Genomic DNA, 60,948 nt, shown 5'->3' on the forward strand with positions numbered 1-60,948 from the left:
ACATTTAGATCTGCAATTCCTTGGAATTTAATTTTCTATATGAAGTGGTGCAAGGGTCAGGCTTCATTTTTTCTATATGGATATACAATTGTAACAATACTATTTATGGAAAATATCCTTTCCCCTGCTCTTAAATGTCACCTTTGTCATATATCAAATGTCCATGTGTATATCTATCTATTGCCAGTCACTCTATCCTGTGTTAGTAACTGGCAGCACCATGATAAAGCAGGACCTCGCGGTGGAAAGATGTGTCTATAACCTTGTCAGAGCGTGATCCAGGGGATATAGGGAACAGTAAAGGGTGTTAAGCCAAGAAGTATCACAATCAGGTTTGCGCCTTAGGAAAATCATCACTGTGATAAAGGAAAGCTACCTTTGTCCCTTACTGCCAAGAACAGCACATACCCGGCGGCACTATGTATACAAGATCTCCATTACTGTGCATAAACCTGAGGGGGGTTTCTTTGATTCGAAGCATCTTGGAGAGAGTTATCAAGGCCTGGCTTTTCTACATACACACCAGGAAGCACGAACTAAAGAAAACGTGCAATGGGATGGAGTTTGCTTTCCTCAGTTCAGAAGACAGAATTAGGAGTTGGAGTAGCAACGACCTCATTTTCTAATGAATTTACTCCAAATTCTGGATTAATCTTCACCACCTTATCTATAGGCTAATTTAATTCCCAAGCTATGAAAAATGGTCATGGCAACCTTCTATGTAAAATGCTTTGGAAATGTCTCTGATTTATCAGAAATGCCAGGGATGCATCCAGCAACGACATCCCATAAAGTCGCCACAAAGGTGCTATTTTCACAAAAGCCTTTCGTGGAATTCAGAGCGGTAGCGACAATTCCTGGTAGAACTGTCCTTTCCCGCACCGTAACCGATATTGGACAAGGCAACTGTATACCTGATTGATGCAGGAAATCAAAGTAATAAGACTGCCGGCAACGGTGTGGCCAAGTGATTAGAAGAAAGCACGTTGAAAATTTATACACCCTTTTTACTCATTAATCTCCAGCTGCTAAAGACAAACAGAAAGCAAAATTAACACGATTGTAAACTAAGCACTTGTGTCCTGTGGCTACCGTGCTGGCCTGCTGAGAGGGAATGGGTTGATCAAAGCCAGCAAGGGCGAGGGGAACTGTGGGATTAGTGCTGCTGCGAGGAGCGCACAGCAAGGATCCATTACCCAGCCTGCCTCGGGGACAGGTGAATACAGTAATTAATCTCCGCTTCAATTTGGAGGGAAGCGGGGAACCTACCTGCCCTGTCCGCTGAGTTTATACGTTAATCCCCCGAGCTCTGGGAAAAAGTTTTTAAATTGGCATAAGGACTTTTTCTGCCCTTCCGAACCTGTAGAGAAGAAATAGTTGGGAGAGGTTGCTGAGTTCCCTGACTTCAGGCAGTTAAGACGCCTCCCAGGAAAGCGGCTGATGACCACCTTGCTTGGTTTGACGCATTCTCAGGGCACAGAGCAAAGGCTCTTCCAATGACGCTAGGGGGTTTTTCAATGCAAGAAAATACTCAGAGATGCAGGGGGCCTTATCCAAAGACATAAACCATAAAAACACAGGTATTTGGAATTGGCGGTGCTCTCAGGGGCAAACTCATCTAATCAATGGGCTCTTGAGTTGCTTAAATCATGTCCAGGACTTTACATATTATTCTAGATAGAGAAAAATGAATAGGCATGTGCCTTGTCCCTTTTTGCACCAATTTCATATTTTTTAAAAAAGCAATTAAGTGTACAAATGAAATATCTGCATCAGCAATGGAAATTTCACGTTAGAAACATCGACAATTTGTGCTGAAATTCAATGCTGAACTGGGTAGCAAAATAAAACCAAAACACTGAAGGCAATCCTTCTTCTGAGAGGAGACAATTTGTGGGAATAAGCATGAGATGCTAGAAGGTCCCTCTGACACCCTAACATGGAGTGGTAGAGGCCACTCTGTTGCAGAGGGCTGTCAGGTGTTGTAACACTTGGGTGCCCCTACCTCTTCCACACCCTCAGAGAGGGGCTGAGGCCCTAGTGGGGCACAAGTTCGCCATCCAAGTGTTACTACTGGACAGGATCTGGGCTGGGAGCAGGTCTGCCTTGGGCCGGCTGGTAGTGTGTGGGTTCTTGACTTTGTGCAGGAAAGATTTTGCAACATGAGTCCAGGTGATTTTGAGAGTATGTTTATTAAAACTGGGGACAGTGAAACAAAGGAAGGGCTTAGTGTAAAAGCAGCAACAAGGAGCCTAGGTGGGACTGCTTTGGTTCTCTGAGAAAGTCAGAGAAAGTGGGAGCCTTGGAGACAGGTTCAGAGTGTAAGCCCAGGACAATCTGCTGCTGCCCGCTGCTCCTCTGGTTGCAAGTCTCGTAGGGTCCCTTAGAGTTTAGAGAGAAAGCAGAGATACAAGTCTGGGCATGCTCTAACAGGAACATGCCATGGGTAGAGTGTGTTTATTAAAGCTGGGGACAGTGAAACAAGTGTTTAAAGATTAAAGCTGGGGGGCAGTGAGACAAAGGAAGGGCTTAAGGTAGAAGAAGCAACAGGGGAGAGAAAGTCAGAGAAAAGGGGCCTTGGAGACAGGTTCAGGAAGCAAGCCTGGGACAAGCTGCTGCTGCCTGCTGCTCCTCTGGTCGCAAGTCTCATGGGGTCCCTTAGAGTTTAGGAGAAAAAGAACAAGGTGTGGGCATGCTCTATCGATAGGGTGCTGTGGGTGCTTTGTCTTGAGGCTTTTTCTCTTTGGCCAGTGGGAATTCTAGGGGAGGTCTCAGGGAAAGATCTTAACAAAATATTCACTAGCTTTTCCAGGTGTGTCCTTCAATATGTTGATTCATTAAAATGTGTGTATAAAGGGGTCAGGAGGGGGTTGGTTAGTTTTATTTTCAAAGAATGTCATCAAAAAGGGGCCGGGTCCGAGGCCAGTCTGCCTCTAGATGGTTTGGAATGTGTAAACCATTTGCTCCTAAGTGTCCTTGGTTAGGGAAGACAAAACCTTGTGATTCATTAGCTGGCCATAAATTGTTCAAACTGTTTGGCCTTTTTAAATTATTTTGTCTCAGTTTCCCTTATTCCACTTGTCAAGGAATTTCCCTAGCTTCTTATTATCCTGCCGCACAAGCATGAAGCCATAAAGAGTAAGGTCCTTGGCCCAGAGACCCTACATAGTGATAGACATGTGGCTTCACTGTGATGACCTCCCCTATTCCACTCTGCTCCCCCCCACCACAGTTCTATAACAAAGTATTACTACATTTCTGAAATGTCATTAGTGCCAGCTTTTTTCCCCTCTTTATTTCATCTGGATTTGATGTCCTACTATTTAAAATGTGTTTGGGGACCGGTCTTAGTCAGGTTGGGCTGCTATAACAATATACCAGAGACTGGGGAGCTTAAACCACAGAAGTTTATTTTTCACAGTTCAGGATGCTGGGAAGTCCAAGATCAGGTGCCTGCTGAATCGGTGTCTGGTGTCCTAGTTTCCAATGGCTGTCTTCTAGCCGTCTCCACACAAGGCAGAGAACAAAGAGAGAAGAAAGCTCTCTCCTGTCTAATCTTATAAAGGCATTAATACCATCATAAGGACTCCAGCTTCCTGAACTAATTACGTCCCAAAAGCCCCACCTCCAGATCAGAATTCCAACCTATGAATTTGGTGGGGTGGAGGTGGGGGTGGGGGGACACAAACATGCAGTCCATAATAGAACCCATATCAATTCCTGACAACGTCCAACCTCTATTTGTTCAAAATCAACTGAAAAAGACCAGATATGAATCCACTGACAGAAAATTCAACCATTCTAGTTTTGCTGTTCAAAGCAAGTAGAGAGTCCCTGCATAGCTGCCACAAATTGTGCAGAAGGGCTTCCAGTGAATCCCACATGGTCATTCAGCTTGAGTTAAAAAACAGGCTTTAATGGGGAAACATACAAGCAGGAGAAAATGACTTGCTCTCGGATCTTCCCATCATCCCAGAGAGAGGGATGCTATGACTAGGTGCTGCGTGTGTTCCAGTGGAAGGATATGTCCTCTGAGAGACAACACCTTCTTAGAGTAACATGGTGAGAAAGCAGCCTTGTCAAAATGTGGACAAAGAGACTATTTAGAGCCAGGGTGACTGAGCTTAGGTACCAGCTGCCAAACACCTGGGGATCCCAAGAGCCCTTAGGAAGTTGCAGCCCCTTTTGGTAGGGGTGGAAAGCCACGCTGGAAAGCTATGTTTGGGCACAACCTCTCCCGCTGGCAGAAGGACAGAACCCTAGTCCCTCCTGGCCCTCCAGCATTAGCTCCCAAGGTCATTTTTGGATGATCCTACCTGAGGCACCATCATCTTCTAATCATTCTTTAAAAAGTGTTAGTCATAGCCTGCTAATGACCAGTGTGAATAAAACCATGCTACAGCAACCTGCCAGGTAAAGGAAATGTTTAGAGTTGATGAAAGGTTGTTCAGAAATGAAAGTTTCAACAGTGAACTGGTATAACATTCAGACACATCAGAATATTAAGTTAGAGGGAAAAGGCAAAATTGAGATAGCCAATCAATTGAGGAGAACGATGAAGAGATGATGAGATGAAGAAATAGATGAGAGAATAATATTTGAAATAAATTCATTCAACAAATATTTATTGGACAACTGAGCTAAACTCTGAGGATGAGCTGGTGAGCAAGACAGATACGATCCCTACCTGTCCTACAGACAGGTAAACAGCCCAGGAGACCCTAAAAAGCTAAAATAATATTTTTTCTTTTCATTTATTTATTATTTTTATATATGTTTTTATTGATTTGAGAGAGAGAAACATTGATGCGAGAAACAGATCAGCTGTCTCCTGGGGATTCAGCCTGCAACCCCGGCATGTGCCCTGACCAGGAATCAAACCTTCGACCTTTTGTTGCATGGGACAGGATGACACTCAACCAACAGAGTCACATTGGTCAGGTAATCATAATTTTTAAAGATGGTTTTTTCCTGAATTACTTGCACTAACATTTTAATACTCTCCCAAGTTGCAATTCTGTTTGCCTAAGTAAACTAAAAAAAAGAGCTGATTGATGGAACAGAAGCAATAATAATTTTTAAAGTAGAAAATAAAAGGGACATTTTTTTAAAATACTCAGAAAAAATTTAAAATGTATGTTTTGTTCTAGACATATTTTAGGAAAAGACTGTCATACAGAAGCCTGTTTGGGGAGAATTTTTGAACTTCAAATATTAAGAATCTTACTAGTAAGATTCATAGGGTAACAATAAAGCAACATTTACCAAGCCTTGAAGGAAATGTTACAATTTAGTAGAAGGGCATTTTCAAAGATGCCAGAAGTAAAAAATGTACCCACTTTTTGAATAAGCTACTTCAAGAAACATTCTAGAGCAAGAGATGATTAAAGGACAAGTTACAGGCATAAGGAAGTTGCAGCTGGAAGAAACTGGCAGTAAGCACTGAAAACATTTCATTCGTAGGAATGAGTCTTGATAACTGGTGTAAATACAGTTATGCCAAAACGAAAATGGACATGGAGAGGCAATCTACAGGGTAAGAAATATAAATTGCTGGTAAAATATGAAAGATGATCACTTTTATCACTGTTTAGGGATATGCACATTAAAACCACAAAGAAACATCACTTTCCAACCTATCATACTAATTTTTTTTTATTTAAATTTTAACAGATTTAACAGCTTGACAAAGGAACCCACTGGCCAAAGTTGGAACAATTTTATTTTCATCAAAAGAATAATGAATGTAATTGATTGAAACATAATAACAATATAAAAACCATGAGTCCATATGATTTTTTTTTTAAGTAAGAGGAATTAAACAAGCAAGCCAATAAATAAAAACTTCTTTGCAGGTGGCCATTATGCCAAGTTCTTACTCGGAAAAGGAAACCCTCTAGTATATGTTTACATGCAGCTTGGGGTATATTAAAAACATTCTGGAAGGATAGATACCCATCTGTTAATAATGGTTCTCAGAGGAATAAAACAATGAAAGGGAGGGGCAGATTTCCACTCTTTTTTTTTTTTTTTTACAAGCATGGATTACTTTTGCAATTGGAAAATTTTAGCTTAAAAAAATACAGCTACAATGTCCACCCCGCCCCACCCCCCATAGGAAAATGTTCTTTGAAAGAAAGTGTCCTTATTGAAATGGGGGTTGGGGACTGGCATTCAACCCCAGGGAGATTCACAAAGAGAAGAGAATGGGAAGAAAAGCAACTAAAAACAATACCTTGGCACCATCGCGAACATTGGGGAGGGGGAGACACGGGACATCCAAGGTTGTCTTTGTCTGCCAGCTAAGAATGAGGGGCTCGGCATATAAAAAATTAAGTGTTAGAAAATAAAGTGATATTTCTTGCGTGTCTGAACTTTGAGATTCATGTGGTTATACATACTCTTCTCATTTAATTCTCCTGCATTCCTGTTATCTTCATTTTACAGATGAGGAAAAGGCTTTTTAAGGTTAATTTTCCTGAGGTCACATAACTAGTACGTAGCAAAACTAAAACTCGGATTTGGGTCTCCCTCACGCTGAAGCCTGTGCTGCCTGGAATAGGTTTTGCCTTCTCCCTACCACCTGCGCCCAATCCCTACTCCCAAATCTTGCTAATTTAGGCATTATCCGCTCCTCTAGGAAGGCACTACTGAGCATCCCCTCCCCCCAAGTTTAGGTGGCCCTCTTTAGGCGCCCCTAAATCCCGACCCCATCTGTATCACAGACCATAATGTGGTCTAATGGTCTCTGTGTATGATTTTTCTCCTCCACTAGACCGAACTCCTGAGGGCAGCAATTAAGTATCGCCCGTGCCTGACACATTGTAGGTGCTTTAGTTCTACAGCAGAGTATCACTTGTTTCCTCACTCAACTCTGAACTTCGTAAGGTTAAAGAATACATCCGGTTTTATGCACCATGAAATCCCTGGAGCCTAACACAACGCTTGGGACAGACGAGGCTTTCAATAAATATTTTTGAATAAATGAATAATTCTATAAGTCATCTGCTCTTTACTGTGACTCTGAGTCACATTCCGAGAAAAAAAAAAAAAAGCTTCTTGACATCCTTTTTCTTGTCATGATTTAGTATTTTGCATTATCTCTGCCCTTGAACATTTTAAAATTCGTGACTACTCTCCCGTGTTCTCCTCACGCTCACAGGGAGCGCGATTCCCGCGGCTGCAAGCGTGCGAATTGGATTCCGCCTCCCATTTATCCCCTGCGAGCCGCGGGCATGCCTTTCCCCTCCCTCACCAACCGCCAGAAAGTCATGAATGGGCGGGGGAGGGGGCTTCCAGGGGAACAATTAACCTCCAATTTACAAGCTTCCCCCCCCCCCCCGACAGTTGCAAAGTTTCTCGTTCCTGGAGGTGAGCCTCTCACGACAGAATCTCCTCAGCGAGCGGATTGGTGACGTATGACTATGCCTGAAGAGGTGCAATAATAGGAGAGTGAAAGCGGTATTGACTAGGCAAGGTTCTGATGTTTCAAAAACCGTGATACAGGCTCTCATTAGAGAAACAAGAAAAATGTGTCCCAAATTACCTTCCAAGCAGTTTGCCTGCTGGATTAACAGTCCCACAGACAAAGAAGCGGACCAGACGCTCTCCCGACCTACGTTTGCAGCCAGAGCCCGCGCCCCTGTGGGCGGGGCCAGCGGAGCCTCCAGCCACCCAAAGGAGGAGGGGGCGGGGTCGAGGGCGGGCCCAGGCTTCCGGGGGCGGGGCCGCGCGGGCGAGGGGCAGGCTGGGAAGCGGCGCCATGTTGGCGTCGCCCGCGCTGTATTGTCATAAATAGAGCCGGTTATGTGGTGTTTTCACTACTCGGTTGGATGCCTCGGCGGTAGTGAGTGAGAAAGCGAGCGAGCGAGCTACAGGCGACCGGAGGGAAGTGGACAGCGGAGAGGGAAAGAACCAGAACGGGACTCCCGAGCGAGAGACTCTCGCTGGTGAGGGAGACGCAGGAAGCGATGAAAGAAACGTCTGCGTAAGTGGTGGGGGGCGGCGGTTGGGGGGTGAGGCGGTGAGGGGTGGGCTGAGGTGGTCGGCCCGGAACTCCGTTTCCGTGGTCTGCGCGGAGCTCGCCCTGGTGGTCTCCTTCCCCGCCCCTGTCGGCGAGGGTACCTCCTTTACACCCGGCGGCTCACCTGGCCACCCCATGCACATTGCCTTACTCGGGGACTCCAGGACTCCCCACCTGCCCTCAGCTGTCCCGCCCCCGGGGACGCCCCTAGGCGAGGATGCGGCCGGAGAGAAGTGAGTGTGTCCGTGGGAAGAAATTGTCGGTCACTCTCCTGCCCCCAGCTGTGTCTGAACCGGTCTCTTCTGTCTGCATTGGCGCAAATACCATCCCCCTACCTCCCCCTCCTCCCTTCCCGACCCGCTGTCTCCAGGTCTTCAGGAGTGAATGACCTACCCCCAGCCCGTTTCTCTTTCATGAAGGCTAAGGTCTTTTCGCCCTCCCCAGACCTCCCCACCTACCCATAACATATGTACGGGTCTGTACCGCCTGCTCACACTTTGATAAGTCACAAACGGTTTCCGTGCTTGGCGGAAGATTTTGTTGTACCTTCTTACATTTGGTTTATTAGGAAATAATGGGAAAATGCAGAGAATAACATAAGCATCATTTGTGTAGACACCATCCATCACTCCCAGAGCATAACATGATATGTGTGTGTGCGTGTGTAGACACGTATCTTTATTTAAAAGAAATCATTCCAGGTATATCTGAAGGATTCTCCTACCTCCTAATCCGGTCCCATTCGCCTCTCTCCCCGGAGTTCCCCACAGTCCTGAATTTGATGATTATTGCTACATGTTTTTTAATGCTATTACTACACACTATGTATATGCCCATAATAACTGGCATTGTTTTTAAGCTTTATGTAACCAGTATCCTACTTGTCATTCTGCAACTTGTTTCTTTAGTGCAGCATAGTATCTTTGAGCTTTGTCTATGTTAATATTTTTAGCTGTAGTTAATTCATATGAACTATTGTATTTCATTGTAGGGATACACCCTGATTTCTTCCTTTTCTTGTTAGTGACTATTTTATGTTATTTCTAGGTTTTTTTTGTTGTTTTTTTTTAATTGATTTTTTTAGAGAGAGAGAGGAAGGAGAGGGGAGAGAGACATCGATTTGTTGTTCCACTTATTTATGCATTCATTGGTTGCTGTTTTTAAGTGCCCTAATAGGAGATGGCACCCGCAACCTTGGTGTGTCAGACAAGGCTCTAACCAACTGAGCTACTTGGCCAGGGTCATGTTTCCAGTATTTAATGTTACAGTGTGGCAGTGAACATTCTTGTACATGTCTTCTTGTACACTTGTACTGGAATTTCTCCAGTATGTTCTCCAGCAGGTTGAAGGGAATGTGGGATTGTTTTGCTTTTTTGTTTTTTTCCTTTCTAGATGAGGGAAGTTCAGAACCATAGATTTGGAATTTTAGTGCTAGTAGGAACTTAGTCAACTTTTTCACCATACATAAAGAAAGTGGGACCCAAGATCATAATTAGGGTGAGAACTGAAGTAGTTATGGAAGGGAGAGTGGAGTGGTGGAAGATCTTGGGTTTTGGAGTTCATATTCTGACTCTTCCTATCTTTTTAGATCTTGGGTACTTGTAAAGTGGCACTTATTCAATACCTACCTCTCAGGGTTATTGTTGAGATTAACTGAATTATGATACATAATTATTCTGTCTCATCCATTTACCATACACATATAAACATGCACAAACAATGCCAAAACCTCTCTAGCTCTCTTAGAGGTAAAAGAGCTAAATCTTTAAAAAAGAAGTTACAACTTGAAATAACAAATTGAAATTTTGTTTGTTCTACAGCAAAATAAATACCAGAAAGAAATTAAAGTTACTGGTAGTGACATTTCCCTTTTGTTTGTCTGAGTTATTTCAGAAGGTATATAGACTATTTTATCTTCCATTTGATTCTCTCTGCCTACCTAAGGAAATTTTTAACCAAAGAGCATGTGATAAGTCATTGTTTTGGCAAGTAAAATTCAAAAACAATTAAACAATCACTATGTATTTTTGTCTATTATTGTTTACAGGGCTAATTTATTCATTTAAAAGACTGTTCTTTGAAATTACACTCTGACTGTAGGTATTAAAGGTCCTTCATAAAAGGATGCCTAAGATAGGTGATAGGGTTAGTTGGTTATTGTGTATGTTTGTTTTTACTTTCCTTTTTAACATAATTAAAAGTTTTACCAATCCATGTTGGTCCCAACTTTTATTTTTACATTATTAGTCTGTGTAAATCCAAAATCTGAGAAATGCTATTTTGCTGTATTCAAAACTGTAATTTCCTGATGTGTAAGATCTTTTCAAGGATAGCTTATATTCTATAAAAGGTTGTCATTTAGTGTAAAAAATTTGATAATTATTCAGTGTGAAAATGGTCTGGGTACCAGTCTAAGTGAAGGAAAAATTAACTAGAGTCACAAAATGTTAGGACTACAAACTCTGATTCAAGCAATGGATGTTAATTTAGGTATCTCAAGGACAAATGTATTTGTAATTTCTTTTTAAAAGTCAGAATATTGTACAAGGACCTTCTGACAATGTTTTTATTTCTTTCTTGAGAGAGAGAAAAACATTGTTTTTACTTAGAGCATTCTTTCAAGTGGCTGACTGCTTTTCAGAGATTGAATCTAGATGGTACTTGACTTAAGTCTGTAGGGCATAGTGGAGGTGGCCCTGGCCCAGCTTCCATTCAGGCTTTTTGAATTTGAGCTGAGTGGTGTTGGCACAGTTGTCCTGATGCCAACACATGCTGTTTTTGGCTTGAAAAGACATCCTAGCCATGAAAGCTGGAGACAGTATGAATAGCCTTTCATCAATATAAACACAAAATACCCCTTTTTCCTTTTAAAAAAAGTGCCTGCCCCAACTGTTAGTACTAGTAAGTTAACTTTTAAGGTAGCTAAATTAATGAGTGAATTGAGAGATTCAGTGTATCAGTATGATATGATGCTTTAAATTTTTTCTGTTTCATTTTTCTTCAACAGAAACACCGTGCTGGACAGCCAGCGTCAACAAAAGCATTATGGAATCACCTCTCCAATTAGCTTGGCATGTCCTAAAGAAATTGATCACATTTACACACAGAAATTAATTGATGCCATGAAACCCTTTGGAGTGTTTGAAGATGAGGAAGAATTGAACCACAGGTATGTCACTTAAAAATGCAAAATGTTTTACAGTATATTATTTAATCATAAATTCTACAAACACATGTCAGGTACCTACTGTGTCCCTGCCTAGGGATTTTAAAAAAAAAGGTCAAATAAAGAGAAACCTTGGCCCTCCTATAACTTATATGTTAGGTGGAGGTTAGGGAAAGAGACTAACATTTAGCGAAATAAGTAAAATAAACACATGTTACATGTGATGAATGCTGCTGGGAAAGAGTAGTGATGCTGAGAAAAATAAAGCTGGGAATGGAGGTTGTCAGTGAAGGCTTCATTGACATTTCAGGGAAAATTTGACGATAAGGGAGGGAGCTATGTCGATAGTTGAGGGGAAAGCATTCTAGGCAGAAGGCTTGAGGTGGGAGTGTACCTGCTTTGTTTAAGGAATATATAGCAAGGTAGCCTGGGTATCTAAAGCAGAGTAAGTAGTGGAATATAGGCGTAAAGAAAGTGAGGGGGAAAGGAGTTGGAGGGGAAGGTCACTTAGGACATTGTAAGCCATTATAAAAGTTTTGGCTTTGATTCCCTGTCAAGGGCACGTACCTAGGTTGCAGGTTTGATCCCCGGGTCGGGGTGCATGCAGGAGGCAACCAGTCAATGTGTCTCTCTCACATTGATGTTTCTCTCCTCCCTCTTCCATTTTCTCTAAAAATCAGTGGAAACAATATCCTCAGGTAAGGATTAACAGAAAGCAAAACAAAAGTTTTGTCTTCTACTTTGAATGAGATGGGAAGCTGTAGGGTTTTGACCAGAAGATTGACATGATTTACTCATATTTTAACACAGTCATTCTGGCTGCTCTATTGAGAATAGTCTGAAGAAAGATCAGGTCTGAACTAGAGAAATTAGTTAGAAGGCTAATATAATAATCCAGGGAGGAAATGATGGTGGCTGGCAGTGGCGATAAGTAGTAGAATTTTGGATATGTTTTAGAGGTAGTATTGTCTGATGACTATGGAATATGTGAGAGAGAAAGGAGGAGAGGGAATCAAGGATGGTGCCAAGGTTTTTGGTCTCAGCACCTCAAAGGATGGAATTTTATTACATGGGTAAGGCTGAGGGAGAAGCAAGTTTGGACAGATCCAGGAATTTTGTTCATATTATCTTTGAGATATTTAAACTCTTCTTCTCTCTCTTTTTTTAAAATATGTCTTTATTGATTTCAGAGAGAGGAAGGGAGAGGGGGAGAGAGATAGAGATAGAAACATCAATGATGAGAGAGTCATTGATTGGCTTCCTGCTGTATGCCCCCGACTGGGGATCGAGCCCACAACCTAGGCATGTGCCCTGACTGGAAATTGAACTGCAAGCTTCTGGATCCTAGGTCGATGCTCAACTGCTGAGCCACTACCAGCGGGCTCTTTTTTAAGTGTGGATTTGGATATGCCATTGGTTGCAAATTTGTTTTAATATGAAATTGCATTTATTAAGAATATTATTTCATAAAAAGTAGCCAATAATTAATTTACCCATTTTAATTATCCAAAGACCTATGAATTTCATGAGAGAATGCTAGTCTCTATTATTATCACTTTGAATTGATTTTATTCCATGGTAAGGCCAAAAAAAGTTGACAGCTCATTTGGCCTTTGCAGCCTTATTGAAGGTAATTTTGACTTCATTAAATTTTGAAAATAGCTCAAAGACCAAAATACTATTATCACATTTATCATCTTTTTGGAACTTCTAGGGACCTAAGAATGCCAAAGAGATGTGCCATGTATCAACAGATGTGTTAGTATTAACGTGTGTATAATATGCTTTTATCCTAAAACCAACACAAAGGTACTGCCTATGTGTTTAATTACCTATTAAGATATTGTTTGTTTTTTAATCTAAAGCATGCTATTTTTTTATTGTAGGCTGGTTGTTCTTGGTAAATTGAACAATTTAGTAAAAGAGTGGATTTCTGATGTTAGTGAGAGTAAGGTAAGACTTTAAACTACAGTGAATTCATAGTTTTATTACATCCTGTTCTTTAGTCCTGGTAATAAGATGTAGGAGTTGAGAGTAATCCGAAATACATTAAAACTGGCTCTTTGGTATACTTGGTAATGAATTGGTCTAGATAGTTGAGTCTTAAAAAAATGAAGATTCACCTTAGAGGTAGCCAATGTCTAGCTAAAATTCCACATAAATGTCTTGCATGACTCACAGTAGTGGACCACAATTTAAATATCAAAATACTTTACTTAAAAAGCCAAATTTCAGGCTTGTGAAATACCAGATCTGACAGTACTGGGCCTGCCTTTGTGGAAGGCAGGAAGAGGCTTGAATGGAATTGGGCTCCTGCCCTCCAAGAATGCCTCCCAGCTTCCATCACTCCCTTCCCTCTCTGAAGCAGCAGCTGTCATTTATCAATCAGTTTCTGTGTTTCTTATGGGTACTTCCCTCATTTGCATACATGCCTAGCCCCTGAGACAGGAGTTTGCAAACCCTAATTTATAATTATACAACTTTTTCTCCTCTGGTAGCTTAACTATTTTTCTTCTAAAATTAATTACATTTCTCTTGCTTTCTTGAGTATTTTTAATATAATTGCATTTTCATTTATCTGGGAATCATCATTATGAATATTATTTTACTGGCTGTACTAATATAAGATGATACTGGGTGATATTTGCCCCTTGACTAAGTGGCCCAAACTATTGTATTTTAAGGTTTTTGTTTGTTTTTTATAGTTTTCCCATGTTGCCCTTAATAGCGATCACCTGAAAGTTAATGTCTCATAGCAGTCAATGTGTCTCTGCAAACTCCCTTTCTATTCTTGAATCTGCATAGGTTTAGAAATTACATAAACACCTGTTAGACTTTTCTTTAAAACTTTTATTTCTTTCTGTACATATGATACATATTTAAAATTGAATTCTTTTAAACAAAACTATGAATAAGGTTATGAGGGACTCTGCTAAGTCTATAGTCATTGAGTTTAAATAAGTGGTCTTTATGCTGTTTACTTTTGCTGCCAAATGGCTGTTGGCTCATTTCTGAGCTCTCAACAGCATTATCAATATTTAAAGTTTTCAGGTAAATTGAATTCTGAGCAGGTTAAATGCTAGTTATGGGTAGTAAAAAATTTTTATGTTTGTTTCTCTGCTACTAGGTGATCAGCTACTTAAGAAAAAGACCTGTTTTGTTCACCTGCACAACCCCAGGACAGGGCTCAGGCATTAAATAAATGTTAGGGGAACCTGTTGTCCCTCTCTAATCAGTCCATTTTCAATGGGTATGCAAGCCAAATACCCAACTTCCTAGAATTATTTTAAAATCAGAGTAACAAGCTTCATAATTTCTTGTGTATGGTCCTTATGTCAATTATTGTGGCTGTGCAGAGGTCTTTGCTTCCAACCCCATTCAAGGGTGTGTTCAAGATAAGTCATATGTTGTTATTAGCAAAAAGAGGTAAATTAGTTGAGAGATGCACCTAATTTTCTTATTGCATGGTTTCTTTGCACCTAAAAGGAAAACCCAGTAGAATTCTGTTCCAAAGTCAAAGGTTTTTTTTTTGTTTTTTTAATTAATAAAATTGCTTTTTATTCTATTTTAATCAATTAGTGCCTTAATCTGCAAAAACCAGTAGCTGGGTTTCATTCTGTAGCTAGACGTAAAACCATTGTTAAAATTTTGAGACTTTGTCACAATTTTTTTTTTTCTAAAGCAAAGTAAGTCAAAAATTTGATTATAAAAAAAATTTAATTGTTTTTAACGTTTTCGATTGCATGGATAAGGTGATTGGTCCTTTTCTATATCAATTATAATTTCCTTTAATTTATGTATGTTTTAGTTTGGAAAATATCTCAAGGATTTGAGTTAAATCAAAGATCATTTGAATATTCTACACACAGTTGGGATATTTAAACAGTTTAGAACGCCAAATCAAATCATTTTAGTTTTAGATTTGGGGCAAAAATATTTTTCTCGGAGATTTGGTGTGTTACTTTCTCATAAATCATGCAAGAATCATGTTTTCAAAGTAGGAAGGTATGAAGGAGGAAGGGAAACTAAAAAGTCCTTGATTCTCTATCCTCTGATTCATGTTAGCCATCAGTAAATGTACTGACTCCATTCTAGCTATAAAATTTTTTGTGATACTCTTGAAACATTAATATTCATTAAACAGAGGACGTAAACTATCCTGTTATACAGATATTTTTGTTAATCAGTGGATATTATCCTTTGGAACTTGCACTGGGCATTTTGGGAAAATAAAAGAAGTAGGAGACACCGTTCTCACTTTCCCAGGAATTTAAATATACTTGAAGAGATTGAACTTACATATAGATAAAAAAGATTACTAAATATAGTCTAAAAGGGGCTAAAGATAATAGTAGAGGAGCATTGAAGGGGGAAAAAGCTCGTTATGGAGGGGAAGATAGTAGGGAAGGCTTCATGAAAGGTGGAACTTGAAGTGAACTTTGAAAAATAGATGATATTGAGATAACTCAGAAAGGATGGGTACGCATTCAAGGCAGGGAAAATGGCAAATGCAATGGAAAAGAGACAGGGTTATGTTATATGTTGGCAGTTGGAGCTTCAGAAGGGAAAATCAGGACACAAGGCAAGAAAGATCCATGGGAGCATATTGTGAATATCTTAGGATCCAAGGATCCTTACCTCAGTAGTCAGGGAAGAGTGTATTGGGAAGTTTTGAGTAGAAGAGTTATAATAGAGTAATTTAAGAACATTAGTTAGTGAATTTTGTACACAATGGAGGAAGAGAAAATAAAAACTAAGGGCAAGAGGATAACTTTAAGATACTATTAAATAGCCTAGAATTATGGGGGTGGTAGTTGAATAGAAAGGAGATGACGTGAGGGATATAAACTAAGAATTGTAAGCCCAAAAGAAGAATAATGATTATAGATATGGACAGTAAGGAAAATGAGGAGGAACAGAAATAGAGAAGTCAGGAAGGATACCTGGTTCATCATAGAATTTTTTGCTCGTTTCAGGAATGGATATTGAAGTGGATCAGAAAGTTCAAGTGAAAATATCTGATGGGCTGTTGGAATTGGCTCTAGAGAGAGGTGAAAAATAGCATTACAATTCTAGTACAATAAAAAAGATTGTACTAGGTTAAAGTTGTTATATTAGCTCTCATAAGGAAATCATGTCAAGATGACCTCCTTTCTTGCAGAAAGGTTGCCGAGCTAGAATCAAGAAATTAAGCATATCTGTCACAAAAACCAAAGGGCAGATGGGAATAGTCAAGAGTATGATAATGTAGAGCGCTGAAAGCACATTAATTAGTTTGGTAAAGTTCCTTGTGACTATTGAGAGTGCTGGGGCCAAAGATAGGCAATTGGAGGGGACAAGTAGTGCCAAGTGATAAAAAAGCATTTTTCTTAAGATAGAGATGTGTACATGTGTAGTGGGCATGGATTTATTTTGTCTTCCCTCCTTATTATTTCAAGCTATAACCAAAAGAGCTCCAAAGTATTTTTACAAATCTCAGCTTACTAAAATTGACAAATACAGTATGTGTCTGTAGCATTTATGCTATTTTTATGCTAAATAATTTGAACAATTGAATGCCTTTTGTTTAATTTTATTTTAGAATCTCCCACCTTCTGTTGTGGCTACTGTTGGTGGTAAAATTTTCACATTTGGCTCCTATAGGCTTGGAGTACACACCAAAGGTAACTGCTTTTCTATGTCCTACTAATAAGAACTTTCACTAACAAACTTTTATTTGTTCATAATTTAAAAATACAGAAGAAAAAATTCCCGTTATCTCACTACTCAGAATTATTATTAACATTTTCTATACTTGTTACATACTTTCTTGTACATACGTTTGTGTGTACTTAACAAAAATATGATACATAATATACTCTTCGTGATAAATAATTTGATTTGCAGGAGCTGACATTGATGCACTTTGTGTAGCTCCAAGACATGTGGAGAGATCTGATTTTTTCCAGTCTTTTTTTGAAAAATTGAAACACCAAGATGGCATTAGAAATTTAAGAGTAAGTATCCTCTGGTTTTTAATATTTTAAACTTGTAAGTAAATACCTGTAAAAGCTACGGCTTATGATTGTTTAAAGATTTCTTAAGAAGTTGCTATATCCTGTTAAAATAATGGATAATGATTAAGAACGTGGGCTTTATAGTTTTACAGATCTGGATTTGAATCTAGAAATCTACCACATATTACCTCTTAGACTTTGGTCAAGTTACACATTCTCTTTGAGCCTTAGTTTTCTCATTTGTAAAATGGAGATGGAGTAATAAGGTTTTTCTGAGGATTGAGATAATTTACATATATATAAAGTTCAGTTAGTAGTAACCCTTTATATATGCATATTTAGCCATTCATCCGGCAAATAAAATTTCAGCACCAATGATTCATCAGACATTGGTCTTAGTCCCACAGCTACCATAGTTTATGGGAGAGAGGGACTGTGGGGAACTGAGTGAATAGTTTTAATACAATCTGAGGTGCTAGGATAAGGTGAAGTTCAAAGGATCTGCATTATTTGGGTGTCTGGGAATGGAGAAGAAGATTAAAAATTTATTAGGTTGGAGGATTAAGGAAGACTCAAAGACATTTCTGCTAAATCCAAACTATATTGACTCATTTTTTTGATAGATTGAGCATGAGTTCTGATTGTATTTTAATTTCTAACACAAGTGCTCTTTGTAAATTATCAGTTTTCAGTTTAATCTCAACAAATAATAAGTACTCAGATGATAGCAGTTCTGCCTGCCAGTTCATGATGAATATTTTTAGGAGAACAAGTTAGATAACAACTGTCATAGACATTTTGTGTATTTTAAATAACACAGTCACAAAGTAGAAGCACTTACCTAGAATGTGACACCAAGAGCATTTTCACTTTTTCTGTTGAGTTAAAATACAAATTGGTAGCAAAGGTATTTATATTATTGGCAGTTAGGAAGGAGATAGGAAGGATTACACCTTATATATGTAATTTTTTCTTCTTTTGTAGGCTGTAGAAGATGCCTTTGTACCTGTTATAAAATTTGAATTTGATGGAATTGAAGTAAGTGTTTTTGTATTTTTCTGACTTTACAGTTGAACTATTTTTAACCCATAAGGATTTTTTTTAGTTGTTTTCTTTTTTTTTTAAATAAGACTTAATTAGGAACCTATTTTAAAGAATCAAATAGTCTTTAAATAGTCCCTCACCTTCCTCTCCTATATCTGTTGACCTCTCACCATGGAAAATGAACCAACTTTCGTCCCTACCCCATTCTTCTCATTTCCATAATCTAACATAATTATATTATTATAATGTTGGTTGGAGCAGTATTTAGTGTTTACATTATTATGATCTTATAAATAATGTTCAAAACTAAGCACAAAGTATCTAGACTACCATTCTTTGCTATGAGGCATTTTGTTTTCTTGGGAGTTAATTGCTTTGTGATTTATTTGCTTGAGCCTTATGCTTAAGACTAATTCAAACCTACCCTGTCCTAGTTGTCTAAATCTCCTTTAAATAGATTTAGATTTCGCATTCTGTCATCATCCTGAAAAAAATCTCAGAATCTTCTCACCTATTCCAATCCACACTTATTATTCTCCACGGCTGATACACAGCTGACATTCTAACATCTTTTTTACTAACTGTCATTTTGAGATTTCCTTTTGCCTCTCTAGAGTTTTCTTTCTTCACTCTCATTTTAGTGGCACTCATCCACTAGCTTCCTGAGAAAGAGCACATGTTTTTGAGATCTTGCATGTTTTAAAATGCCTTTATTATTTGCTCACACCAAATTGGTAGTTTGGCTGAGTCATGGTTTGCAGAATTTTGGAGACCTTGCTTCATTGTCCTCTAGCTTCCATGCTGTGTTGAGAAGTGTGATGCCATTTGATTCCTCATCCTTTTAGGTGACCTGTTTTGTCTCTTTGGATGCTTATATGATTTTTTTCCCCCTAGTCTTCACAGTTCTAAAATTCATAGTAATATACTTCAGTATGTATATTTTCAATTAAATATGCTAGGTATTCAGTAGTCCTCTTTCAACTTAGAAACTTCTGCCCTTCAGTTCTTGGTAATTGTATTGACTTCCATTGGATTTCCTGCCTTTGTTTCCTCTCTCCTTCCTGGAGCTCCTAATTTTTGAAATTTTTTCTCTTCCACTTACTGGCCACATCTTCATTTTTTCCCCCTGCTTTCTGTGGTTCTTATCTTTCAAACTTTCTCTTGTTTTCCATTTCTGCTGTCATATGTTTAATTTCTAAGAATATTTTTTTATTCTCTAAATATTCCTTTTTGTTATGTATGTATTTACAGCCTCTGGTCCTTATTTTCTGGTTAGAAGTATTTTTTATCTTTGCTTTCTTAGATTGCTTAGTCTGTCACCAATTGCCCATCTACTTTCCAGCTTTCATAGTTTTTGCTATTGTGTGGTATTTTTCTTTGTCCTAATGGGTTATGGCTTTAAAAACAAAACTAAACAAAAACAAAACAAAATTTTACTGTTTTTTTAGAGGGGTTTCAAGAGGGAGTGAATGTAAATGTGTGTTGGATCTGCCATCTTTATCTAGAAATTCACTCATAAGATCTTTAATTTTTTTTTTTTTTAATGCTTGGCATATATGTTAAAATAAAAATACTTTCCCTTACTTTGAAGATTTAATTGCCCTCACAAAACTTTTCGGTGATTTTCCCATCTGAGGTTGCCTACATAGGCCTTTCGAAGTTTTGGTAGAACTTCCAAAACTAATAATTATAATGTTTTACATTTTTGGGGGGGGGGGATGAACTAAAAGGAGAAAAATAATATTTTTCTCTTTTTTGCATCTTTCCAAAGATTGATCTAGTCTTTGCAAGACTGGCAATACAAACCATATCAGATAATTTAGATCTAAGAGACGACTCTCGACTGAGAAGCCTTGATATAAGGTGTATTCGCAGCCTAAATGGTAAGCTTCTAAAAAGAAATTTCAACCATCTGCCTGAAAACAATTTGACATGTAGAGATCTTTTTTGCAGAACTCTTAACGGACTTTTTAAGGGATTGGATTAACTTATTTTAAAAATAATGATGTAATTTTCTCTATACAGGTAATCTGACCACACTTAAGCATCTTTAAAAGAAATTTGTTTGAATGTTTATGTTTGTAGTAGTGGTTCTCAAACATATTGGTCTCAGGACCCATTTATACTCTAAAAATTTATTGAGGACCCCAAAGATCTTTTCATGTGGATTATATCTTATACTGACCATCTAATATGGTCAATATTTACCATATCAGAAAAACAAAATTTTAAAATGTTTGTTAGTTCATTTTAAAATAACAATAGGAAACATTTTTATGTGAGCAGTGGCTTTTTTTTTTTGCATTTTTGCAAATCTTTAATATTTGACTTAATAGAAGACAGCTAGATTCTCATACCTGCTTTTACAGTCAATCTCTTACAATATTTTGTTTTGATTAAAGTATAGGAAGAGAATCTGGCTTCTTAAAGATAATTGGAATAGGGAGGAGTATTTTAATACTTTCAGATAATTGTGGATATTCTTTGATACTACACTAAAACTTGATTAAGGACAGTTTTTTTCTTTCCACAGCTTTATTGAAATCTAATTACATACTGTAAAATTTATTCTTTTTAGGTGTGCAATTTAGTAGACTTTAGTATATTCAGAAACATGCACAACAATTGAATTTTAGACCATTTTCATCATCCTCAAAAGATCCCTCATACCTGTTTGCAGTCATTCCCTTTTCCAAACCCCCAGTCCCAGGCAACCACTAATGTGCTTTCTATTTCTGTAGATTTGCCTTTTCTGGATATTTCATATAAATGGGATCATATAATATGTAGTTTTTTGTGTCTGGCTTCTTCACTTAGCATAATGTTTGTGAAGTTCATCTATGTTTGTAGTATATATATTAGTAGTTTGTTCCTTTTTATTGCTGAGTAAAAGTGATCTTTTTTTAAAGATTAGTTAGAATATCTAAATATCACTTAACTTTTTGTACTCTATTACATTAAAAATCCATTCATCTGTCTTATTCTTTGACTGGTACTTTTACCCATGCTTGATTTTGTACTATGATGCCTTGATCATTTGGAAAATTTTGGTTCACAAAGTTATTTGGCTGTTCTAAATGTTAATTCACATTTTATTATAAAATATCAAAAAAATCAAAATTACATTAATTAATATCATCTCCAATCTCATCAGAAAAGTTTTTAAGTATTGGAAAGCTGTCAAGCTCACAGTAGCAGATACTAGTTGTCCAGAATTCTAATTTTTACTTGGAAGCTCAAATGTTATTGGCAACAAATTTTGTCATTTGTTTTCCTTGGTGCAGGGCTCACTTTGTTCTGTTTTTTAGAAAATACCTGCTAAATATCCAAGTATGAATAACCATAGTTTGTCAGTCATTATTTCAAGTAAAACTGGTATTCCTTGAAAAAAGCACATAGTTCAGCTTACCTTGAACATCGTTCAAATATCTGCACAGGTTCCTTTCCTGTCTTCTAACTGCAAATGTGTGGCAGTAAATATGTCTGCTTAGTACAATGTTGCCACAGCTTTGATTCACTACTAAGGTACCAGCAGTTTTACCCACAACTGTTTTTGCACCATCAGTGCAAATGTTAACACAGTGAAACAGGCAAAGAAAGCCTTAGTGTAATTATAAAAATAGGTTCGACCTAACAGATTCCCAGGGGTCCATAGACTGTACTTTGAGAACCATTGGTTTATAGTATCTTGTATATAACTGAATACATTGTGTTTTGCTGTACTTCCAGAGTACAACAGTAAATCACAGTGTTTGTGAATAAGGTTTGTATTAAAGCAATAACATTCTTATAACTTGGGAGCATTTGATTAACAGTAAAGTCAAATGTGGAAGAAAGCTAAAAAAATAGACCTATCTCTTATTATAGTATTGAATTGCTTTACCCATGTGCTTTTGAATTCTTTAAAAGAAAAATGATTTCTCATATATAAGTACAAAATTTCAAGGACATAGAGAAAAATAAACCCTCACATTTTATTATCTTTGATATTTTATCATTTGATAGTCCAGAAGTTAGAAGGGCTTTGAATTAACTAGATTTTGTTGCATAGTGAAAAATGAATGCTTTCTCTTTTTCAGGATGTAGAGTTACTGATGAAATTTTACATTTAGTGCCAAATAAAGAAACTTTCAGACTCACCCTAAGAGCAGTCAAATTATGGGCAAAACGTAAGTATCCCAACTCTTTTATGTTTGCATTATAAAATTATAATTTTTTTTATTGTTGACAGTGTTACAGATGTCTCCCATTTTCTCCCTTTTTGTCCCCCTCCACCCAACTCCCGTCCAACTCCATGCCTTCCACATACTATATTGTCTATGTCCATGGGTTATGCATATATGTTCTTGGTTAATCTCTTCCTGTCCCCCACCTCTACTGCAATCCTTTATTCTGTTCCACGCATCCATACTTCTGGACCTATATTGTTCGCCAGTTTATTTTGTTCATTAGATTCCACATATAAGTGAGATCATGCGGTATTTGTCTTTCTCTAACTGGCCTGTTTCACTTAGCATAATAGTCTCCAGGTCCATCCATGCTGTCTCAAAGGGTAAGAGCTCTTCCCTTTTTACAGCTGAATATTATTCCATTGTGTAAATATACCACAGCTTTTTTATCTACTCATCTACTGATGGATACTTGGGCTGTTTCCAGATCTTAGCTATTATAAATAATATTAATATGAACATAGGGGTGCATATTTTTTTTCTGTTTGGTGTTTCAGGATTCTGAGGATATTTTCCCAGAAGTGGGATCACTGGTTCAAACGGCAGTTCCATTTTTAATTTTTTGAGGAGCCTCCATACTGTTTTCCACAGTGACTGCACCAGTCTGCATTCCCACCAGCAGTGTACTAGGGTTCCCTTTTCTCCACATCCTCACCAGCACTTATTGTTTGTTGATTTATTGATGGTAGCCATTCTGGCAAAATTATAATTTTCAGTTGCTAATGGTAGAAGCATACACGAAAACTCTTGAGCCTATTGATACTGGGGGATTGAATGTCCAGTAAGTTTTGAAAAAGCTATTTCTTCTTCAGGTTGCAGTGGTTGTGCTATAATGTGTGACTCTACCTCTTCCTCCCGTGGGTGAAAACTGAAAAGCCCCTGACTTTCCATCTTAGGTTTCAGCCAGGCAGTCAGAATGAGTTAGGACTTCAAGAGTGAAACCCTCACTGATCTTGGAGCTCTCTGTGGGCAGGACCGTATTATTTATCTTTGTCTTTCTGTCAGCAACAAAGTTTATAGAAAGTGTTCAGTAGAGCCTACAGTGATAGTTTTAGCTTGTTTTTGTTTTTACATTATAATTCTTTTAATAAAACCTGGAACTGTACTAGTTTACATGTATAGGAAATGGTTGATAAAATGCCCAGTCCTGAGCTGACACAGCCCATTTTGTACTATTTGTAACTATATTTAAGTAGTGCTATATTTCTGGCACCAGGTTTTACAAAGTCTAAAACAGTACTCTCCAATAAAACTTTCTGTGATGATGGGAATGTTTCCCATCTGCTGTTCAATACAATAACCATGTGGCTACCAAGTCCTTGAAACATGCAAGTGAAGAACTGAATTTTTAAATTTTATTTAATTTAAAATTAAATAGCACCTAAGAGAAGTAAAAAGATATGTCCACACAAAAACTGATACACAAGTGTTCATAGCAACATTGTTGTTCATAATAGTCAAAAAGTAGAAACAACCACATTATATAAACTGATGAACAGATAAACAAGAAGTGTTAATATATCCATAACATGGAATATTTTTTGACAATAAAAAAGAATGAAGTACTTATTGATATATGTTACAACATGTGTGAACATTGAAACCATTATGTTGAATGAAAAGCCAGTCATAAAAGACCATATATTATATAATTCCACTTATGTTAAATGTCCAGAACAGGCAAATCTATAGAGACAGAAAGTAGATACAGAGTGCCTGGGTCTGGGAGGATTGGGAGGCACATAGGAGGTGTGACTGTTAAAGGTTTCTTTTGAGAGTGATGAAAATGTTCCAGAATTGATTATAGTGATGATTGTGCAACTCTTTGAAGAATATGTTAAAAGCCATTGAATTTTATACATTAAATGAATGAATCTTAAGGTATGTAAATGATGTCTCAATAAAAACTGTTACCTGCCCCTTCCAAAAAATAGCCAAATGTAACTTATGGCAACCATAATATTAGACAGTACACATCTAAAAAGACCTTAAGCAAATAGAATTTGTCATTTGGCTCAGTTATCTTGTATAGTTGGGATAAAGTAATTTGTAGTGAGCGGATATCACAATTTGTCTTTCCTTACAGATTAAATACCATGTTTTGTTAATTCTTAAATGTACATTTTTCATATTTAGCATATTTGAAATTGATATTTTTTATTTTTTCTCTTGTTTAATGGGATATAAAATCATGCTATATTATATAATTGAAGGGATCTTAGGTTTGATGAAATATGGTAATGCTTTTTTATAGATAAACATCAGTGGTGTGCTATACTTTATGGAGAAATGTCCAAATTGTGCAAAATACTAAAGTTAGTCCCCACTTCACACTTAATTTTAAAATGCCCATGAATATGATTACTAATGAAAGTTTATTCTTCCCTAGTTATAGACCCTCCAGATATTTTGCCTCCTTTTCATTTCTTTCTCAGCTGTAAATATTGAAATGTGGGAGATTCTAATGTTATATCAGTGGAGCCTAGTTGGGCGGTCAGAACTGAGGCAGGGAATGGGGTTATCTGTATTGGAGGGCAAAGTAGGGGGCTAAGGCGAGCAGCTTTACGGTTTACCAATAAGACTGGGCCTAGTATGAAGGTCTGCTTATTGATTTTAATGTTTTTATAGGGTAAAAGATTTCTAAGCAACAGTCTTAGGAAGTAATCCCGTTCTTTACAGTTGAATGACATGGATAGTAGGTCCTAACAATAATTAACAAATATATTAATTTTATAGGACGTGGTATTTATTCCAACATGCTGGGATTCCTTGGTGGTGTCTCTTGGGCAATGCTAGTTGCAAGAACTTGCCAATTATATCCAAATGCAGCAGCTTCTACTTTAGTTCATAAGTTCTTTTTAGTTTTTTCCAAGTGGTAAGTATTTATATGTATACTTTCACTATTTACTAACTTCTTCCTATATGTGAATTTGTTTGGAAATTTAAGCACTATGTATAGACTTTTTCTGTTTTCTTACATTCCTGTTTTAATTTTTATTTATTTACTTTGGTTAATCCTCACCCAAGGATATTTTTCCATTGATTTTAGATAGAGTAAAAGGGAGGGACAGAGAGAGAGAAACATTCATGTGTGAGAGACACATCAACTTGTTGCCTCCCACATGTGCCCCAGCCAGGGCCGGGCATCAAACCTACAACCCAGGTAACTTGCTCTTGACCAGGAATCGAACCCAAGACCCCTTCGGTGCTCGGGCGGACATTCTAACCACTGAACAATACTGGCCAGGGCTTACATTCTTTTTAAGTTAAAAGTTGAAAAACATCAAATTTGAGGCAATGGTGGGACACCAGATGTCACTTTCCCGGGGTCTATAAATGTACACCTTTACCTTGAGAGAGTGGTCACAATACTAGCCAATTACTGACTAGGTCAAGTGAAGTTAAGATCTCCTCATATGTAAAATGGAGATGATAATCATAGTTACTACATGGATTTGTTAGGAGTATTTTCAGTAAATATTAGCTGTTGCTGTTATTATCGGAGCTAGATCCATGAAAGTAAATGAGAAGGAAGGGAAAATTTCAAATTTAAATTAGCTACAGCTAATGGGCAAAGCAGTATTTGCTCTTTCAGAGAACATTGCTTTAAAATAAGCAGCTTTTTCCTTTTTTTTTTTTTAAATACCAAATACCCAAAACAATTGCTGTATGAAAGTTGGAATAAAGTCTCATGATTTTAACATTTCATATAGTTGCTGAAGTGAGGTCCTATGTGAGTTAATTTGTCTTATTCATGTTAGGGAATGGCCAAATCCTGTGCTGCTGAAGCAACCAGAAGAAAGCAATTTGAATTTGCCTGTTTGGGATCCTCGGGTATGTGACTTACAGAATTTCATTAAATCTTTTATGAAAAGGTCGATTCTCTAAATTACAACCTCAAGATAATTCTTGTGCCTGCTCATCTTCCTTCTAATGTAACTATAGTCTTTTCCCTTCCTCTGCTGTGTTTTTTGGTGCAGATAATGTGTTTCTCCAATGATAATCCAAATGTTATGTCATTAAAAATCTCCCATACAAGACTAGATGAGTGGGCATATCAACCCAAATGTCATAATCCATTTTTAAAAACTATCTTACAAATAATTTCTAATAAAGTACTGACGTATATAAAAGACTTGCTTTGCAGTACAGTTTAAAGCAGATTCATGATTTCAAGATAGCATAAGTCTCACCTTGTATTTTAATTTGCTTTTAAAGTAAGTGCTCATTTCTCTGAGTAACCTAGGGGAAGTAAGCCATTGAGTTGGTGTAGAAAGAGGATTGAGAACCACTGGACCAGATAATGCTTTTTGCAGCTATGATACTGTATTTCCTTGGTTCTACAAGACCATTGTTTATAAGATGCATCATCAGTTTAACAGCTTTTCAGGGGGAAAATAAACTTCTGCAGAGTTTCCTTTGATTGTCAGTCACATATGACTTCAGAAATAAATGTAGTTGGGGAGGGGAAATGTACTTCTTAGAGTTGGGGAAATGTAGTATTAAATTTATATTTCATATTCTTCAGACTTTTGGGGAAATGAAGTGAGGACAACTGAAATAGGAGAATAGATCAATTATTCTGCTTCTAATTTCACAGGTAAATCCATCAGATAGGTATCATCTCATGCCCATAATCACCCCAGCCTACCCACAACAGAATTCTACGTATAATGTGTCCACATCAACTCGAACAGTAATGGTAGAAGAATTTAAACAAGGTAAACCTGTTGGCCCTATTGCCTTTTACATATTCCCACAAGTTTTTGGTTGACAATAATTTTATTCTATATTGCAGTTATATCTGTTATTTCTTAAAATTCTTTTAAATGTATATTTATTTTTTTAGTAATTGATTTTCCAAAATATATTATGAAGGCCAGAAATGGAATCAGCCCAGTCTGGTTGAAACTGATTTTTGTCTTCTGACAAAGAACATAATAATTTTTTTTTTTTACTCAAGAATTTGGTGGGTGTAGAGGTTTGGGGGAAGGGTAATACAGGAGCTGATAATATGATGGTCAGTGTTCAAAATCTCTCTCTCCTTTCTTTTGCTCTTTAAACTTAGGTCTCGCAGTCACAGGTGAAATTCTTCAAGGGAAATCAGATTGGTCCAAACTACTTGAGCCACCAAATTTTTTTCAAAAGTATAGGTATTTGAAATTTTCCATTTTGTGTGTGTATGTGTATGTATGTGTAAAGAAGAACATTTAACTTATAAAGTTAATAAATGATAGGTCACAATTGTCACTTATATTTCAAATGAGTTAGAGAATAGGTTAACAGAACTAAGTTATGAGAGAGTTTCTGTATTGTAAGTAGTACAGTATATAACCCATTGTTACTGGTTTTTTGTTTTTGTTTTAGTGAATTGTTTTTTTTAAATGCAGGGTCTGGAATTTTGTAAAAAATCAGAGTATGTTTTGATTTTCATAAACTGTGTGCCTGCATTAAGCTCTTTTTTTCATTGAGAGAGAAAGAAAAAGTAATGATGGAAAAGCAGGCACTAACAATGTTTATGCCTTTTTTTTTTTTTTCTGATTGTTGCTGAAAATTCTTCATAGACATTATATAGTATTGACTGCCAGTGCATCAACAGAAGAAAACCATCTAGAGTGGTAAGACTTATATTTCAAGTTCTCTACTTACTATATCATGGTAACATATTTATATGGTGCTTTACCATTTATAAAACATTTTATTTTCAAAATTATTAAATCTTAATGACTATTGTACATGACCATGGAGCATCACCCACTGATCTATATATTGTCTATGGCTGCTTTCCTGCTACAAGGCAGAGTTGAACATTTGCAACAGAAACAGTGGTGCACAAAGCCTAAAACATTTATTATCTGGCCCTTTACAGAGAAAGTTTGCCAGTTGTCTAGATTACCTTGAGGAATAATTCAGTGTTTTGTATATCTACTATTGGAGCACACATAGTTATTATATGTAAGCTTTTCTAGTGTTTAAAAGTAAAAATGTTCTGGTAGCTATTCTTTCTAATTTGTTTTTTAAATATGTTTTTATTTCAGGGAGAGGAAGGGGGGGAGAGATAGAAACATCAGTGTTGAGAGAGAATCATTGATTGCTGCCTCCTGCATGCTCCCCACTGGGCATGTGCCCCAACCAGGAATCTAACCATCACCTAGTTTATGGGTAGACAGTCAACCAATGAGCCACACCGGCCATTCTTTCTAATTCTTAAAATCATAAGTTAATATGATAGCTAACAGCAGTCACTTTTTTTTTTAAATATACCTTTATTGATTTTAGAGAGAGGAAGGGAAAAGGAGAGAGAGAGTTGAAACATCAGTGATGAGAGAGTCATCATTGATTTGCAGGCCCCTGACTAGAGATCGAGCCCACAAACTGGGCATGTGCCCTGACCGGGAATCGAACTACGATCTCCTGCATCCTAGGTGGATGCTCAGCCACTGAGCCAGGCCTGGCAGCAGTCACATTCCTTAAGTGAGATAGAAAGTTGCAAAAATCTGATGATGAAACTTTTGATATTTTAGTAGTAGCTGATCTGATTTTAGTGAATTTTTAAGTGCAATATCTAGTATCAATTTTGTGAAAATCAGAGCATGTGTATTTCATACACTAAGTGCCAGTTACTAGCTTTTAGATTACATTATTTAAACATATCTTAGCCTTAGGGTGTAGACATAAAATTTGAAAGTAGAAAAAGATTTAGAAACATTAACTATGCTCAAGTCATGACTATTTTATGGTCTTTACAGACAGGTATTTTAGATCAAGAACGTATTAAATAAATCAGTTCTTTTTAAAAAGGGAAAACAAATTCACTGAGTTACTTGTCATTTACTTGAGTGGTATTTTAAAGAGTCACTAATATGTTGGACTGAATTTTTTAAGTGAATATGTAGAGCATCATAGCTGATACACTGTTTGCTTTACTTGGATGTAGCTTCCAAATTTAATATGGAAAAATCTTGTCTTGTTGTACTTTAGGGTTGGGTTAGTAGAATCTAAAATCCGTGTACTTGTTGGAAACTTGGAGCGGAATGAATTTATTACTCTTGCCCATGTAAATCCCCAGTCATTCCCAGGAAATAAGGAACATTATAAAGAGTGAGTTAATTTATTTTTAATATTACATTTCTTAAACTACTGTTATTTAACATAGCATTGTTTAAGGTCAGTTGTGAGACTGTTGTTTAGCAGACATTGATGGAGGATGATACATTATGTATTTGAGTAGTCATGCATTAAAACAAAGTATATGCTATGTTCGTAGCCTACAGACCCCAGCAAAACCTCCATCACACTATTTGGAGGATCTTTAAGTATGCATTCAGTAAGTCATTTTCAAAGTCATTTAATCCTTATAACAACACAGTATAACTTACCAATGCTCTTGGTGAAGAGTTTGGCCAGACCGTTGAAATTTGTACTTACGCTTTCATAAACACCCAAGTTTTAATTACCAAATAGCATCTGTAAAATTGTGAAAAACTAATGGAAATTCTTAAATTTTGTTTTGTAGCAATAATTACGTATCAATGTGGTTCCTCGGAATAATTTTTCGGAGAGTAGAGAATGCAGAAAGTGTTAACATAGACTTGACATATGATATACAGTCATTTACTGATACAGGTAAGACTTTGTCATCATCGAGCAATGGTTCTCAACCTTGGCTGTAATGCAGTATTATCTGCCTAGGATCTGGCTGGCGGAATTTTTAACCCTTTGCGGTCGTATTAAATTTGGACATGGGTGTCGTACTGGTCGGAATTAATTTCCATTGAAAGAGCAGTGATACATAACATGCAAGATTATGAAGGATAAACAAGATTTATGAACTGATACATGAATGAATAGAGTTAAGATTGGTATGGTTCCTTGTTGTGGTGGCTGAGAGCAGACATACGACCGGAACGGTAAAAAAGCTTTGGTGGCTGAGAGTAGACAAACGACCGCAAAGGGTTAAAGTTCTACAGTTGGTTAAGTGAATCTGGTACATCCATATTATGAAAATCTGTGCTGCTATTAAAATAAAGGCATGATGAAACAATTTCCATGACATTAAGTAGGGGGGGAAATTGCAGAGCAGTGTATATAGTGCACTACCATTTATATGAGTAAAGAATATATTGCATGCTTGCTTATAAATAGAATATTTCTGAAAGGGTACATGCTTTTAAAAAAAGAAACTGGCAGAACTGGTTGCTTCTAGGTGTATTCAGGGTTAGTAGTGAGGAGACTTTACTGAATACTCCTGAACCCTTTTAGTTTTGTACCATGTGAATGTATTACCTGTTTTAAAACAGAAAGATTAAAGACACTCTTCAGGTGATTCTTAGTGTGCACAGCCAGGGTTTGTAATCACAGTCATAAAAATGACTTGATTTTTACTTTTTTTTTTACATGAAATAAGTATCAGTTAATACAGGCTTGCTGAATGTTTCACAATTAGTAAAAAGACTGTCTTTCACAGTCTTTTTAGCTCCCTAATAATACCTCTCTCTGGAATATCTTAATATAGCTATTATAAATTTGGAGTTGTCTTAATCTGGAATAGTGTGCATTCATACTATTACTATTCTTGATTTGGCTCGTCTGAGATTTCCAAATTCTTTTGAACTAGTCCTCACGTTTATCATAAAAGTGCACATTCCTGTGTATCACCTTGGAACTACTGAATCACACTCTGGGAGTGGAGCCAGAGAATCTGCAGGTTGAACAATCACTCCTAGTGATTCTTTTATCAGCAATCTGGAATGAAAACAGATACAAATTTTTTCATTCTAATTTGGGCTCAATTTTCAAAAATGAAGAGGGTAGGAAATTGTTTATTACAAATTTATAAAATGTTCTCCAGGTAGAGATACTGAAACCCCAAGACATTAAATAATTTACCGTATTTCACATAGTTACCATGCAAAAGAAGCCTTCCATCCCTGTCTTCAGTAAGCTTATAATGTAATTGGGTAATCACAGTTAACGTACATTAAATAATTTATGTGGTAGTTAATAAAACTGGTTTTCTTTTAAGGTATTTGAAAAGCACCTGGGTGGGAATCTAGGGTTGTGTGTATTCGGATCCCAGCACAGGCGTTCAGGGCTGTTCATCCTCATTTCCCTACCCGCATAGTAAGGATGTACTTCTAGATGGTTTCTGGCATCTGATATTCTATGATTGGTGTAGTAAAAGAAGCTTCATGGAGAAGGAGAGCTTGAATTGCATCTTGGATATTTGGAATAAGAATTGGGCAAATAATTTTGAGAAGAGATTTCCTTTTGGGAAAATAGCAGAAAACAAGATTTGGATAAAACCTTTTTTTCTATACATTTATATTGTTAATGAGATTTGATTTGGAGAAAGTCTTAGAAATTGGACATGAGAAAACTAGTCAGTATTTAAATAGGACTGTGTCCTGATGAGACCGTTTCAGAAATATTTGTTCTATAAAAGGAGTGTGTGTTTGTGTAGTGATGAGTATGCATTTCAGAAAAAGAAAACAGAGCACTTGGTTCAGAAGGAAGTTTCCATTTAACATATTGACATTGTTACAGTGTACAGACAGGCAAACAATATAAACATGCTAAAGGAGGGAATGAAAATCGAAGCAACTCATGTTAAAAAAAAACAACTTCATCACTATCTTCCAGCAGAGATTCTTCAAAAGAAGAAAAAGGTGAGTTTGTAATTTTACCTCTCCCGTATGGTTCCTGGGTCCAAATTTGCATTCTTACAGCTCCCAAACCTATGGAGAAGAAAGAGGGGCAGTGTAGACAATTCAGTCTAAGACCAGAATCTCACCTTCATTACTTACAAAAGATACTTTGTTTTATATGTACTTCAGAATTGAAAAGTCATTGTTCTCATTTGCTTTTTGAAATCCTAAAAGCTTTCCCCCCTTTCAGCAAAGTCTTTCTGATGTCAATCGAAGTTCAAGTGGACCTCAATCCAAAAGATCATCTCTGGATAGCAATTGTTTGGATAGCTCCAGAGACACTGATAATGGAACACCTTTTAATTCCCCAGTGTCTACAAACAAACCTTCCAAGCCTGATATTTCTCCTTCAGGAGAAACAGAAAGGTCTGTATTTCAAAATTGTCCTTTCAGTCTTTAGCTTATTTGACGATAATGTAAACTTTTCTATACCTTTTCTAATACCTTTTTAAATAGTTAAATAAATTTATTTTATTAGGTGTTTGTTTAGAAATACTGGAGAATTTTTGGTAATCTTATGGGACATGGTATAAGTTTATGAATATGTGGGACTAGATTAGTATACAGAAATGCACGTTTTTTTGTTTTAATTTTTTTCTCAATTCTCACTGCATCCTGTGCCTTTTCCTCCCCTTTTCTCTTCAATGAAATATTAAAGTGGGAGTACTTGAAAGAAGTAATCCTAAATGTTAAAAGTGGTTTAAATAAGTAAAATTTTAATTATTTAATGATGATAATTTAACACTGTTAATAGGAATAACGCTGAGCCTGCTGCTGTAATTGTGGAAAAGCCACTGAGTGTTCTGCCAGCTCAAGGACTATCTATTCCAGTCATTGGTGCAAGTAGGTTTCTACACTTTTGTTAGTAATTATTCTAACAAAATGTACCTGTACATTATTTATATGTTTATTTAATTACTACATATATATTTATATAGTAATATATATATTTACTATAATCTTTTTTCCTTTTCAGAAGTTGACTCTGTAGTAAAAGCTGTATCACCCCCAGCTGTGTGCACCATTCCTACTGTAGTAGGACGAAATGTTATTCCTAGGATCACAACACCCCACAATCCTGTCCAGGGACAACTACATCTAAATGGAATGGCAAATATAACTAAAAATGTTGTGCCCAAGAGATCCCACTCCCCGTCTGTAGATATGTCTTCAAAGAGGTTGAAAGATATAGAAAAGGTAAAGTTGAAACTTTAGTGGTGATTCAGTAGTCGATTTTTTAAAAGTTAATTTTAAAAGAGTACTAAAGAAACTCAATTCTCCATAGCCATCTTAGTGTTCTATTAGGATTTAACTGTTTAAAAAGAATATCCTAACCCTAAAGGAACAATTCTAATTGTTCATCCTAAATTCAAATTACTAATGTATCTGAAAACTTGAATGATTAATATAAGTTTCTTCTTACACAGAAGTCATTACTGGTAACTAAACAGTCATATTTATTGTGTATTATAATGTTGATCTCCTCTGCCTCCAGTAGAGGGTGGTAAAACTATTTTATTTGTTATAAACTGAATTGTTTTAACCAAAAGATCAGTCATACTGTAAAAATTAAGGGTAGTCGTCAAATTCAAACTAATATAAATTCTCTTCTGTAATCAACCCATGTTTGTAAGTAGTTTTTATGATAGCCTAATCACTAATTAGTTTCTCAGTTTATATAGATTTTGTATGTTTTTTGTAGGTAATAATAGCAATCATTTTAATGTTTATATTTTAGTTTATTCGACTTGAATCAAAGTTTAAGGAATCGCGTGCTGCTGAAAACAGAAAAAGAAAATCAGTGGTAAATATATTAATAGTGTGCTTCAAAATACTTTTAATGAGGCATGTATCAGGAAAAGTACTATATTTGAAAGTAGATCAGATCTGTCAAGTTTTCTTTTATTTCATGTAGAAATAAATGTTTGTGTATAGGTGAGAAAGTTTACACTTGTATATAATTCTTCTGTTTTTAGGATGCCATTGGGGGAGAATGTATGCCTATTCCAACTATTGATACTTCACGCAAAAAGGTAACAGATAGTCTTACTGATAGGTAATATACCTAGGTTAAAATGTATAGTTAATGTACAGGTACAAAAAGTTTATTAAGAGCCTAGCACTGGGTGAAGGGGAAGGGTAATAAGATTTTGTCCCTATCTTCAAAAGACCGGCAATATAGTTGGGAGTTGGGAGTGGAAATAGCAAACAAAGTATCTGATCCTAAATATATGTACTTCAAAAGTCTAGAATAAATGAAGTAGTTTAAGACTTCATGATTTATTCATATTATATTCAACCTTTGTTTTTTATTTATCTTTAAAGAAGCAGTTTAGTGCCCAGCACAGTAATTTCTTAACCAAGACTGTATAGTATATCTTTTATGGTACACCACTGCTTACTGTCAAAATTTAGGTTTGATAGTTAGGAATTGTATTTATTAATATTTTGAAGGAATCAAATGTGCCAGTGTACACACTGAGTACCTTAAAACATGAGCTAAAGAGCCCCTAAACCTCAATTTAAAAATCTATTTTTCGAACAATTAAGATTGAAACTAATAATATAGTAGTGTTAAGCATGGTTAAACTGATAAGCAGGTCCTCAAAAGTCAACCTTGTGTAAGGTAGAGAAAGTCCTTCTCTGAGAGTTTACAGTGAACAAGAACAAAATGGCTTATCTTCACACACACACACCCATTAAAGAATAAAGTGCTTCTTATCACAGTCAGCCGTCGCCCTAGCAGGTTCCCCAGGATGTATTCTAAATGACCATTCTAAAGCAAAATAGAAAGTATGCTCATATTTTCTATTAGTTGTAGAATTTGTAAAATTGCTTTTCACAGAGTGGGTCACAAAAAATATGGGCATATAATTAAAATATGGGTGTTATAATGGAAGAAAAGGCTTTGAAATGGATATTGAAGTATGAAAGCATGAAATGACAAGTCTGGGTTTTGCTTTAAAATATTGCATGTATAAAGGGTAAGGGCATAAGCCAAACAAATGTGGCAAGATGCTAATAATGTCCGAGTCTTGGTTGTGGCATCTAAGCCTTCATTGTCCTATTTTCTATTTTTACATATGTTTGAAGTTTTTCATGTTATTTTGAATGGATGTGGATATCGTATAGATATTTGTTTAGCCAAGGTAGTATGCAAGAAGAATTAACTCTTGTGGTCATCTTTGACAAGAAACTAACATACTGTTTCTATCACACAACTGTATTTTAGGTGTCTTCATTTCTCAGTTTCTTAGACTTCGGCCTTCATTATATAATAATCTTTAGTACTCTCAAAAGTTCTCATATACACGTCCCTGAATTTCACAGTGTTCTTCATGAATATTACAGAAACTGAGGGATGTAACCGCATATCAAATTTTCCTCCATAACTAACACATTCATTTTACACCTCACACCCTAAGAGTTTCCTGTTTCGTGACCAAGCTCTTCCTATTTCTCTTACCATTGCCTGACTTGAGGAGGACTGCTCTGTTTCTCAGTCCAGCAGTAGTCGTTGATTTAGCAAAGTCCTCTTTCCTGTACATCACACTCTTTGTACTTTCATCCTTTTTGTGTCCCTCTGCTTTTCATCTTTGTTAGAAAAAAACAAACCTCCAAACAAGAAATGCCCATCAACGTTGGGATAAAATATTCAACACATACTTGAGTGTTTAGGAGCTTAAGGGATTTGGAAGAAAACTCAGTTGTGACTGGTTTACTAGTTGAGCCTTATATTTGCTTTCCCTTCTTTGTTTCTATTTCTTCCTACTAGAGACTGCCCAGTAAAGAACTACCAGATTCATCATCTCCAGTTCCAGCAAGTAACATTCGTGTCATCAAAAATTCTATTCGACTGACCCTTAATCGGTAAAAGCAGTGCCTCCTTATTTAGGTGAATATGCAATCATTAGTGACACAGATGCAGCCACTTTTTAAAAAATAGAAGTGGTTGTCATACATAAAATAAGGTGAAAGTTACAGTCATCGGTCTGACAACCTTCAAGTGGTTTTTGAACTCTCACACTTTGACCTGCAGATGCTGTAGCATCCTCTCATTGATTGCTACGTACATTTCTCTGAAGATCACCTGCTGTCAAATTGTCATCTACAACTTTATGGCTTTGTGTTGGAGGTTTTACTGCCTTAACTTTTGACGCTTATTTCTCTATTATGGGAACCAGTTCTTGGCTCTTTGGACACTGATAAAACAAGTCCTGAACTCCCCCTTTTTCCTCCTTTTTTTTTTTGGTCTTTTTTTTTGTTTTTGTTTTTGTTCTGGTCTTATGTTGTAATCATTGTATAGAATTGAAAAAGTTGAAAACAAAAAAAAAAAATTGTCTTGTAATTTTCCAAATGTTAACAACATTTATTTTAGCATTGAAACCACTTTGTGAAACCTGAGATGAACGAATGTGAGGTATCTTCTGCTTTCCTCATTTATGTAGATGTACTTATTGTCTTCTATTAATTTAAATTATTTTTTTCCAGATTGGCACATGGAATATTTAAATTTTCATTTTTTGTGTGCCTTTCTGTCCAAATGTTACATAGTTACCAGGGAGGATTAGTCTAGTGATTACATAAGAGTTGGCCACCATAAATTCTCTATATTTTGCCTCCTATGGAGGCCTTCAAAATGCATCTTTATCAAAATAGAACCAGAATACTAAAAATCAGTATATGAAAGGTGAAATTGTTACATATCCTATTTCATGCCATTCTTGTTAGCTGGCTGGTATTTTTTACTGAGTAATAACTCATTCCAGCATCAACAAGATACCTTTAAGTATGACAAACTTGTATTTTTGAGGTGTGAAATTAAATTGGCATGATAATTCCTGACCATTACTTACCCCACAACTTCACCCATTTTCTTCATGGACTAGGCATGCAAAAATAAGCAGTGGATTTTATTGAAACCTAAAGGCATTTTTGAATGATATTGTTACCAACCATTAATTGGCTCAGGACCTTTGTAATTTTTATTTAACTATATGAGTTGTCTTTTTTTACACTGCTTTTTTCAGTGCATTTCGTAATGTTTTTTAAGTTTTCACGAACGCATGCTCAGTTTATTAAAATCCATAACCATGTAATTCTTGTAATATGTTGATTCAGTGTTTTGTAAATGAAGTCGTATGTATTTTCAGAGTATTTTTGTATGTACTGTAAGATACCATCTTTTCAAAGAGAAAACTTTAAAACCTTTACTGTCTCTCTTTAGTCTAATTTTTAAAATATGGATTATGCTTGAACTATTCTTAAAATGAAAATGAATAGATTACACAGCAAGGAATGCTGGTATATATTACCTTATTCAGCTTTCACTCAGCATTTAGTAGATCCAGTAGGAAAAACACAAATGGTGCATTTGAATAATGCAGGGAAAATACTTGGTTGTGTATTTTATAGGGACAGCTTTTAGCCAGTGGAGTAATAGCAGTTCATTTTCTCTTGTGAGCCCTTTACCATTGATTGAAATACTTGAATTCTGATTGTCAAAGAGCAGTATCCTTCCCCTCCCACTCCTGTTTCATGACCCCTGTGTCTCTGAAATTAAACTTCCAGTGTTTCACGTGTACAAAGAAAAGCTTCCTAGAAGTAAAGAAGAGGAAAGAAAAAATAATCGTTCCATTATTCACTTTTGAGAAGAATGTATATTCTGCAGCTTTGGGGTGAAATGTTCTGTAAATGTCAATTAAGCCCATCTGATCTGTGATCTAGTGTGTCATTTAGGGTCACTGTTTTCTTGCTGATTTTTTTCTGGAACGTCTATCCAGTGAAGTCAGTGGGGTGTTAAAGTCCCCTACTATGACTGTGTTGCTGTCAATCTTTCAAAGTCCTCCAGAAGTTTTTTTATATATTTAGGTGCTCATATTGGGTGCATATATGTTTACCAGGGTTATATCCTCTTGTTGGAGCATTCCCTTTAGTATTATGTAGTAACCTTCATTGTCTCTTGTTATGGTCTTCATTTTGAGGTCGATTTTGTCAGATATGAGTATTGCTACCCCAGTTTTTTTTCATTTCCATTTGCATGGAAAATTTTTTTCCATCCCTTCACTTTCATCGTGTGTGAGTCGTTTGTTCTGAGGTGGGTCTCTTGTCAACAGCATATATATGGGTCTTGGTTTTTTATCCATTCAGCTACCCTGTGTCTTTTGATTGGAGCATTTATTCCATTTACATTTAAGGTTATTATTATAGGAACTTATCGCCATTTTTATTCTTTATGCCTGTTTCTCTATATATATTTATTATTATTACAGCAGTCCCTTTAACGTTTCTTGTATTGCTAGTTTGGTGGTGATAAACTGCTTTAGCCTTATTTTGTCTGGAAAGCTCCTTAATTCACCATCTATCTTGAATGATAGTCTTGCTGGATAGAGTAGTCTTGGTTTCAGATCCTTGTTTTTTATTACATTGAATACTTCATGCCATTCCCTTTTGGTCTGTAGATTTTCTGATGAGAAATCAGCTAACAGCCTTATGGGAGCTACTTTGTAGGTAACAAATTGCTTTTCTCTTATTGCTTTAAGATTCTCTCTTTAATTTTTGGCATTTTAATTATGTGTCTGGGCTTCTTTGGGTTCTTCTTGCTTGGGACTCTCTGTGCCTCCTGAACTTGTGTGACTTTTTCCTTCACCAGGTTCAGGAAGTTTTCTGCCATTGTTTCTTCAAACAGGTTCTCTATCTCTTGGTCACTTTCTTTACCTTATGGTACTCCTATGATGCAAATATTGTTATATTTCATGTTGTCCCACAGCTCCCTTAAATGGTCCTCCTGTTTTGGGGTGGGTTTTTTTTTGATTCTCTAATTGAGTGATTTTTTTCTACCCTGCCCATATTTTATTTCACTGCTCCAGTCCTCAGCTTCCTTTAATCTGCTGTTTATTCCTTCCAGTGTATTCTTTATTTCTGCTGTGTCATTCTTCATTTCTGACTGGTTATTTTTCATAGTTTCTATATCTTTTCTCATGCTGTTTAACATCTTTATAATCACTACTCTGAACTCTATACTGATAAATTGCTTATCTCCATTTCATTTAGCTCTTCTGGAGAATTCTCTTCTTTCAAAATGTTTCCCCATTTTGGCTGCCTGTTTGGGTTTGTTTCTATGTATTAGGTAGATCTGCTATGACTCCCAGTCTTGGTAGTGTGGCCTTATGTAGTGGGTGACCTGTGGGACCCAGTGGCACAGTCTCCTTGGTTACCAGACCTGGGTGCTCTTAATAATGTCCCTTGTGCACATTGTGTGGAACCTCTTGATGTAATTGAGTCTTGATTGCTATTGGCCCATTCATGCATGGGCTCGATCCTCAGGCTGGCTGACAGGCTCAACCACCAACACAGTGTGCAGGCTGCTGTGCAGTTGCTTATCACACAAAGCAGAATTCTCCTCTGCAGGGTTTGGAGCCTGCTGGTATCTCCCTGTGGATAAACTGCTTGTGGAGCTTATTTGGTCCTGCTGTGTTGTCCAAAGCTAGCCACTGGGTTTATTGGTTTGAGGCCTTTTCGGATGGTCTCTGGTGCAGACCAATGTCAGATGCTGTTTGTGACTGGCCCTGAGTACCCTGTTTAGACCTATCAGTGATCCACAGCTTGTGGTTCCCTCTGCTGGGGCTGGATGCGTGTGGGAAGGACCAAGCTGTGCACCAAGGTCTGCTTTTCCTAGTCGAGGGCTCTGAGGCAGGTCAGGAAAAGACTTAAAGCACCCAGAGATCTGTCTCTGCCTGCAGGCTGATTGTTATTCTCAGTCACTTAATGAGCATCAGGCTGTAGACCACAGCAGGGCCTAAACTCCACAGGGTGAGGCAAGAGGGTTTCCAGTGGGTGGGGTAATTTTCCCCCAGGCTAAAGCTACATTAATGGGAAAGATCTGCCTAAGATAGGTGGGGCTGCTGTATGGGGTAATGACGCAGCACAGGGATCCTGGCAGCTGTCCTCTCTGCTCTTTCCCTGCCGAGCCACCAACCCCAGATTCTCATGCAGCTCTGGTCCACCCTGCCCTCCCACTGCCTGAGCCCAAGGTTAGTAGCTGCAAATGCTGTCTGTTGCCTTGGCTTTTTAAGGGAGTATCTGCATTTCTATCCCTCTCTCCCTGTCGGATGTTATGTGGGCACCTTTCCCAGTTCTGGTGCTCTGGGCTGGGGAGCCTGGTTTGGGGTTTAGACCCCAGACTTCTCAGGTGAACCCCCTGCAGCTGAGATATCCCTCTGGAATTTTAGCTGCTGCATGTGGGAGCCTGGCCAGCCCTCTCATGCCTCTGCACTTCCTACCAGTCTCTGTGAGGTCTCCGCTTTACGTCCTTGGTTATGAGGGTGCCCTCCAGCTTGTCTTTAGTTGGTTTATCAAGATGTTTTTCTGTATTTTAGTTGTAATTCCAGTTTGGTCCTAAGAGAATGTCACTGTAGATTCCACTTAATCCATCACCGTCTTGGAATCTCCCCGTTATTCACTTTTTACATAGCAAAAGACAAGAATGAAATCCTACAATCAAGTTGTAGCTTCCTTAGCAAAGCTGTTCTCTTAGCTGAACATTTTCTAAGTCAATGACTTTCTTTTCAGTTTCCAGTCTTCATTTCCTGGCCTCGGAGCCAGCTTCCATGCGGGCAGGGCCCTCATCATGGGTGTGCTTCCTTCCCGAGTCTTTATCTTTTCCACTGTTCCTCGCTACATTCTCAGTATGCTGTCTGCCAGTCCCATGTCTCTTTGAACTTCCACCCCAGTTTCTGTATTCACTATTCTGACCGCATCCTGCACCCAGAAAGGTCAGGTCCAGGAGCGGCCCGCAAGCATCCTGGCCCAAGGGTTGTGGTGCGTGGCTGCCAGCTTGGACTCCTCCCTCTGTACATGGTGCTCTTGGTCCCTCTCCCAGTCTTTGCCTCAGCTCTGGTGCTTCTCCAAATCATGCTCTTGGGCTTTGTCCCTCAGTTTCTCTCTGTCCTGGTCCCAAGTGTCCCTTCTTCCCTGTGGATTCTCCTTGTCTCTGTCCCTGAGAAGATGCTCCTGGATCTGTGGCCAGACTTTGTCCCCTGCCCTCTCTGCAGTTGGCCTCCCGGTCTGGGTCCTTGGGCTTCTGCTCCTTGGACTCTGGGACGTCCGTGTTGAGTCCTTATGTAGCTTCTTTTCCTTGTGTTTCTTATCTTCCCTGGAAGTACCCTACTGTGCAGCCCAAAGGTGTTTTCTAAGGTCATCTGCTTTCCATGTATCATCTTTGGTTCTTCTCTTCCTGGACTCCATTGGACTTCCTGGACTTCTCTTGCTGGCTCAGGAGGCTGTTCTGCACTACACAGCCCTGGGAGGAGAGGCCCACAGTGTTGTATCCTCCTGTATTCAAATATTTTGAGATTTGTTTTACCAATACTCTATTTGAGAAAAGGTGAATGATTAGGAAAGGACTAAGTGTCATCTGACTTCAAACTTTAAAAAAATCTTTAGTAACGGATTTGATTAGAATTTGTGATGTGTTTGCATTTCTCTAGTATCTTCCTATTATCCCCTTCAATTATCAGCCTTCAAAATCTCTTTAAGCATCCCCCATACATCCATGTTTACCTGTAGTATATAAACAGATTCCTTGGAGTGACTAGTGGAGTTTTTCTTTAATAAGAAAGCAATAGGCTTAACCCTTGTACTATAATATAATCATTTCTCTTGTTTTAAGGGTCCATTCAACATGGGATTAAGACATAGCCAGTGGTTCAAGTTGGACCTCTCAAATATAGCATTCTTCAGCCTGTTTGATAACTGGGAGTTGAGATGCTTTTGAGATGGTGGGCTTGGTCAGAAATGAAGTGTTTTTCATCCTGAACAGTAGGTAGATGTTTAGTACATTTTGTTACCATTGTAGGAGACCGCTATTGTACTGGTTCCAAGTAAATAAAGGGAAAGCATGATCGGGGGGGGGGGGGGAGGGGGGGTTATGTTACAAGGGACTAAGTAGATGTGTTTGATTTCACTTGTGAAACTATACTTAGAAATACTTTTTAAGTGAACTCTGTTACTCATTATGTAGAGACACGTTTATTTTCACAAGGGTATTAAATTTTAATCTCATTTTTCAGTGACTGGCTCTGAAAAATAGTATATATCAAAGGAAAACAATTATCTGCTAGTTTACCCTTAGGGACAATTTGAGACAGGATTCATGGCTTAAAATCTTATAAAATTGGGGCAGGAGAATGAATTTTAAAAGAGTACATTGGTGCTTACAGTAAGAATAACTTAGTCTTAAGGCAGCAATTTAATAACATTAAAATGCTTACCATAAAAGCAGTAAAGTGAAGATGGACAATATTGAGATGAACTAGTCTTATTTTCCACTTTCCCACAGCTTTGAAATCAGAATTTCTAATTTAGGTGTCACGGACCATAGGGAATCCTTTGCAAATGTTGTATATAAGAAGTTTTTGTTTATATGCATTTTTCTGGGGGGAAATTCAAAACTTTAATCACCTTATCAAAGTGGTTCATGATCCTCAAAAAGGTGGGCAGTTAGGAACCACAACTATCCAGATTTGAATAATCCTGGACTCTGGGGAGTTTTTCCATAAGATTTTTCTGTGGTATATTTCTGAAAATGTACTGTGGCTCCTAACAAGTAAAGTGGGCTGATAGAGGACCCCGTACATTAAATTCTCTCCAAATGTCCTCCTGTTAATTCAGACTCATCAACAGGGTCAAACTGTAGTTCAACAAATTTCAACCTAAAATTGATCAGAGTGGAATAGCTTAGAATGACCATTAGAAATGGTAGAAAGTACAATTAATCGTTAAAGATCCTAATCTTTTGACTTCAGTGGCATTAAAGTTTTGTCCCTCCATGTTTGTGGTTCAGACTAGAGTGTACTGAACAGACCAATAAATAGAACTTTAGTTTTAAAAATATTTTTTATAAATAGAATTTTGTGTGAGTTTAAATAAGTAACTGCCTATTAAATCTTCCAAAGCTTAGAATTAAGTTATGATGATAGTGATAAATAGTGCAGATGATAGAAGAAAACCAGACTCGATAATGGCAACTACATATTTCCTTAGGATTTTTTCAAAAGAATTGTACAAGGTCAGATCCTTCCCAAATTCCCTATTTTTTCTGAAATAATTTTTCTGATATAATTTTATATTTGAAGTCAGTTGAACATGAGATTATTATCAGACTTACTATAATTTTTAAGCTATTGCTACACTTTAGCAAAGATCCACATAATTACCTTATAAAGTATTTAGGATATCTTTGAGGTAAATGGTGCTACATCACTGACTCCACAATGTTATGTAAGATGAATGAAGCTGCTTGTGTAGATCATATTAATTTTTCCTACCATTTATTTGGATTGTCTTATTTCTTAGTTGTACACATGAGCCTCATTATTTGTCTGGAATAAGTAATCAAATAAACTTGCTTTGATAAATAGGTGTTGATGATTGATATTATTTGGGAGTAACTTAAATGTACCAGACGTCTTATTTTTCAAACTGACAGCCAATTTGGTCATTTACCACTCGAGTATTTTGGGCAGATAATGGTATCCACTACCTGCTTAATCCGAAAGCTTAAAATTCATACTCAGTTTGCCTCACAAAAACTGCTTATTAAACATTTATTACCAAGCAATAGCATCTGCCTCATGTATTGAGGGCAAAATTCTCTCAGCCTTGTGGTGAGTGTGACCAGAGCCCTTTACTAATGGCTGGACAGAGGTACATTTAGCAATCATGCCTTTGATACTGTCTACAGAAGTACGTTACAGAGCTCCTTACATTCTTGTTACTGAAGTGACCTTTTTTATAGCCAATCCGCATACCTTGAATACTAGTAGTACCGAGTTCTCAAATAACCTGTGTCTACACCATTAAGATTACTGGCAAGCCACTCGTAGCAGCAATGGAAACACATTTGACATTTATTAAGCTAATTAGGAAGGCCACCTGTATGGAATGAGCACTGGATAACAGAAGGGCCCCTAGTAGTCACTGGTCAAGCATGGCCTTCCAGATTGGGTTGCCAGCTGACCACCCCTGTAGTGTGATTTTCTGATTAGGGCAACTCACAGCTCCTAGGACATAACACAAATGTCCCACTATGCTGAAATGTCTTAAAGTAAGTTAACATCGGAACAGGTTCTTTGTGGATCCAAATGCATTAAAGTATTAAGGGGAAAATAGAACTTATTTTAAATCACATGTTCTAAAACTATCTTTCAAACCATATGATTCAGCCAAACTTACTTATTAGTCCTTAAAAAGACATGCTTCTAAACCGATGGGCACTTGGGGCCTAATGGTTGCATAATGCCTTCCATGAGAACTTGGCCAGAATGATTCATCCTACACTCCCTAACATGTTACTTCTACCTTTTAACATTTTAATTATTCTAACTTGTGTAATGTTCAGTTTACCTATTTGTTTGCCATGATAAGGTCATAGGTTTGAGAGTAGTAACCTTTATCCAAGAATCTTTATGTAGTGGTTCCCCAGAAAATGCTGAAAAAGAAAATGCGTGAGTCCTGTTTAGTTGGTTGTTTTTGCTCTTTTGGTTTTCATTTGTTTGTTTTTATGTATTTGAATAGGATTATCTAGACGAGAGGCCTGACGAAAGACCTAAGATGCAAAGGCAAACAAAACTTAGTGAAAATCATTAAGATCTGTTTCCAAACTTTTCCAACTGTAATGCTGAGTAAGAAATATATACACACTGCAAGTCAGCACATGTATACACACACAAATGTTGGCATATGTAATTTAAATTTGTACATATACACATATAATCAAAACAAGTTTCACAAAACAATGTTTTCCTTACTCTGTAATACAGGTTGATACTTTGTTTTATTACTTTCTAAGTGCTAGTTGTGATTTAACTAAGGTGATTTCACAACCTCTCCCGAGTCATGACCTACAGTTTGAAATACATTGCAATAGAAGTTTTTTCCCCAAAAGTTCATCTCAAAGTTCTTTCCCCAAAAGTTCATCTCAAACTTGGATCATCTTTCTATATTCAGCCTGTTCTAGAATGCAGACTGGTACAGGAAATAGTACCAGTCTGAAGCATGTGGAAGAAGTAGTTGAAGTATATATAGATATTCCTTTCTCCCAAGGAAAAATATTACCCAGGAAAGTTAACATCTTTGTATCAGTCGATAATTTTTTTAAATGTAGAAACCAAAAATCAGCAAAGAGCAAGAATTGGGACATTTGGATGATATTTATTTTAGTACTGGTGAGTTGACGTCGGCTGGCCAAGGGATGTCATCAATCCCTGGAGGGTGGACTGGAGGGCAACTGAAGAATGGTAGACATCTTGTTAACCAAGAGTCACTCATGTGAGATGCGTAAATTGCTCATTTAGAAAATTCTGTTGTACACAGCTCTCGTACAGTAACCCAGTGTGGTCCAGGAATTCAAGGATACTAGAGAATTGGTCCAACAGTAAAAGTATTACTGTGTCCTGAGAAATTCTAGACCATAATTATAAAAGTGTTTAACGTTTACTAAGCAATTAGGATGGGCCTTTTAAAACATCATGGCATTAATCCTTACAATGATCTTATGAGGTAGCAGTTATTTTACTAATGAGGAAATTGAGGCTTAGAGAGATTATGTCACCAGCTCAAAATTGCATAACTAGGAAGTTAATTGCAGACTCAGGAAGTATGATCCAAAGTCTAGTGCTCAGCCATATCACCCATTTATGAAAGAAGAGAGACCCCTGCCACTCTGCATTCTTCCGTGGAGTCTGGAACTTTTGAGATAAACGTGGTCAGCAGCAACAATGGTCATTTGTGGCAGGCTGCAGAGGGCACTGTGGCTTCCTGCAGAGTAGCCAAGGCTGTAAGAGTTAGGGAGGCCCACTTCTACCCCAGCACTGCCACTTAAACCTGGGTAACTTTGACTGTGTTTTCTCCCATCTGAAACACTGCCCTTCATGTCACAGAGAGGCTGTGACATGAAAGTATTCCCAAAGATTGGCAGAGTTCTACAGATAGGATAGACAGACAGTTAACCTCTCAGAATAACAGCCATCGGTCTAGGCTGGAGCAGGAAGAAAAGGGATTCAGGAGAAATACTGCCAAGAAAAGACAGATAAAAATGAAGGTTTACCTGATAGGCTTCATCACAGCGAAAGGAAATTAACATTTCTATCAGAATTTGAGAATAACCGAGTAAATGGTTTATTTAAGATGTTAACTTTAGGGAAATCCAAAGGCTGAATAAAATGCAACTGTAACTACAGTGTGTCACGTGGCTCAGCTGTGAATACTTACATAGTTGTAATAATATAAATGGAGAATACTGAACTAGCCCCAAATTGTAACTATGCTGAGAAGGTGGGAGTGGGGAGAGGAAGGATGGGGTAAGAGTGAAATCCTCATCTTCCCTGGTAGTAAGTAGAAAATACGGAAAACTCAAGTCTAGGATAGTCTAAGCATTTTCTTTAGAAATATTAGGAGAAAAGTACATAGAAAACTAGGAGTAACTAGTAGAAAAATCTTAGAACAAAAATAATTGCCTCCAGGGAGCAGAAATCTGGAATGGAGGGAGGAAAGGGGGGAGATGCCTTATTTTAAAAAGAAGACTTGTAGGGCACTTCTTTGACTTTTAAACTAATGTGTCCACTGTCTATCCCGTAGGCAGTAAGAGTGTTGTAGACTAGAACAGATAGCCCTCAGGTTCATCTCTTACCACCTATAGGCTCAGATTCCAGCTCTTACTGAGAAACTGTGGAAAGGACTTAATTTCTCTGTCTCAGTTTTTTCCTGCTAAAAAGTGGCAATTATAATAACAGAACCTACCTCAAAAAATTGCAAAATGGATTAAAAGAGAATCTAGAAGTTCTTGACACATAGAGGAGTTCAAGAAATAACTTTGAGACATCATGAAGTTTACACAAAAGTGCATCATGCACTATGCATGGCGCTTGACCCATAATGGGCATCTTCTGCTAAAAACACGCCAGAAAAATCAGGGAAGCAAGCCAGTGTCTGTCTCCCCCGCCAGACGGAAATAATAGATCTCTACCTCCCATGCAGTGATGTAGGGATAGTATTTCTTGCCCTGCCATTGAGCCCTCTCCAAACATACTTCTCAAAACAGTTGTTTTATTTGAAAAAAGTATGTAAGACTCATTTAATTCTTATAAGGTTTTGTTCTTTGGTGTACTTAAAGGTTGCTACAGGTTAGGCTGAGATGAGAAAGCCCCTGCCAGCTTCAGACTCCCAGAGGCCTAGAAGAGCAGGTGCACCAACAATGTGCAATAGGCACATCCCTGATTTCAGATCAGACTCCACACATGGGGAAATGGCCACAGGAATGATCTAAAGCCCCGCCCATTCCCAGACGCACCTAAACCTCATTACTCCCACCTTTCCTGGGAGTGAGACAAGACTGTCTAACCCAGATCCCAAGTCACTTCCTGCCAGGGCTTCACAGCAATTCAAAGAACTTCTAAGTGCAGGTTCTTTCCAAATAGATTGGTTTCTTGAAACTCACAAGAAGCCAAACACCAGAAAAGAGGGGATTTCTGAAAGCCACCCACTAGGATGGCAACTGGTACTTGATAGTTTCAAATATTAAGAGAAGAAAAAAAAATTGGCGTTGATTAGGCAGTATCTAATCTCCCTGAGCACAGGAAATGAAGACGATTGAGCCTGATTTGCAGGAGGCCCTGAGGTTGCACAAAGCAGCCACTCCCCCACGGAGGCCCACTCACTGCCTGCAGAGACGCCTGTTTAGCCTGCCTCCAGCTGAGCACACCAGAGGGAAAGCACCATTAAATTCCCTGTGAGCGCTGAGCCAGTTAGCTGCACCAAGGTCACCAGGTGAAGGGGATGGGGAAGGAGGGAAGGAAGGAGGGAACGGCTGAGCTAATGGGGCCAATGTGAAACAGCAGCCATGAAGCCGTTCGTTTCATAAGTGTGCATCAAGCCCCTAACGTTCGCCAGGCATTGAGGTGAGCACCCAGGACACAAAAATTAAACTTGCCTCTACCCTGAAGCACCCCTCAGACTGGGGGCAAGTTGGCCGACCCCTTGGTTGTGTCTGCTTGCGCCAGGGATGGTGTTAGGGAAGAAAAACCTCAGGGTGGAATGTTGCAGGGCAATAAGGAGTTTTCCAGGCAAACAGTGGGGTAGGTGGGAGGGTGAAAAGCGATGTAGGGGACAACACACGTGCAAGGGACGGAGGTTCTGGAAATTAGGTGTTGTAGCAAGGGCGTGTTCGAGGCGTGTGGGCGCTCTGCGGGAAAGGTGGAAGAGGCGGCTGGGAATGTAGGCAGTCTCACCCCCTGGGGACGCGAGGAAGGGGCAGAGGCGAGGGCCAGGCTCCAGCTAAATGGGGCGAGAGGGAGCCAGGGCAGCAGAGAGGGGACGTGTTCTGCAAGGTTTCTGAGGTAGAATGGATGGGATCTGCTGACATACTGGGTTAGGGAAACAGGAGAGGATGGCTCCTTTGAGTTGGGAGACAGACTGTATTGTCATTAATTCTGAAGATACGATGGTGGGGCAGAAGGACCAGGAATTCAGATTTGGCGATGTTGGGATTGGGGCTGCCTCCGATTCATCAGCGTGGAGATGTGCTGGAGGCTGGGAAAGACTGTCTTCAGCTCAGGAGAGCAGTTTTGGCTGGAAGTCCAGATTTCACAGTGCGGCAGTGTTGTGTTTTTAGACATATGTTAGGGGAACTGGCCTCGCGAGAGGGGCTCTTCTTCTAGAGAGAGAAGGGATGGGGTGGCTATCTGATGGCTTGGCTTGAGAAAGGAACTGAGCATGTGCAACTAGCGGGAGTTTGGGGGGCTCACTCCTCACCGCTTCTTGATCTGTGCATCCAAGGGCTGAAGTGGGCTGGTCTGTACAGTGAACCACTTGGGGCAGAACCCACAGCCATGGTTTCCGACCAGCTTTGTCAGTAGTAAAGTGAATGTTTTCACTTCCATCTGTCTCCTACAAACTCACAAGGGAGAAAGTGTTAATTGCTGAAACCGCTGCCAAACTCCCAGCAATATCAATGTATGTTTTGTTTGTTGTAATTTTCCCTCCTCTGCCTTCCTTTACTGAGATGATTTTGCAAGGTGAAAAAAACCATCACTGGTTGTCCGTGTGTCACCGGTGTTCCTGGCGCAGGGCCTTTAAGAGATACAAGAGGAGAGAGAAGAGATTTGGCCCTGGGACTGAGAAGAGGGGAAGGATCAGCAGGTCCCCGAGGACTGCCGTCTGGGCTCTGCTCTGTGTCAACTTGCTGGGGAGGTGATATGTCCTCAAAGAGGACAATTGATCAGGATAGTTAGGAAGACTGGACCCCAGGCACAGGAGTACTAACTTTGCCAAAGATTCCTTTGCTCCAAGCAGCAAGGATCATGCAGTCAGACCAAGAAACATCTCAGCAATTATCAGCCAGAACCAAAGACCAATGGCTTTGCCTAGAAGGCTCTCCCTGGAGGAGCCGGCATTGGCCCATTCCTGGGTGGAAATGGGGACATTGAACAATTCCTGAGATTAATTTCCTGCCAGCTGAAAAGAATGGGGCCCCCTTGTGAGGCTAAAATTGATTTAAACAAGGTCACAAGGTCAAGAAATGTGTTATTTCCTTCACCTCAGATTTGGAAGACTAAGATTCATAACTCCAACAACAGTTATCAGAACATTAGAGGTGCTGGGGCTACTGAATATGGGAATTCAGAGGGAGTGAAGCTGAGGAGCATGAGCAAAGCTCGGACAATCTCAGATTTAGGAGCAAGTGAAGAAAGAAGGGGCTGAAAAAATGAAGTCACGAGGCAGGAGATGCAAAGAACGAGAGTTAATAGTATTAAATACTTCAGAGGTCAACTACGATGAGGACTGAAAGGTAGCCATGTGACCTGGCATTTAGGATGACCTTAGAGAAGTGGAGGTGGAAGTGAATTCGAGGAATAAAGGTCACATTCTCAAGAAGAGTAGCAGGGGAAGGAAGGAAAGATCAGGGGTCACAGATCAAGGTGGAGGGAGGGTTTAGTTTTAACTGAAGAGATTTGTGAACATACCTCAAGGTTGAGGGGAAGAAGCCAATGGAACAATGGTAGATACTTTATAGTGCTAGATCCAGAGGACAGGAACACGTGCGCATGTTGAGGAACTAGCCCAGGCAGGGAGCAGGAATATGGGAAGGAGGGAAGAAGTGGTGGGAGGCAGCTTTGAAGATGGTCCCAATGATCTCTGCGTCCTGGTATTCGTGCCCTTGTGTAATCAACCCCCTTCCCTTAAGTGGGGGCTGGACTTACTCAATTCTAACAAATAGAATGCTGTAGAAGTGATGGTATGCCACTTCTCATATTTGGTTATAAAAAGACTGTGGCTTCCATCTTGGGCACTCTTGTCTTTGCTCTCCCTGGGTTCACTCCCTCTGAAGGAAACCAGCTGCCATGTTCTAAGACAGCCCTGTGTAAAGGCCCACATGAGTGACCTTAGAAGAGCATCCTTCAGCCTCAGTCAAGCCTTGAGACCACTGCCCGCTCCAGCCAGTAGCTTGACTGCAATGTTACAAGAGACCTTGAAGGAGGTCTAAACCACAGCCAGAGTCCACAAACTGTAAGGTGGTAAATGTTTGTTAATTTAAGCCACTAAAATTTGAATGCAGCAATAGATAAGTAGTAAGAAGTAGATATGTTTGCAAGCATGGAAGGCAAACATTTGAGGAAGCATGTGCCTGAAAGCCTTTCATTTTCTGTGCCAAGGACAAGTTGAAAAGAGGAACAAAGGTTTGGCATGGCCATAGTGGAAGATGGGAAATTTAGCTGGCTAAGGGGATGTATGAAAGAATGGACCAGTACTCTGAAGGGCCCAACTGAGACTGGTGACAACAAAGTCGAAGCTACTGCACTATGCAGTTAGGGAATTGTCCATGACCTCAACATCCTGAAAGAGAAGAGAAAGAGGTTGTTGAAATTACCAGGTGTGGGAGATTATAAGACAGAGTAGAAAGCAAAACAGGCAAATCGGTTGAAGATGCTAGCAAGAGATAGGCTATAGGAAGAGAACAAGAGGTTGTTAAAAGGTCATGATTGGATGAGCAGAACATGTTAGTCTCAATGAAACTGGTGAGCTATCATGATGGGTTAAGAGTGAGAGGAACCAAAAGGCCTTGAGCCTGTGTTCAGAGAGGAGCAGTTCTGGTAACCAGACAACTCAGGGTGTGCCCAAGGGTGAAGTTTTCTAAAATGGAGTGCCCTCTGCCCACTCTTCGAATCTGACTCAAGCCAGTCTGAGCTCCCTCTGTCCCATCACCACCATGCTTTAGCCACAAAGGACTCCAATGGTTCTGTACTTGTCACATCTGAATGGGTTGCCCTCCCTCCCATCCCCATCTTTCCCCAACACATTCCTTTCAACTCCCAAGCTCCAGCTGATGTTCTGCTTCCTTAGTGAGGTCCTCACAAATGTCTCCAGTCCGAATTAATGTCTCCCTACTCCTAGCCCAGTATTGTACCTGTTACAGCCCTGTCACTTGCCATATGTTATCATTAGGTTGATATGATAGGGTTTTATGTTTTCTCCATTAGAAGGTGCACCCTCAAAGGATAGAAAGTATGAGCCAGGATCTTAGGTTCCTGATGTTCCCAACAGAGTGGCTGATTCGCACTCAGTGCTCTGTACGGAACTGGATAAAGGAGTTAAATAGCAAGACTGAAGAGGCTGAGGTGACAGTATGTCTCCTGAGGGACTCTGAGATGAAAAGGCGGCGGAAAGAGCTATGATATACTGAGCACTTCATCCACTGAGCATGTGCCAACACAACCACCTCGCAAGGATCTTGCATTGTTTGGAAAACTAAGACTCAGAAGTTTGGACACTTGGCCATGACTCCTGTCTTTACTCCTCCCTAGGGTCTCAAGACTAAATTCCATGAATATGCTGATCACTCCCAGATTTCCTCTCCAGCCCAGACTGTCCCCGTTCTGAACTTTAGACAACTCCCACCTGCCTATGCATCATCTCTGGTAGACCCCTCACACTTCATGTAGTAAAAGCCAGACTCTGAATCTTCCCCCAAATATGTAGCTTCCACGGTTGTCTTCATCCTAGTAAGTGGTGAGTCCACTCCACAGTTTGGACTAAAAAACTTTGATTCCTCTGTTTTATACATCCACACCCAATTATCCTATCAGTACTTCCTGACAGTTTCACCATCAAAGGGTGTCTAAATTCAGCCACATGCTCCCCTGCACCTGCTGGGAGCCACCAGCACCTCTCACCTGGATAGTCACAAGCTCCTCACCATCTCCCAGCTTCACATGCCCCTCCAGCCTATTCTCACAGCAGCAAACAGCGTCTTTTCAAATGTAAACCCAACCATTCCTCTCTTCTGCTTTAAACCTGCTAGTAGTGCCCACCTCAAAGTAAAAGCACAAATCCTGACAGAGACCTACCATGCCCTGTGTGATTCAGTGTCCTGTGGGTTGCTGCTCTGATTTTTAAGAGCTTTTTCAGATACATTTCACATACTATACAGTTTATCTAAAGTGTACCACTGTGTGGCTTTTAGCATATTCACAGAGTTGTGCTGCCAGCAGTTTAACAAGTTTGAGAACATTTTCGCCATTTCAGAAAGAAATCCTGCACAGCCTAGCTGTCACTCCCCAATCTTCCCTCTCCCAGCCCTAGGCAGCCTGCTCTTCGTAGATGTGCCTGTCACCATACACTTGCTTGTTATGGATATTTTCTATAAATCTCTCTGATTTTACCTCCTACTCCTGAAAATCCCTTCTCCACCCCTCCTCCATCTTCCTCCCCCACTCCCAGCCCCACCCCACACCTTGGCCTCCTGGTGCCCTCAACACTCCCAGCACACCGCCTTCTCAGGGCCTTTGCACTACAGTTCCTTCCTCCTGAAACCCACTCTCCCCAGCTCTCTGCACAGCCCCACCTTCCCCTCTTCATGTCTCTGCTCAAATGTCACCTTCCCTGACCTTCACACAAACAGCACTCCCACCATTACCTTACCCCCACACCCTACTTAATTCTTCCCACGTCACTAATCATTATACATAAATATATCACATTAGTATATATATTGTAATTATGCATTGTATATGATATTATATATAATATCACTGTCAGTGTCCCCCTGCCACCCATGGAATAAAAGCTCCAGAGACTGGGGTGTTATCACTTTTGTACCCTTAGTGCCTTAACAGCACCTGAACTATATAAGTATTGTTAAGCGGATGGCAGAAATGGAATTTGAACATGAGCCTCTGAGTCCAAAACCTATATCCTTAATCATTATACTCTGTAGATCTTAGAGGACAGGCAGGATTTGAACAGGTGGTAAAAGACAGAGAGGTCTAATGCCCATGTCACAGTGTGACGGGTGCTGAGGTAGGTTGCCCAGCTCTTCCTCAGGATGTGGCACTCACTACCCAGCTACCAGGAGTGTTGACAGCCAGTGGCATCAGCAGGGCTTGCCCTGGCCTAGAGAAAGCCACCTCACCCCAGCCACTGGCCCCTTCCAGAGCAGCCTGTATCCAATGGTCCCCGGGGGGTATAAAGCCTGCACAGGCTCCGGTTTTAAAGGGCCATTCCAGTTCCAGAGCCCCTGTGGCAAAGGCTTTGTTGCGACAGCATTGAAGTTCGACTTTCCCCTCTGTCTATCCTGCTTCCTTCTCACCCCATTCAGGTGTTGATCTTCAGAGCACTCCCCAGTACACTTATGTACGCAAATCTCTATTGCAGAGCCTGCTGCCTGGGAGCTCAGTCTGATACTCAGAATAAAAGATCCAATGGCTTTCCAGAAAGGTGGAAGGATCTTTGGGAATTGGACACATAATAAGCTGGGCCTCTGAAAGCCACACCAACAACATGATGAACCAACCCAACCTGTGCGGGAATGAGCCTGGCTCATCATATTCCTTTTAACAAAATGTAAAGGAAGGGAATGTAGTGTAGATGGCCATGATCACCTCCACTGCTCTGGAGCATCCCTCATGTAAGAGCAGCTCCACTTCCTGGCCAAGCAGACCTGAGCTTGGGCTCCCAGTCTGTGCTGTGACCTTACAGTGCTGAGCCAAACGTACAGTGACTCATGAGTCATTGGCTCAATCAAACTTTCCTCTTAGCTTTGTGCCCCACCCCCACCCCCACCCCCACCCCCACCCCCACCCCCACCCCAGTGGTTATCAACACCTCCCCCTCTGGAGCATGGCTGCTGAGTGGAAGGGAAGAGGGAAAGGAAAAGTGAGTCAATCAAGAAATGACAACCCCAAGGGGGCAGCAATATCCCTACCTGAAGTCTAGAAAGGAACAGGCAAAAATTCAAGTTATACTTGCCTGTCAACCTTTTAGCTGAATAGGAAAATAGGAGGTGCTACCTTTCCTAGTGGGGGAGCAGCTTGAGGGCAGGTATCAGTTATAAGTAACAGTAAAAGCCAAGGCTCAGAGGAGACCATGCCAAGCTCTGTTCTGTGCACTTTTACATATATTGACTAGTTCATGAGATAGGTGCCACTATTATCACTCCCATTTTGCAGATGAGGAGACAGAGGCACAGGAACCTTAAGAAAGGGTATAAAATGTACGACGACCACACAGGTTATAAGTGGTTTTGGCTGCTGTATTACACGGCCAGTGTGTGATTCAGGGCTGAAGTCGGTGCCTGGGGCTTCCTGGGATACACTGACGGCATACCGTACCCCTCAGGAGCAAGCGGGGTGGGGGGCAGGACTGCCCACCAGAGACCTGGGTTACAGAGAACACCGGTTAAGAACTGTAGGGCCCTCTCTGAAAGCCCCCTTCTTCCTGTCTTGTGTCCAGGGGCCTTGCGTCTCCGCCGGCCTGATTCATGGTGTCTGCTTCCTCTCTAATGCGTTCATTCTTTCCAGATTTTTACTTTCTTTCCGTTTGCTCACAAGGGAAGGCCTATGGGGCGGAAACATCACGCATGAGTTAAAGGAGAGCAGCGGGTGCCAAGGTGCCCAGGAAGCCTCGAGTGTGGTGGCTGTATTGTGGTTCCTGAGCTTCCTCATGCAAGATTTGATCTTACGTGACGCCCAGCGAGGCCGGTGGTGGAGACCTCATTACTTCCTCCCTCAACAAAAGGTGCTAATAAAAGAAACTTTTCCTCTTATGGGCCAGTTGGCTGCTAGTTGATTAGAACAAGATCTCTCTTGACTCTAGTAATTTACTTGTCCTCTCGGAGTATGATTGTGTCCTCGAACCTACAAGCCCCAGCTCCTCCCAGCACATACCAGGGGCCCAGCTGGGTTTTCCCTTGGGCATCTTGGGTAGTGCTGCTTATTCCCAAGATGCCTTCCTTGACCAAAAAGCAAGGTGGGCACCTTAGGTTCCACATTTGGGAAATTTGAGAACATCTAGGTTTAGCTAGATCAGTGTTTCTCAAGCTGTTTTCATTATCACCTCCCTAAGGAGACTTGTCACATACAGTACTCTATTCCTAATTGCCCTTCTCCCCATGACATTACTGCGTGTCAGCATATCTCAGGGTCACAAACCACTGTAATAGCTAAGATATTCTTCACAGGCCCAATGTCACCTGTTGAGAACACGTGAGCCAGAATCAGCAGCTGAGGCCTCCAGCCTGGCACCTTCTATCTTTTGGGTGATGACTGCCCCAACACTGCATTTCTTGCTCATGGTTGTATATAAACTCCCATCGACCACTCACAGTCAAGCCTGAAGCCTGAAGCAATTTCACACCTTAGGTAATCACCCAAGAGAAATGAGTGCCTGTGTCCACCAAAAGACCAGTACAAGAACGTTCATAACAGCCAGAAGCTGGAAACAATCTAAGTGATCCTCCATCAGGGAATGGATCAGTAAGTCAGGCTGTTCTCATGCAATGGAATGTCACCAGCAACAAAAAGGAACAAACTACTGATATACATAACAACATGGACAAATTGAAAAAACAATGTGAGTAAAAGGAAACAGACACAAAAGAGCAATTCCTGTATGGTTCCATGTCTGGAGCTCAAGAATAGGCATAATCAGTCCATTGTGAGAGTCAGAATAGTAGTCGCCTCTGGGAAAATTATCTTCTTTGTCCTGATCTAAGTGATAGTTATGCTGCAGTTTAAAATGTGTGTAGTTATATAAAAATTCTAACTATAAAAACTCTAACTTAAGATGTGTGCACTTAGCTCTATGTAAATTGTATCTTAAATTTTAAGCAGGTCCTTTGAAAGCTCCTCAGAAAAAAAATTTGGCCAAGGGTGCCTGGTTAAGATGCAGGTTTTAGGGTTCCATCCAGAGACCTCCATGGGCTGGAGCTGAGAAAAATCTTATCCAGCCTCCCAGGTAATTCTGATGCAGATTGTCCTGGAATTACACTCTAAGACACACTGGTCAAGAGTTTCAGAAGAAGGTATTTACAGCTCTGTTAGTTTCTTGGTACATGTTCTGCTTCCATAAACCTAAAGAACTGGGACTGAGAGGAATATTGCAAAATGTTCCTAAAAAGCTGTAAGGAGTGCAACAGAAATAAACCCTGGTGTCCCGTCAGCTTAATTGAATCAGTGTGCAGACAAACCAGCCCCAGGATGAAGCTTGTGATGTTGAGGGCAAGGAAAAAGGCAGAGAAAGGGACCCTTCTACTAAACAGCTTTTGACTGTGGCAATTGAGTACCTGGTTCCAACACAGACTGAATCACTGTGTAGAGGAAGGCAGAGAATCATATTTGGACCCTGATACTATCTTCTCCTGTGAGCTGTGTGACTTTGGGTAAATTACTTAACAACTCTGATCTTCTGTTCCTTCTCTGTAAAATGGGAATAATAGAATCTACTTCATGGGGTTGTTATAAGGATTAAAGGAGAGAAAGTATGTATGGACATTGGACCATATATATATGGGAAGAAAAAAAATCTTTTTCCTTCTACCCTCTTAGGTTCTATAACTGGGGCCCTATAAATTAGACTAATGAAAGGTAGATTAACAAGAGAAAAACAACATTTATTAGCATGTTCATTGTACATACACGTGGGAGGACCCAGTGATCAGAAATTCAAAGGGGTGGTTAAAACTTGGGCTTAGAGCCCGGCCGGCGTGGCTCAGCGGTTGAGCATCCATCCAGGATCCAGGAGGTCGTGGTTCAATTCCTGGTCAGGGCATGAGCCCGGGTCGCAGGCTCGATCCCCTGCAGGGGACGTGCAGGAGGCAGCCGATCAATGACTGTCTCATCATTGATGTTTCTATCTCTCTCTCTCTCTCCCTCTCCCTACCTCTCTCTGAAATAAAGAAATATATATTTTTTAAAAAAACAACTTGGGCTTATATAGCATCTTAAAAGAAGGAGAATATGCTTTTAGAGAAGTGACAAGAGGACTTTGAGTTTCTCAGGCAGCAAATTGTGGGAAGGACCCATGGGGGAACTAATGGAAGACAGGGCTAGTTAGTAAAGCTTGTTATGTAGTTTCCTCTGGTGCTATCTCTGGGCTGACAAGGGTCTGGAGCTGTCTCCAGTGATTAACTTCTGTCCTTCCTGGTAGAGGGGAGAGGGACACCTTTAGGAATTTCTGTCCTGCTTTTAGGCAAATAGGGGGAGACAGAGAGCTTTTTTGTATCTGCTTCTTCTCAATTGCTATCTGCTCAAAATCATCCTTACGTCAAAGTGGCATATTTTGGGGTGGTGTATTCTGCTACCTTTCATCCTTGTGTCTGACGTGCAGAAGGAGCTTGTTAAATGTGGCTCTCTGTGATCTTTCCTGAAGTTTAAATTCCCGTTTGCTCTTGCTTCAGCCCCTCATTCACACATTGAATACTTACTGGGCACCTATTTGGGGCCAAACATTGTACCAGGGGCTGGGGCTGGAGGGATAAATGAGATACGGACTCTCAGAGTAGATTGGGGTGGGTCAAATAACCTGGGAGGACAGGTACTGGGGATACCCTGCACAGTGCAGTCATACCCCAGTCTCCAGGAATTAGGGACAGCTTCTCAGAGTTCCCCCCAAGCTGAGTTTAGCAGAATAAATAAAAGTTTCCAGAAAGGCAATTCCTAAGGATGATCAAAGGCCTGGGGTAGGAAGGGAACTAATTGTGTAAACTTTCTGGGTTCTCTTTCATGGGGCGCGTTAATTCAAAAGCCTGCATGTCATGAGAGACTGTCTGTGTGCCAGGCACTGGCTCAGAGACCATGGGAAACACGATGACTAAGACAGTTCATGCTGAGAACTGAGGAACAAGATGGCGGCGCAGGGAACCTCAGTCCCCGCCGCCTCCCGCAACCACATCAAAATTACAACTGAAATACAGAAGCACCGTCACTCAGAGCCTCCTGAAAGCTGGCTGAACAGAAGCCCTACAAGGAGGGAACTGAAGAAGCATCGAGCCCTGGAGGATCGGGGCTGAATCACAGAGACTCGGCCGCGGGCCCACACCCGGTGCCGCGGGGTAAACCAGGGAGGGCATCTTGGTGGTGGAGGTTTCCCAGAGGAGGGAGGGGTCCCAGCCCACAGCAGGCCCCCAACCCAGGGCTCCAGGGCCTGGAAGAAATGTCCCCACACCTTTGGGCTGTAAAAACCAGTGGGGACTGTCGCTGTGGGTCACGGAGGCTGTGGGAGTCCCAGGCCGCTCCTCATGAAGGACCCGCGCACCGACTCCGATGTGCTCCCTCTGAGCCCAGCGCCGGGCAGCAGCCTGAAAGGACCTGAGACACTCAGGGAGGAACTAACCTGCCTGAATCCAGGGCGAGAGCTGGAGGGGCAGCTTCCTCCCAGGCAGAAGGGCTGGCGGAGGCCATGGCTCCCTTGGCGAGTCCTCCCCGCACACAGCCGGCAGGCAGGCGCCATGTTTGAATCGCCAGCACCTGACTCACACCTTTGGCCCCGCCCCGTGATTCCCAGAGGCCCCGCCCCTCCCCACCTGCAGCTCATCCAGGCCATTTCCAGGGGCTTTTCTATGCAAGTGGCCTCTTGAGCCTCACGCTTAAGACTTGCCTAAAATCTCTCAAACAAGCAGCAGGTCCCATGCAGCTTGATAAGTGGCCCCAGGCCTGGCACTAGCAGCAGCCTGCACTGGCTCATAGCTTGGCCTCTCCTGGGCACCTCCAAGCCCAGCACAAGTAGGAGCCAACTACGGTTCACTGTGTAGCTCATGCTGGGTGGCCCTGGGCAAGGCACTGGCAGACTGACTTTGCACTTCCCAGGAGGCCCCAGAGCCAGTGCACCCAGTGGTCAGACACGACCACACTGGATTACACCCCTACCACATCGATGAGTGACACATTCAAGGGGCAGATTGAGTGAACACCAAAGCTTCACTGAAGTAAATCCTGTTCCATAGGGGTGTCTCCAGCACAGCAGCTCTTTGGCTATAGTTGCAGCTGGTCCTCACAACCAATTGGCCTGGGGGTCAATTCCTCCTAGTGATGCCAACAGCAACCAAGGCTCAACTACAACAGGACAGTGCACACAGCCCACACAGGGGAGCACCTAGCAGGCCCAGCTCAGGTGACTGGAGAGGCTGAGTCACTGGACCCTACTGGACACCTACTACACAAAGCCACTCTACAAATTCCAGGAGACATAGCAGCTCTACCTAATACATAGAAACAAACACCTGCAAGCAGCCAAAATGTGGAGGCAAAGAAATATGTCACAAAGGAAAGAACAGAAGAAATCTCCAGAAAAGGAACTAAATGAAATAGATCTAAGCAAGCTACTAGATACAGAGTTCAGAATTATGGTTATAAGGATGCTCAAGGATATTAGTAAGACTATTAAGAAAACAAGTGAGACCTAATAAAGTACCAATCATAAATGAAGGCTACACAAACTGAAATGAAGAATGATTTACAGGGAATCAACAGTAGAGTAGAGGACACTGAGAATCAAATCAGCAATTTGGAACATGAGGAAACAAAAAACACCCAACCAGAAGAGCAAAAAGAAAAAAGAACCCAGAAATATGAAAATAGTATAAGGAGTCTCTGGGACAACTTCAAGCGGCCCAACATTCATATTATTGGGGTGCCAGAAGGAAAAGAAACAGAGCAAGAAATTGAAAACCTATTTGAAAAAATAATTACAGAAAACTTCCCCTACCTGGGGAAAGAAATAGACTTACAAGTCCAGGAAGCACAGAGAGTACCAAACAAGAGGAACCCAAAGAGGCCCGCAGCAAGACACATCACAATTAAAATACCAAGGTTAAAGATAAAGAGAGAATCTTAAAAGCAGCAAGAGAAAATCAGTTAGTTACCTACAAGGGAGCTCCCATAAGACTGTCATCTGATTTCTCAACAGAAACTTTGCAGGCCAGAAGGGAGTGGCAAGAAATATTCAAAGTGATGAAAAGCAAGGACCTACAACCAAGATTGCTCTACCCAGCAAAGCTGTCATTTAGAACTGAAGGTCAGATTAAGAGCTTCACAGATAAGAAAAAGGAGTTCATCACCACCAGACCAGTACTACATGAAATGTTAAAGGGTCTTCTTTAAGAAGAAGAATCTGACAAACTAAATAGATCCAGAGACAATGACACCTGCAACAGATGATCATATTTCAGAGGGAAGGGGGTGGAGGGTAGGAAGAGATTAACCAAAGAAGTTATATGCATATATGCATAACCTATGGGCACAGACAATAATGGGGTGAAGGTCTGGGGAGGAGGTGGAGGGGGTCAACTGGGGGGAAAAATGAAATACCTGTAATACTTTCAACAATAAAGATAAATTTAAAAAATAAAAAATAAAAGGGCCACACATTGCACAACACCCCCACCCCCGGCCGACACACACACACACAAAAGATAATTTATGTTCTCAGGACACTCATCATCTGAATTAAGGCC

The 60,948-nt window shown here is 39.6% G+C and overlaps 1 protein-coding gene across 2 annotated transcripts; it reads left to right on the forward strand.

Annotated features, from left to right (window-relative positions):
- Nucleotides 1–7,728: 7,728 nt before the first annotated feature.
- On the forward strand, nt 7,729–37,378 carry PAPOLG (poly(A) polymerase gamma). 2 transcript variants are annotated; one of them, XM_081156568.1, is made up of 23 exons: nt 7,729–7,987; nt 11,031–11,192; nt 13,076–13,142; nt 16,771–16,852; nt 17,076–17,185; nt 18,170–18,223; nt 20,001–20,112; nt 22,309–22,398; nt 25,195–25,333; nt 26,220–26,292; nt 27,059–27,179; nt 27,527–27,611; nt 28,023–28,076; nt 29,440–29,559; nt 29,975–30,084; nt 32,005–32,126; nt 32,356–32,531; nt 32,920–33,008; nt 33,142–33,362; nt 33,904–33,969; nt 34,142–34,198; nt 35,941–36,060; nt 36,205–36,272. In XM_081156568.1, exons 1-22 carry the CDS (start codon nt 7,971–7,973, stop codon nt 36,037–36,039), a joined length of 2,226 nt encoding a protein of 741 aa, XP_081012694.1. In that variant the 5' UTR covers nt 7,729–7,970; the 3' UTR covers nt 36,040–36,060; nt 36,205–36,272. The 2 variants fall into 2 exon arrangements, with proteins under 2 accessions (XP_081012694.1, XP_081012693.1); XM_081156567.1 differs by having other exon boundaries at nt 35,941–37,378.
- Nucleotides 37,379–60,948: the final 23,570 nt, after the last annotated feature.

Source organism: Miniopterus schreibersii, assembly GCF_964146895.1.
Source record: "Miniopterus schreibersii genome assembly, chromosome: 13".
NCBI classification, from domain to species: domain Eukaryota; kingdom Metazoa; phylum Chordata; class Mammalia; order Chiroptera; family Miniopteridae; genus Miniopterus; species Miniopterus schreibersii.

Coding starts and splice junctions, on each gene's coding strand:
- PAPOLG (XM_081156567.1), top strand. Junction 20,113..22,308: donor GTGTATTCGCAGCCTAAATG/GTAAGCTTCTAA, acceptor TCTCTTTTTCAG/GATGTAGAGTTACTGATGAA. Junction 28,077..29,439: donor GAAGAAAACCATCTAGAGTG/GTAAGACTTATA, acceptor GTTGTACTTTAG/GGTTGGGTTAGTAGAATCTA.